General features: G+C 35.8%; 1 protein-coding gene and 1 long non-coding RNA gene across 4 annotated transcripts; one reads left to right on the plus strand and one right to left on the minus strand.

Moving 5' to 3' along the window:
• Window positions 1-13,795: 13,795 nt before the first annotated feature.
• Window positions 13,796-25,059, minus strand: LOC107877830. Of its 2 annotated transcripts, none has more exons than XM_016724586.2 (15): window positions 24,885-25,059; window positions 24,594-24,671; window positions 22,972-23,418; window positions 22,616-22,880; window positions 21,183-21,478; window positions 19,997-20,185; window positions 19,071-19,808; window positions 18,879-18,973; window positions 18,733-18,792; window positions 18,515-18,603; window positions 16,993-17,589; window positions 16,807-16,881; window positions 15,879-15,949; window positions 15,733-15,790; window positions 13,796-14,991 (listed from the first exon to the last, which is right to left on the minus strand). In XM_016724586.2, exons 3-15 carry the CDS (start codon window positions 23,385-23,387, stop codon window positions 14,107-14,109), a joined length of 3,834 nt encoding a protein of 1,277 aa, XP_016580072.2. In that variant the 5' UTR covers window positions 23,388-23,418; window positions 24,594-24,671; window positions 24,885-25,059; the 3' UTR covers window positions 13,796-14,106. The 2 variants fall into 2 exon arrangements, with proteins under 2 accessions (XP_016580072.2, XP_016580071.2); XM_016724585.2 differs by having other exon boundaries at window positions 22,972-23,504.
• Window positions 25,060-25,536: 477 nt separating this feature from the next.
• Window positions 25,537-32,298, plus strand: LOC107877829. 2 transcript variants are annotated; one of them, XR_001676544.2, is made up of 6 exons: window positions 25,537-25,642; window positions 26,509-26,631; window positions 27,440-27,534; window positions 28,098-29,347; window positions 29,422-29,523; window positions 30,366-32,298. It is a non-coding gene; the product is annotated as an uncharacterized LOC107877829 (long non-coding RNA). The 2 variants fall into 2 exon arrangements; XR_007042983.1 differs by having other exon boundaries at window positions 27,440-29,347.
• The last annotated feature ends 39,791 nt before the right edge of the window (window positions 32,299-72,089 follow it).

The raw sequence follows: 72,089 nt of genomic DNA on the forward strand, positions 1-72,089 counted from the left end.
ATTCTATCTCTTTTTATGAATACTCCATTAAAATGTGTTATGCATGTTGCATTATCTCTGTATAAACTTGTGGGTACATTATCATATTTCAAGCCATATTTTTCTCGAATGAGATGTATCATGAACCTCAACCATACACATTCTCGGCTAGCTTCATGAATAGCTATTATCTCATCATGGTTCAATGAAGTGGCTAGATAGACTACTTTGTATATCTCCAAGATATGACAGTATCCCCACATATGAACACATTGCTTGTTTGAGACCGACATTTATGCGGGTTAAGTAAATGCCCAACATTAGCATAATTAAAAAAATCGGGACTGCAATCTTTAAAATAAAATAAGCTCATGTCTTTTATCTCATTTCGATGTCTCCTAATAGGAGCAAAAATATAACTTGCTAGCAAATTGACTGAAAATGCTATATTATGCCTTGCAGTATTTGAAAGATGCATTAGTACATCAATTGTACTAAGATATGGTACTTCATAACCAATTCAATTCGATATATTTCTCATGTCAGCAAATAATCTATTGGTTTGAAAACTCTCCAAGAGTTCCAATGATTTTAAAGTTATAAACTTATGCAATATAAGGATTATAAATAAGTTTTCTAGAAACTTTTATATGCTTCAAACATTTTGAATCCTTACAAAGTTTCATATAAATTTTGTCAAGTTACAATATTCAGCATTTCACATGTGATATCGTCAAGTGTTTGGATTGAAAATCAAATAAGTTTTATGCTTATCAAGATGCATCCCTTCATGTCACTTGATAAATGTTTCTACGTCGGCATGTTTAAATAAACGTAGAATTCGAATCCTTGTAATCTTTTACAATATTGCGCCAATATTGCATCAAAGATATCATTGGTGATATATCATTTTGTATCGGTTCGCAGTATCACATAACATTTTGAGATCTCATCACTTTATTATTTTCAGGTGCCTAAACCTCTCATAAGGTTTCATGAAGTGTTATTCGTAGGCTCTTCAAAAGCACATTGCCATCTTATTATGATTATTTGCTCCTTATTTTTCAAGGATTATTTTATTTGGAATTGATTGGTTTACCACGCTTCACGCATGCATAGATTTTGGTTTTTAAGGACACAAAATAGGAGCACATGCAGCTTAAATATGAGATGCTTTCGGCATTTAACTTGAATTATCTTTTGATAAGAATCTGATGATAATTCCTAACATATTTCTTAGTTACTTATAATCTCCCCCTTATGTTAGAAAAACTAACATCCATCCTCCATCTTCTTTGAGGAATCCATCTTTGTGCATCATGGTATATTCATTAATCATATACCACACATCAAAACTATTAGATGCAATAGTTGGTTCTTGACCTTGAACCAATTGAGAGGGAAGAAATAATCATAATTTATTGGTCTAATGCATACAAGTACTATTGTATGCAACATATCATATTTCAAACTAACACATGAAGCTTTGTTCTCATTGGTAATGGTTTGGCTATTTATCGAAGACATTCAATGCCAAACCATAATCATCAAGATGAATTGTCTTTGATTAGACAATCTGAAAATTATGCTCTTAACTCAATTTTATTGAGCAAGCAACTTTATGAATATCAAACTGCAGGTTGACAATAAATGTACAATTTATCATCTTATATGGATGCATGTTAATAGATCATATGACAGGTGAACGGACTCATATTTACCTTTTATACTTTTCACATTTAAGGGATCCAATCCCAACATTAGTTGGTCCAACCAACTTATCATGAGAACAAGCGACACAAACAATTCTTAAAGAATCTTTTAGTTATTCAATACATGTCTAATATTCAATATGCACATCTTTGAGATATCACAATCATTCATATCAACTTATGAACTCATTCATAGTAGTAAACACAAGTTTACCATGACATGCATTTTTTTCTTTAGTAAATTTCAGATTTACTATTACATGAATAAATTTCAGATTCACTACTTTAGAAGTAGATTTCAAAATAAGTCTTATCAATTATTCTGCCTCTTTCGGGGGTGAGTTGCGATACCATCACAATCAAGTGCACGTTTGTATTAATAAGTTTCTTATTCCCCAGGAATATAATATAACCGTGCCCTAAGCCTATCAAATTCTGATAGCTTATAACTTCTTTCATGATATTGCTACTTCAGGAGCAAATCGAGACATACATATGATCTAGAGAATTTTTCTCTAACATATCGTATGATCATTGTGTCTCGAGCTAGGGGTCTATCGGAAATGACCTTTCTACTTCTTTAGAGGTGGAGGTATGGACTGCGTACATCTTACCCTTCTCAGACCTCACTATGTGGGAATACACTGGGTTTGTTGTTGTTTTTTATATCGTATGATCATAATATGCGTGTGAAAATATCATCACTTTTGATGATCATTATCATATTTTTCCTCCACGTGTATATTCGTGTATTCAATCACTTGTCTTCTTTCAGACATATTATGAACTGCTACCACATTCACTTCAGAGAATGGAGCATGTTCAATGAGACATATTTCATGAGTTTTCATTAAAAACACATTATTTTGCTTTAGCCATCATAATATCATCAATATCGTGCATTGAGATTTAAACTCAATGTCTTATCCATATAAAGGCGTCTTAGGCATAAATCGATGGGACTTAAACCCAATATCTTATCATCATGACGTACAAACTCAATGTCTTATTCATATTCATATGAAAGCGTCTTAGGCTACAAATCGAGAGGTTTGAACCCAACATCTTATTTTCATGATGTATGCATTCATATCGTGCTTTTAAGAGGATGGCCATCTTTAAGTGGTCAAATTTTTCTTTTAAGCTATTCCACAAAACAAGTGGATCCTTAGTAATAAGGTATTCAATTTTCATAATTTCATCAAGATGATGACGCAACAAAATCATACCCTTAGCATAATTTTAATTAGATATTGTATTTTCTTTTTTTATGGTGTCTCCAAGACCCATAGTATCTAAGTGAATTTCAGAATTCAATACCCATGAAAGGTAGTTCTTGCTCGAGGCAACGAACTCAGATTTTGTAAGATTATTAGCAATATGAAAAGAAAAAAAATAATATCTTAGCCTTCAAATTTGAGACGGCAGAGTCTCGTGCTGATAGCGTGTTATGAAATATAAAAGCAAGAACAAGAAAATACAAAGCAAGAACAAGAATAAATAGAGAGAGAAGAAAGAGTAATTCTTTATTTCTCTTTAGGATGAGATATCATCAGATTGAGGATACAATGAACAAAACCCCTCTATTTATAGGGGAAAATACTTCTAGTTTCTGACTAAAAGACAGATACTTCAAATCCTGATAGATATCAACTAGATCTTGATAGATCTTATTAGATCTTGATAAATTTTAATAGATCTTGATAGATCTTATCAATATTCTTGATAGATATTCACTATAATGTAAATACATTTATAACAAAACAAATCCTAATAGCTATCAACTAGATCTTGATAGATCTTATTAGATCTTGATAAATTTTAATAGATCTTAATAGATCTTATCAATATTCTTGATAGATATTCACTATAACGTAAATACATTTATAACAAAACCGAAAATATAGCATATATCAAGCACTGGCCCAATTATCTAGTAAAGGTACAAAGATGAAGGTATGAAAAATAAAAATATAAGTTACCTTCTCATCTGATGCAATTAACAAGGTCATCGGTTGTTGGACAAACAGTTTCAGTTCATGTTTCAAAAATCAATTCACAGTGATCATCTTGTAATTTAACCATAATTTTCTTTCTCACATTTTAATCACCTGAATCATGTCCTGACAATCGCATTTCTTGTAAACATCTTTATCAAGCATTGGTTCATGAACATCCCCAACCTTAGGTACAACACTTGCTTGTTGATGGTTTAGGTCAGCCCAAATCGATGTAGGACTAGAAACAAAAAAGACTGGGACTATGGACTCTAATCCACCTTTATTGCGTCTGAAGAATGATCGAGATCAATAAACGTTAAAGGGGACAATGATCCTACCAACGATTCTCTGCACGATGATCCATACCGATACCCCAACAAATCCCAGGAAAAACGGAGAGAAAAATACATGAAAAACAAAGGGTTGAACTTTGTAGAGAAAATTAAGTGTGGGGTGACAAATAAGTTTTAAAATTAAAATGGGTGACAACTTTGACCAACTCAAGTCAAATTCTTTTTAATTAGTGATTAAAGTAAATTGGGATATAAAATGTAATTTTTTAAACTCTTTAAACTTTTCAAAAGCCCTCCAACTCCAAATTTTAAATTTTAGAATTTCCCCCCCTTTTCTTATCTTTCTTCTTGTTTTTCTTTCTCTCCAAATTTCTTTCTTCCCATCTTCTTCTTCTTATTTTCTCTCTCTCTAGATTTTCCTCTTCTTCCATCTTCTTTTTTTTTTTCTCTCTTTTCATTTCATTCTTCTTCCCTTTTTAATCATCATGGACTATTTTTTTAAAAAAAGATTGAGAAGTTTGAAAAGAAATTTTTTGATTTCTTTTAAAAATGAATGAAGAAATAATTTAGCAAATTCCGCAACTATGAGAGTTGCTTCAGAAACTACCATAGTTGCTGAAACAGTTACGATAATTACTGCAGCAACTACTATTAGTTGTTGTGTTACAACAATTATCGAAGTTGCCGCAACAACTTCAACTGTTGTTGCAGCAACTTCGATACTTACTTCATTTCTGAAAAAAGATGCGGTTGGAGGAGGAGCCCACGAAAAAGTGATATTTATGGTAAAAAGGGAGGTGGCGGTGCTGATGGTGATGCCGAATGCGAAGATGACATTTGTTGCGGTGTTGATAGCGACAGTGGTGAAGGAGAAAGAAGAAAAATAGACGATAGTTATGTAGAGAGGAAATAATGGAGAATCTAGAAGAAGTGGCAATGGTAGTGATAGTGGATGAAAAGGAGGTGGCGGCAGCGGCAAAAAAGGTGCGGATGAGCGGTGGTGATGGTGTACGGATCTTTGTGTAAATAATAAAATTTGAGGGTTTTAAAATTAGTGTCATTAATACTAATTTTAAAATTGTCACCTCTTTTTTTTATTTTGAAACTTTTTTGTCACCCTTAATTAATTTGCCCAACTTTGTATAAGCCACAAGAAACTTCTATGCAACAAATTATTTTAAAATACAAAGATAATACAACAGCAACATAACCAGTAAAATCCCAAATTTGAGGTCTGAGGCGACTAAAGTGTACATAGACCTTACCACTAACTCGGGGAGGTAGAAAGTTGTTTCAAAAAAACTCAATGTAGCAAATCCAGATACAAAGAAGAGGAACACTAAATAAAAATGCAAAGATAGAGGAGAAAAATGCATATACCCGTTAATGGAGGTTGTCTAGTTGATGAAGTAGGAACTTCTGGGTTTTTTCAATTTGAAAACACAGTGAATCAAGGATGAGATTAAAGGGGAAAGGAATCGAGGCTATATAAACGGTGGGCCGACCAAAGCACAATTAGGCGAGGGACTTGGACAAAGACAGAGCACAAAGGTCGGCTAAGGGGAAGGGGGTTAGGAAAGTGGGTGCTTGGGTAATTAGTTTGGACCAAGTAACTAGCTTGCCTAGAGGGACTAATTTGCGTACTTTTCCCTTCAAAATATACAAATCATTGAACCTTCAAAAACTAAGCTTAAACATTTGAGTTAATTTAGGCTGAATTTCATTGATCGAATTGAGAGAGAGGTGTTTGTTTACACATCACCCAAAGGTGATCTTCCAGGTTTGCTTTTTGAGCTTGAAATGCAACAACTCTAGCTAGGGATGTGATAACATCTCCAAGTCCTTATCATTTTTTGAGATGTTCTCAGCGTTCAATTCCGGAACAAGTTATTCTTTAAACTTCTTCACAAGTCTACTCCAAAATTCTTCGTCAATGGTATTGTCTTAAATTGGACTTCTTTGTCTTCGATCTCCTTCGGCAACAGACCCCTCTTTCATCGGATGATCAACCTCCCCGGCTGTTATCACGATTTCCTTCTTGCAATGCTTCGACACCAAACTATGAAGTTACAAAAAAAAACACATAGCAAATAAAATCGAACTTGAGAAAATAGAAACGTACATTGAGGGAAAAAAAACAGAAACTTGTGTTTGAGAAGGAAAAAAAATAGAAACTTCTAAACACACACTATTACAAGTTACAACACAAGAATAGCACTACATAATGTACATATACTTTCCTTCTGATTCTAACCTTTGTTTCCTAATTAAGCATTTGTCATACAACATGATATCATTGTCAGTTAATGTTCCAAAGTGAAGTACAGGTACAAACAGTGTTCTGGGGAGCACGAAGTGAAAAAAAAAAAATACATTCATTGAAGTGAAGCTCAATTTTTTTAAAAAAAAAAAAGGACCAAAAAAATTAGAGACGATATATATAAGCAAAAGTTCATATTAAAAACTAAAAGAAGATTCCCATTAAGTTGTTTTGCCACAGAACAAGCATGCATACAATTGTGGTCCTATTGCTCTCACCAACTTTTTTTCACATATTTCCAGGTCGGATCAGCCATTTTGAGTTGCTATTAAGATTTAAGAAAAATAATCAGCATTATAGTTTTTCCCATATTCCCATGTCGGATCAGCCATTTTGAGTCGCTATTAAGATTTAAGAAAAATAATCAGCATTATAGTTTTATCATTACTAAAGATAAAAATTCAGCAACATTATAGTTACTGTTAAAAAACAAAAAAATTCAACATATATTTTAATTACTATTTTTTGATGAAGGGTATATTTTAATAATGTTAAGAAAAAACATATTCAGCAACATATAATTTAATCACAGTTGAGAAAAAAATTCAGCAACATATAATTGAAAAATCAAAGCAATAACAGAAGAAAACAGAGTAAAACAGAGAAGAAAAAAGAAAAACCCTAGGCTAGCTGTGTCACTATAATAGAAAGAAGAAAGAAAAGAGAAAAAAATACCAAGAGTATGTTGATGCCCTAGCTATTCTGGTTACTGGACCAGGTAAGTCGTGACTCGCAACCCCTTTTATCTAAAACCGATCACTTATTAATTAAAAAAGTTAGAAGCTCTCACTTTTCTCACTCCGCAGCTTCTGGTTGCATCGCGCTTCAAGCCCAGAAGCGGCTGCTTCTTTTCACATACCTCATTTCAGCCAGCTGAAGTGCTTAACCCTCGCTACGTCACTGCTTAACTTGCTTTCCCAAACAGTGGGTACGAAGTTCATTACCTTCTTAAACATCCCAGTTACATAGGAAAATCCAAATGCATAAATAAACTAGAACATGCATGCTATATTGATACACAACATAATTATCCATTTGTTCCCAAAACCCATATCCCTTCGAGTTTGGCACTTCAGCTAATGGCATGTCTTTGGATACCATTCCAAGTGGCGCGTTTCCTGTTTCTCCATGAATTCTCCTAGCTCCAACGTCAGCAAAGGTATCACAGAAACAATTTACAACAACAACAACAAACCCAGTGTATTCCCACCTAGTGGGGTCTGGGGGGTAAGATGTACGCAGTCCATACCTCTACCTCTGATGAAGTAGAAAGGCTGTTTCCGAAAGACCCCCGGCTCAAGGCACCTTTAATATATCCCCACGCTTTTTTAATAGAATGAATGGACTACCCACCTCACTAATTCCCTCTGGTCCATTTTCTAAAGAGACCACTTGATTTAAATTTGGCCTACTAACTTTGGCCCCACCCACTCCTTTAGTTACACATCAAAATACCTCATTATCAAAAGCTGTTTCTGCACCATGTGTCCCCTCATGTGTTTTCATTTTAACTTCAAATTTGTAGCTCCCCTTCCCCCATCAATTTCTAGACCAAGACTACGACCCCCGTAGATCCTTTCCTTACCCATTTGTCGTTGTTTCAAAAACCGCGAAAGAGATGCACTCACAATCGGGAAATAGCAAGAATAATCCTCCCAAGAATGTCAACGGCTCGAGGATCCATTCCATCGTCCCCTTCATTCCCATTCTAGCCCCACACATGTAATTTTTAGCACAACTTCATTTTCGATACATCCATCACATTTGTCGCCTATTGCCCTCATCGTTTCTTTTGTCCATAGATGTAAAGGCAAGCCCAACTCTGTAATCCATGTCCCGACAAACTGATGCTCTTCTGCAATGCACCGGTGACCACCAGGTTAAATTCAAAGTTCGTTTTTGCCATTTCCAATCTCCGATTAGAGTTGTTTTGCAATTTCCCTAGAAGGGTACTCAACAAGAATTGATGACGGTCATTCTTTCATTGCTGCTAGCTTGTGGTCCCTCGTCTCTTTGTTGCTAGATGATGTTGCATGCGCCAGAGCAGCTCAAAGAAAGAAGAATCTGGTCCGGTCTGAACTCAGGCACAGCAGCCCCAATGGTATTTCCCCAATCGCCATATACTCATGTCTGTAGCACAGGTATTTTGAGATCTCTACTCCGTCGAAGGGTCCCACCAAGCATCTGCCCAAAATTACTTTATCAACAATTTCCGACACTTCCGTAACGCTGATGCTACTACCTTCACTTGCTTTCCCTGTTTCCGTGTTGATTTTTCTAGCCCTAGCTGTCCATCTGCTTCTGTTGGTTACCTCAACAAAAGATGAAACCAGTTCTGGAGTTTGCACCCCTTCTATAATGTGAACCCTTCTATTAATACAACTTTTGATTGTGTTTGCTAGCTCGTCCATCCTGTATTGAATCCTATCTCAGGTAGTGGTATAATGATTGACCGTTTTCTCCCCTGGACTGCTACAATAGAAATGAATCTGCCATAGTCATTGAATCTCTTTGTGCAGAAATGGTGGTGGTCCCTGAGCTTCCACCTCTGAACTTCATCCCTTCTGCCTTCCGATGTGCTGGTTTTTTTAAAAGATGGGCAACAAAAGAGGGTTGAATATGTCTCTCAATAAATTTATTAAGCATTGGGCGTTTTAAATAGCCAAGCTTAACACAAAATTTGACTAATTTGAAATTCAGAAAACCTAAAATATCTCAATAACTAAACAAACTAATAGAAATTCAAAATTTAAATTCATCCTAACATTAGGAAACTTATTATACTAAAAATTACTGCAGTAACTAAAGTAAACTTCAACAAGATGCCAAGTGCAATAAATGACATTCCCAAGACACAACTTTCCAACTAATTGTCATTTTCCGCAGCGGATTCTCCCTTATTTCCACCCAGTCAAACCATGTTCCTAGATGCAGGTACATTCAGTGATATCATATGACTTGTCTCCAAATTAAATAGATATTATTGTCCATATATTTGACCAATCACTGATTGATTGAAGAAAAGCACAGTTGTCTAGCTCGTCGACAACTTGGAGTAAACACAAATCATTTGCAATCACAGCCCATATCCATATTTATTTGCATTCTACAAAAGCGTTCATTTTGCACCTTCTTAAGCCTAAGGAGAGAAGGTTAGAATTTTTTTTTTTAAATATATGCTCCCCAGTGCTCTATTTTGGAGAACCAGTTTGGATTTATGCCTGGCCGCTCGACGACGGAGGCAATTCACCTGGTACGGAGGCTGGTGGAATAGTATACGGAAAGGAAGAAGGACCTGCACATGGTGTTTATCGACTTGGAGAAGGCATACAACAAAGTCCCCAGGGAGGTGCTTTGGAGATGCTTGGAGGTGAGTGGAGTCCCGGTGGCATATATCAGAGCAATTAAGGACATGTATAATGGAGCTAAAACTCAGGTAAGGATGGCGGGAGGAGACTCAGAGCATTTCACTGTCTTGACAGGATTGCATCAGGGATATACTCTTAGTCCCTTTTTGTTTGCTTTGGTGATGGATATGTTGACGCGGTGTATTCAAGGAGAGGTGCCTTGGTGTATGCTTTTTGCAGATGATGTAGTTTTGATTGATGAGACGCGGGGGGTGTGAATGATAAATTAGAGGTATGGAGACAAATTCTTGAGTCTAAAGGGTTCAGGTTGAGTAGGAGCAAGACAGAGTATTTGGAATGCAAGTTTAATGACGTGAGACTGGAGAATGAGGTGGTAGTGAAGTTGGAATCACAGATGGTATGTAAGAGGGATAGTTTCAAGTATCTCGGGTCCGTGATTCAGGGTAACGGTGAGATTGACGAGGATGTCTCGCACCGTATTGGGGCGGGATGGATGAAGTGGAAGCTCTCTTCGAGGGTGTTGTGTGGTAAGAAGGTGCCGCCCAAGCTTAAAGGCAAATTCTAAAGGCAAATTCTACAGGATGGCAGTCCGTCCGGCCATGTTGTATGGAGCGGAGTGTTGGCCAGTTAAGAACTCACACATTCAAAAAATGAAGGTGACGGAAATGCGGATGTTGCGTTGGATGTGTGGGCTGACTAGGGGGGATAGAGTTTGGAATGAGACTATCAGGGAGAAGGTTGGTGTGACTCCAGTAGAGAATAAGATGCGGGAAGTCCGATTGAGATGGTTCAGACACGTGATGAGGAGAGGCATGGATGCCCCGGTTCGTAGGTGTGAGAGGCTAGCTTTGGATGATTTCAGGTGGGGTAGGGGTAGGCCGAAGAAGTACAGGGGAGAGGTGATTAGGCGGGACATGGAGCAGTTACAGCTCACTAAGGAAATGACCCTAAATAGAAAGATCTGGAGGACGCAAATTAGGACAGAAGGCTAGGGTCAGTTTGGGTCGCTAGTATAGGGAATTACTTGGTGGGGGTATTATTCTTGTTATGCCATCTTGTTCCATGCTTTACTATGAATTTGTTTAGTATTCCGTGTCTCGAGCCGGGGGTCTATCGGAAACAGCCTTTCTACTTCTTTAGAGGTAGAGGTATGGACTGCGTACATTTTACCCTCCCCAGACCTCACTATGTGGGAATACATTGGGTTTATTGTTGTTGTTGTATATGCTCCCCACTGCACTTGTATGTCTAAGCTGATATTCACTGTACTTTTTGTTAGAATATGAGTAGAAATAGTAGTATATAAAAATCTTACTGGGAAAAGGATTGTACTATAGTGTATATAAATAGGGTCTCAATGTAATTATGAAAACACACAATTCAATAATATTTTTTCTCTATTATTTCTCACATGGTACCAGAGAATTCGCGAGAAACTTCAGAAAAAAAAAAGTCACCGTGCGTCAATTTCCAATGACTGATTTGTGTCATCTGTTTTGTGAGTTGTGTGCAAAATACATCACCACCAAGAGGATCGGAAAGCTCAGGCGACAAAAACCCAACCAAAACCACTGGAAAGTCACCATCCATGCACCCCACGCGCCTGCTGGAATTCCGGCAATATCTGTCTGCACATGAGCTATTCTCCGGTCGACTTTTTCGGCTTTTTCTTTACTGTTGGGGTCGGCCAGATACTCTGACCTCCGACCAGCTTTTGTTTTTCAGTTTCAGCGAAATTTCACAGATTCCAATCGCCGGAACCCTAATTCCGGCGACTTTATATTTTTTTTTCCCGGTGAATTTCAACAATTTTCAGAACCCTAATTCTGTTTCTTGGTATTTTCGAGTCAAAATTTTCAAGATGTCTTTTGGGTATGATGTTTTTGGCCCCAAAACTACTAGAATCGAAAGTTCAAGTCCTATGATCACTTCCAAACCATTAATGGGAAGTTCTAATTATTTAGCCCGGACTTCCTCGGTTGAGTTGTGGTGCAAAGGTCAAGGTGTCCAAGATCACTTAAAGATGAAGGCTAGTGTGGTGGATGAAAAGGCACAATCTAGCGCAGAAGATGCGAAAGCCAAAGAACAATGGGAGAAAATTGACGCTCAATTATGTAGTCTCTTATGGCGATCTATTGATTCCAAGTTGATGCCCTTGTTTCGCCATTCCAGACATGTTATCTAGTTTGAGAAAAGAGTTGTGCTTTATACACTAATGACATATCTCACTTTTATGATGTGATATCTCGAATGACCAACTTGAAGAAATAGGAATCCGATATGTCTACTTACTTGGGACAAGTACAAGCAGTCATGGAAGAATTTGACACATTGATGCCCGACACTGCGGATTTGGAAAAACAACAAGAGCACAGACAGATGTTTTTAGCTCTTACACTTGCTGGACTTTCTACTGACCATGATTCAGTACGTGATCAGATTTTAGCTAGTCCCACGGTTCCTACAATTGATGAGTTGTTCTTTCGTCTGCTTCGTCTTGCTGCGCCTCCCAGTCACAAAGTAATTTCATCACCCACCGTTGACTCCTATATTCTTGCATCTCAAACCATAGAAAAACGAACATATCAACCTATAGAGAATCGGCGAGGAGTAGGTCGTTCTGGAAAATCTTGATCAAAGTGTAGTACACACTCGAGATATATGTCATATTTTGTATAGTCCATCACCCAGTTATGATCCTATTGCTGTAAAGAAATATAATGAGTTTCTTCGGAATCGAGCAAGTAAGCAGACATCTCCACAGCCTAATCAACCATCAAATACTGCTCAATTACCCATCCCTTTTCCGACGTGAGATACTTAACACTCCCCCGCACGCCCAGGCCTCGTTAACTAGAGCGCGGACAATAATATGGGGGCCCAACATCGGTGAACAAAGATTTGGGATGGGCCTGGCTCTGATACCACGTAAAGAATGGGTCTTGGGCCTAACTCAACCTCAAAAGCTAGCTCATGAGGGGAGGATTGCCCAAGTCCAAATAAGGAGACCAATTACCCATCCCTTTTCCGATGTGGGATACTTTTAACACTTTTTTTCTTTGGTATCACTTGACAGAAGGTGGAGAATGAACTAGACCCTTTTGAAATAGTTTCTCTTCTCAAATTGTTCATTAGCATGGAAATGTTTCAAGTGCGTTTACCTAATACAGGAAATATTTTACCTGATACATCAGAGGAGACTCCTAGCAATCTAGCAACTAGATTGCCAGCTGCAACTATTGCTCACACTTTTACCATCTGACCCCATCTTCACGCAGCGTCTGCAGTATTCTCTTTCTCCCCTGTGTCAATCTTTTCTGGTAATCCTCTGAAAGTATCACAAAAAGATTAAAAAATGTTTATGGCTATTTCGGATCAAGAAATATGGAAATATAAATCACTAATCACTAAAATAAAAAAGCACAAAAATACAACCAGTATGGTTGCAGTATGGATTAACCATGTTCCGATATCCAATTAAAAAATAACAGAAATGCAGAATCTCATAGGCATGCAGAACAGAATTCCAAAATAGAAGATTCCACATACAGCCAGACTTGACTGACAAGCAATAGACTAGAATGCTACCTCCACAGGATGGCTTACCCCAAATGCTCGTCGAGTTAAAAGACGATTTTCCATCACAGTTATCAAGTGAGCGAATCTGTCATCAAAATTCAAATCAGAGCTAATAAAAAACCAGTCAGTTTAAATAAAACGACTATAAGGTAATACCGCGAAGAACGCAATTTTTCATTTCCCATGATATAGTTCAGGTGCATTTTGCTGTGCTTTGATGTTAAAGATTCCTTGTGAATTGATATCCTACAGGCAGCAGAAGCACCTAACAGACAGCATGGAACTTGCAGGTTTTAGCAATACAGGTTAGTTCCTTACAGTAATAGATAACAATAAGAACCACCAATAGATCCTCCATAAGCTATGAGAGCTTATCCTCCAATCACAAACCATAAGACGTGCCATGTAAACGCCAAAAAGATGTGATCATAAAAGCAAATGCATAGTATGCTAGATAGTAAAAGAAATTCACCAAATAAGACAATCATGAACAATCAAACCTATATAACTAGGCAACGTGGAAACTGGTAACAGAAGGATGAGATGACTTAAATAAAATGGTTTTATTGAACACGTACAATTTATGTACAGAGGACATCATCTCTTTACCTGTATTGCTAAAATACAGTACTTATATGGTGCTATAACTACAACACTATCTTAAAAGTTGTACAAAAACTTTACAATCAAAGTAAGGTGAAAGGGACAAAACCTAAAAGAGTGGTAGAGTTCACTCAAAAATGAAGTCATGTACGAGTATCTGAAAGAATGTATAACCCTGATTATGGACTGACGGTCACAGAAACCCATTTCTCCAGAGATTGGCAATCAATAGGAATTATAGCAAAGGTGACTTCAAACCATCATATTTAATTCTGACAGATCATCCATTGGAATCTCAAGTCCCATAAAGTCGTGATCTTGTAATCCATCATCATCTATGTTCAGCCACGAACCTATGTCCTGTCCCTGACCGTCAAGGTCATCAGGGACACCTAAAACATCCATTTCAGGGAGTTGCAGACCAGATAAATCAATGGGATCCTCTAATTCATCCAAGTCATAATCATTATTACTCTTGCTAGTGCCACAGCCACTGATATCACTTGAATTCACTAGTGAAGACGCTGTTGCTTTAGGTTGCCCTGACATCTTGCCTAGAAGGCCATTGACAGAAGTGGATAATTGAGTAATTTTCAGCTTAGATTTTGTTTTAGGCTTTCTTTCTCCCTTAACATTGGAAGAGACAGGTTGGCCTATCTTTATTGATCCGCTACGAGATGACGCGTCTCTGCCATTTCCTTTTCCTTCTCGGTCCCTCTCACTTCTCTTCCCTTTCGCACTGCTTGAAAGTGAACTTCCAACACCTGACAAAGCACCAGAAGATGCAGCAAAGCTAGTACCAAGGACATCTTCCAACTCCCTCCGCTTGACTCTACTTGCTTCAGAATATAAATTGGCTTCATAAAGTATTTCCTGGTTTAGAGATGGGCTCCGTTGAGGGCTAAAATAAGATTTTGCAGCTTCACTGTCAGTATTGGAGTCTGTTTGTCCATCACTAAGGCGGGATATAGCAGAAAGGAATATATTTTTGTACAGCGGCTCTCTGAAGCAGCTTTTTCCTGTCTCCTCAAATTCTACGCATCGATCCAAAGTTCGCTGGACCAACGACAGGGCATCTTGCTTGGCCATTTTCCCACTAGCACTCTTTGCCCCATGCACATTTGGACCCCAACAACTCTGTCAAGGCAAGACAATGTCAATGATCATTTTACAATGATAATTTTACTAGTTTAACTACAACTTTACACTGCTAAAATACACACAATTTTGTTATCCACTACTATAGAGAGTATACAAGAGTAAACACAATTTTGTAACGCACTGCAATGAAAAGAAGATACTACAGACAGATGATACCATTAGCAACCAACATAACTCAATACTAACCTAAATGATAGCAGAACAAGAGAGAACTAAAGACGTACACAAACAGACAGATAGGAAAATATCGACTTGTGTAACATTTGTGTGCAACGAATTATATGTAGAACACTGCAGATCCTACATAAGTTATATATAAGAAACAAAGACAGCAGCATGACTTTTGTTTCCCGCTTTTTCCTTGGAGGCAGAAATTGAATGATATCAAGGCAGTTTGCTTTAGGCTATGAGAAATATGGAAAGCAAAACAGAGATTAACTCTGAGTGAAGGAAGCACTAAGCATAATTAAGGCACCTAAACCTACCATTAGATGCTCAGTTCAAGTTCTTTTAGAGGGGAGATAAACACTCACCCACAAAGATGAAAAAAGAAGCACAATTTCCAAGGCTATGTTAATTTAACAATCGGAGGATATGATAAACAGATATCTGAACTCTGATCCCCCATCCATCCATCAATATTTAAGTACAGTTATCCCATTAAATTTGGGAGGACAATCTAACAAGGAAAGGAAGTTGTTAAAATGTTCAACCTACCATATATTTCTTGTATGCCATTTCCACAAGTTTGTCGAGAGCGTGCTGTTCGAACTCCCTATAAAACAATTAAATGTTTTGAGTTATTATGTCAATGATGTATTAAGAAAGGATCAAGGCTATGCATCTGAAAAGAAGCATAATACTTTTCTTGAAACTTCTTCGTATCTGCTGCTGAATTCAACAGCTTATCCAGCATCTCTTTCTTCTTAGAAACCTATGCAACAAGCAATCACATGAGATAGGCTCCCAGCAGAGACAATCTAAACAGGTTGCACACTCCATAAAAGTGTAAGTAACTATATCATGAACTCGTGATACAGGAAAGGAGCAAAAACTCTTATTTCAAATGAGAACAAAAAGGAACCAATACAAAAATAGAAGACAGCAGGCTGATAGGCAAAGGCACTTTAGTGGTTCAAAGACCCCAACTGATAGGAACAACAGGGGAAGGAAACTAATTAAACTTCAGGCCTATATGACTCACGAGAGGAGAAAACAATAATCTCTAGAAAGGAAAAGCTCTAAAATCTGTAACTTCACTCCTCCTTCCGAGTGAGATGTTCATTTCCCTCTTCCGAAACACCTTTGCTCTTTTTCTTCATGCGCATTTGGCATGGTGCTAGAACCTTGTGCAAAGATGCTTTAGTTGAAGTGACCCATATTTGGGTACTCGAATCAAAATTTATAGCATTGAAGGAACTTCGCAAGCTCATTGAGGATGCTCATTCAAAGAGCATCTCAATTTTATTCCTTGAAGAGGTATCCAACCTCTCCAAATCAAAATTTATAGCAATAAAGGAGCTTCCCAAGCTCATTGAGGATGCTCATTCAAAGAGCATCTCAATTTTATTCCTGAAGAGGTATCCAACCTCCATGCTAAATATCCCGTTTTCAATAAGTGATGATAGAATGTGAATTAGAATTAGGTTTGAAAGCTGACCCACTTTTGGTTCAGCAGCAGTTGGCTTAACAAATCAAGATAAGCAAGAGGAACACTGAGCAAGACATAAGAAACCGAGGCAGACAGAAGAGATATTACTTAATAAAGTACAGATTCAGAATAAGACTTACCATTTGCTGGTGCTTTTCATCCAATCTACTCATGTCCATGCTGATTTCTCCATCCCCCGTATGTGCTAAATCAGACTGCATAGACCACCATACACAATTAGCATACCAACAACAGTAAAACGAAGAGAGAGAACACAAAATAAAGAACAATCACCATACAAAATGTTGAGGATACTTGAAACCTACCTCCGATTGTGGATATATTCCAATACAGTGAATCTCAAGAAGAAGTTTCTCATCAATAGACATCTCATTATACTGATACTCAGAGCAGACAAAGCCAGGCAAGGATAGCTGATGTGGAAGTGAACATCTTTGTGAATGGTCATAATTTGGAATATCCCCCATGTCTGAGGCAGAGGTAACATTATTATAGTCCATGACTCGCTCCGAATTATCAACGGGATGCCCACTGGCATTTATGATGTATCCATTAGAGGCGGGGTATTTGGAAGTTTCACTACCATATAATATTTGTGCACGAGAAGTAGCTGATTCTAAATTTATCTCCACTTCAAATCCAGATCGATAACTATCAGAAAGATCTTCATTCCCACTGCAATAAAGATCTTCAGGTATTAGAGCTGCCATCACTCTTTGGTACAAGGAAATATCCTTACATTTACTCTTTCCAGAGGCCATATGGTCCAGGGTACTTTCAAGACTATGTGTTTCATTTGTATCTCCCCCAAACGCATTCAACAAACCATTTGAGACTATATTGGAACCATCACCATCAAAAGGGTCAGACACTGGTCCTGCCAGGTTGGTCTCATGATTTACCTATTATAAGTAGAAGAATGAATATTAGTGCAACAGCAAGACCACATCCAGTGTAGTCCTCTAAAGTGGGATCTGGAGACGGTAGAGTGTAAGCAAACCTTACCACAACCTCAGAAGCAGCCTAGAGAAGAAGTAATGGAAGTGAAAGCCTAAGTTGCTCGAACTTAGGTGAGAGATACGGGTGTTGATCAAGAAGTCGGACCTTCATGATCTAAATTTTAAGATTCACGGGTACGGATACAGGTGCAGGGATTCGGCTAAAATAATTCAAATATCTAAAAATAGAGTTACATGCCTTAAAGTATGACACATTATGTTGAAAACTTACAAGGTTTTATGAGGAATATATTGATCAAGAGGAGAATTCCAGTAGGTGATACAAGGAAAAGGACTAACATAGAATACATATAGACAAGGTACTCCATTCTCGTCGATTTTCGCCTTAGCTTTTATTTTGATTACAGAAATCATTGTACCTATCACGAATCTCTATTGATTGTGGTCAAAGTACCCAAAATATGTTGATTATATCAAGTACGGATCCCACACCCATCTCATGTCAATACGAGTCCGGCATCGAAAGTGAAGAGTCTGAGCAACTTAGGTGAAAGCATAACAAAGCAAAATACTATGATAAATTACAAGAAACATCAGATAATAACATCAATCAAAGAAGAACAAGGAACTACAGGAGCAATACTAGAGTTTCCAATTCACATTCCTTCAGAAAATACAAGGCTAGTATCTGTCAGTTGAGCAGTTGACAACGGGAATCAATTTGTACTTACCGCCATAGCTAATTTTTTATTTTTTTTTTGATAACCAACATAGCTAGATGTTTTTGCAGAATGACAAGCAACTTCCACAAGTTAACCAAGTATTACAGGCAAATATTACAGAATCCACAAAACAAAACAGCTATCACCTGCTGTCTTAGAAAGGTTGTATCTATTTCTGATATAAATCGAAAAAATGGCTCCATCTGCTTCCAGAATGAGCTAGAGAGGGCTTGAGCTGCAATATATACAGGTTCATCAAAAGAACAAATTTTTCAAAGAAAACATATATTAAATATGTCAACTTATTGCTAAAAAGATGATTTTGTTAGCAGAAAACAAGAGCAGAAGGGGGTTGACAGTGTACCAGTGTTTGTAACAGCACCTGCAGCAGCCAGAGGCTCTTTGGGTCCATCATCTGAACCAACTACGAGAAATGAAAAGAAAAGTGAACAACCAAAGCGGAGAGTGACCCAACACCTATAGAACCAGCTATATTGCTTCTACAACTACCTAAGAAATCAGTATAGGCATTCGTTGTCGCTTGTTTCTGTCGTTTGTAAGCCTTACGATCAGCGAGCTTTCTGGTAGGAGGTCGGCCTGCTTTGCTGCATCAATAATCACGTAAATGACAAATAGTTATTTCATCCACATAAAGTATGACAGGAAAAGCCCAACCACAAAAATATGTGGATAAGGTTCAACCTTTCAGTCTTATCAAGACTCTGTCTAGAGCTTCTGAGTTGTTTTGCAGTCCCAACATTTCCAAGCTTCTCAACCATTAATGGCATTGGGGTCCTAGTAGCGGTAAACCCCCTCCCAGTCCTCCCTTGCCTACGAACACCATCTCCATGATCTTCCCCACTAGACCTCTTATTTTTCCTTGGTGGGAGCAGCAAAGACATCTTCTGAACATGGGGCCCAGATTTTTCATCCACCTCATCAGACCTGTTGCTCTTGTCCTTGGACTTGATTTCAGCAGCTCCTGACTCCTCACTTTCAGAAGCAGCTGAAGAGAAGTGATCGCTTTTTAATTTGACTTGTTGAGGGGAAGAACCACAAAGACGCCTTTCATTACTAAGAGCATCGCTTGTGCTATCAAGAGAAGGGATTTCATCATTATTGGGAACGATAGGAAGATTAGCCCTTCTTGCGGATCGAGAAATCTTCTGAGGCCTTTGGCTGGCCCACTGAGCAACAGGTGGTGATGACGACCTCATAAGAGAGGTGCGTTTACGATTACTTGCCCCGATAGCAGATGGAAATCTGCTTGTGCAGTAAGAGGTTTCCCAACCATCAGTAGAAGCTGCCTGTTGAACCATTGCAGACAATTTTGGTGCAACACCTGAAACAGATCGAGGAGCACGTGCAGCAGAATTCACTTTTGCACTTGATGCAGCAGTAGCAGATGTGAAATTTTCTCGACCAACTGCCTTGGTTTTACTGCAAAAATAGAATAAAATGAACATCTAAGGACGTTAAGAACATGAGGAAAATAAACCCTAAAGAAGGATGTCTCTCGTAACAAAGATTCAAAAGCATAAGAGCAAAGATGAAATTGCAAATGTTACATTGTACACATTCAACCAAAATGAACAAGAAAGTACTACAAAAAAGTTGTGTCCCCATACTTTTTGATGGCTCTGATCTTCACCCTTTCTTTCTCTGAACCAATAGGCTGCTGGTCTCTTCTATCAACGATGAGATGGAGACTGTTCTGTTGGTCAACCTTAGATATGGAAGAACGCATTCTTAAAGGCACTTGCTGTGATACACCATCAGGTTTTCCAGTTCCGGTACTTCCTGGAGCAGCTCCAGGTCTACTTGAAAATAATAAAAGTCAGTCCGGAGTAAAGAACAAGGCTAATACTTATCAGTTACACTAATAACAACAATGATCTTGAACAATCAAGGAAAGAAAGACTGCAAGCAGATACAATTGAGTATTGGTATTTGGTAATTTTTTCCACCACCGACATGGTTATAACTTTTATTCTGCTACACTTCCTATAAAGAACATGACCCTTTTGATCTCAACTACAATTCATTATTTCCCAAATAATCTACCTGTGAGATAGAGAAATCAAGTATCAAAATAAGTATTTTCTCTCGACTTTGGTTCTCAATACTTCATCAAGAAAGGACAAAGCTTATCCAATTTTTTAAAGCCTGTCCAAATTTCTTTTGACCGGTAAAGCTTGTCCAAATTTCCTTTGATTGGTAAAGCTTGCCCAAATTCAAATACACCCAATTGGTGTTTCCAGCACAATAGACACACTGAGCGGTAAAACTTACCACTCTATTCAACTGACATCAACTTTATCCGAGTAACAGATATAAGGGAACATGGGATACAAATCACGGGACAAACAAATTAAACAAACAAGAAACTGAGAGATCAATTTAACCCCCTTGTGTTGAAAGGACCATATTTTCTCTTATGGTCTGATTCAGTTCCTCTTTCTTCATATAACCCCACAAGCATGCTCTGCTGCAAATTCAAGGAGACATTCACCGAACATGCAATTAATTGTTTTCTCTGTCAACCAAATCCTTGGGGAGGTTAGGAAGCTTATTTTTTCTTCTACTTCTCTTTGGATCAGTGCTCCTAATAATTTATAGCAAGGTTTCTCAGATAAAAAGTGCTTCCAAAGTCCAAACAATACTTAACCACAGTAATGAAAGGTAATATACCAATAGAACACATCAATTCATATGCATCTATACATTCTCATAGCAAAGCGAAGATAACGACAAATCCAAATCTAAAAACACACATCGAGAGGTTAAATTTGACACTGATATTTGATACAACACCTGAAGCCATGAATATCACTAAGCCTCAAGCGGCCATCAGCTATAAGACGGGATGACAATCCTAGCTTTGGTTCCCTGTGGTCATCCAGAAGTTTTGATGTCGATAAGCTTCCAGTAGTATCTGCCTTTATTCCAGAACGTTTCTTTTTCATCTTAGACTTCTCCCAGCCCTCTACAGTAATGGATGATGTCCGCTCCTCTCCCTGAACTGTGCTACCATTTGGAAGTCTCAATATCTCCCTATCTCTATCCATAATCCCAGATGGCTTTGATGGAATGCTTGCTTGTACCTCCGGCTAATTCAACAAAACATATCCGTCAGTCTTGAGAATGTCAGAACTGATTCCATGCATGGTTGATGAATGAAAATGAATAAATTGATTTGAAGGAGCACGTTGTCTAGCCAAATATGGCATCAAGAACAAGGAAAGAAGCTCAAGGTCCAACCATTCATAACGAGAAAAACAAATATCCGAAAAGGAATCTACCTATAAAGTAAAATGAAGACACAAAAGGAATTTCATAATCAAAAAATTTTTTAATTTGTTTTTTATTATTTTTATAAGAAATACTCTCTCCATTCCTTTATAAGTACTCCTTTTGGGTTGTATCTGTGTTCCTAAATAAGTGTATGTTTAAGACTTCAAGAATACTTTGATAATAATCTTCTTAATATGCCTTTGAGTTTAAGTATAGTAATCAATGTCAACTTGGAAAGAGAAAATTTAATTAGGGGTAAGTTGGTAAAGTTACCTTTTATTTTCTAGGAGTAAGAAGTTTATTAAAGGGTGTGCGCAAGCCAAAAGGAACACTTATTTAGGAATGGAGGGAGTACAATTTTATTGATGTGGGAGAACTCCAAATACAAGAACTATACCAAATAGGGACGGTCTACACAAAACCATGATTCTCTACAAAAGACGCCTAGTCGTTTATACTAAGAGGACCTCATGTGTGCCACCAAAATGAAAAAAAAAAAGAAGAAGAGATAATTCGTCAAATGCACAAAGTCGTTATCTATCCCTTCGAAAGATTCTTACTTCTGTACTTCCTCAAATGTACGAAGTATTATAAGTATAGACCAGAAAAGTATCTGAAAAACACTTCACAACAAACTCAACATTACCCAACTACACAATCAAGTTAATAAGGTAGAGTCTTATCTTAACGCTCCACAACATCCAACTCCATTAGCTTTTTAGACAGCCTCAACCAGCCCTCAACAATGCAGTAATAGCAAGCAAATCAGGGAAGGATAGTGTCAGTCTCTAGGTTATTTATCAGTACAGATGCAGTAATTGGAGATGCATTAAGAAAGAGAATGTTAACTAGGAAGTACACATTTAAAGGAAAATTCCCAATTACAAAAAAATGAATAAAATTAAAAAACAAGGATGCAATAGATTATAGAACTGCAAATGAAAAATACAAACCTTCAGATCCACCATAGAAGTTCGGGTGCGCTTATTTGGAACAGCATTTTTGGTCCTTTTTTCAGACTTCTGTAGCTCAAACTCATAACCACTCTGGGTCCCTATTTTAGCATTGCTTGCCCCTGAAACTGACCGGTCACTTGGATTTAACATATTGGGTCGTTCATTTGATAAGAAGTCTGACCGAGGTCTCTTCTTAGATGGAATGCTTGGAAAGCATTTGTTGATCACAGATAAAGATTCAGTGAATATCTTTACACGTTCCCTGATATGTCATGGAAACAAATCAGTTCAAATCTTTATCCAAGTTGACCAGGTGAAAATAGAGCAACGGAGCTAAGTATCCTAATGACTACCTTGCTTTGGTGCAACTTTCCCGAAGACCAGCCTTCAGCCGTCTGGCTTCTTCTGGAAAGTGAGAAGAGGATGGTTTGCCTTTAGAAGACACCACAGGAGAATCCTCTACTGGCATGCCTAAAGCTAAACCAGTGAGTCGCTTGAAATCACTCTGCCTATTAAGTTTGTGCTCTGTCACCATTGCTTTTGGATCAAAACGTAAGCACTGAAAAAAGTTAGTGACGTCTGTTTGTGTAATTGTTGAAGTACTTCTTGTCGTGTTAGGAAGAGAAGATAAGACTGGATTCTCCATGTTCTCACGGAAACTAGCCGACTTATCCAATGAAGCAGATGCATATATCCCGCGCTGGCCGGACGCATACAATGGCCTTTCTGGGCTACTAGAAGATAGATCAAATCTGATAGATGCTGACATCGCATCAGCTTGAACACGCTCTTCTTGTTACCTGCCCAATTGACACAGAGGTGCATGTCAATACTCTAAGAATGCATGAAACCCACAGCTAACTCTCCCAATAGTGATAGTTACAACCTGCAAGGATACCATTATGGCTACATAAAAGGTGCTGCTCAGAAGAGTCCGCAGAGACCATAAATAAGACAAATAAGAAAGTAAATAACCTAATTACAGTCCAAAAGGGAACATGCAAGGAAGTAGAACAACAACAACAACAAACACAGTGTATTCCCACATAGTGGGGTCTGGGGAGGGTAAGATGTACGCAGTCCATACCACTACCTCCGGAGAAGTAGCAAGGCTGTTTCCGATAGACCCCCGGCTCAAGACAAGGAAGTAGAACAATTTTTTAAAATGGAGGAGTTTAATGCATATAAAGAAGTTTGAACGGGTATCTACGTCAAATTAGAAGTGGTCAAGAAGACAAAGAGATCAATGATACTGAAAAGTCATCCTAAATGCATAATGACCTTGTAAAGTGATATATTTAAGACATAGGGTGGCAAACTACACCAAACAGGTTCAACATGCGTAAACATGGAATTCCATATAGATACAAGCAAGAAGATAAACACTCATAAACATCGAGACCATCAATTATAAGCTTAATAAATAAAGGATTTGAAAGCATCTGTCATGATAAAAACTGGCATGCAATCCTGCAACTTCCGCGCATTTATCATACACTTATTTAAGTATCCAAGCCAACAAAGAGCTGCAACAGCCATTAATGGAGGAAAAGACACAGGGGGTTGACATCTAACTATTGAAATAGTAAGAAGGATGCTGCACATCTACACCGTTGAATAAACGAGCTAAATTAGTTTAATTAAACAATTACATCAATAAATGCTCTATTGCTAATTACGTTTTACCTTTTCTCTTGACTAGCACATATATCATGCAATAAACATTGAATTCAATCGTTTAGACAACTTACACAACCTTGTCATACTCGACCTCAACTCAAATTTCTACTTTGAATCATTCCACTGATTCAAGATCCACAGCTCTACTAATGATCAGAGCAAATCATCACAATTTTTAGTGATATACTTTTACTACTTAGTTTGAGCAGAAACATAGTAATCTCCAGCATCACAAACAAACTAATAATTTTGACAACTTTACCAAACAATCATTGGAAAAAATTAAATCCTTTACCTGGTAACTTATACTGTATAAATCCACTTTAAAAAGTACAAAAGACCATGTGATCTGACAATCTTCGGTACCAAAATTCTGAAATGAACAATAAAATACATCAGAAAGTATATTAGCTTGGGGTTCAATTGGGTTTTTGAAATTCTAGATTTCTAAGATGGTTACCCAAATAATTTATTTTCAAAAAGAAATCTGGTACGCAGTCAATAAAGAAAAAATATATATTTGCATAAATGCACGAAATGAAAATATTGGGAGAGAATACAAAGGAGAAAACGAATTTCTTTTTACATAGGAGGACGTCGTTGATCGGTGACAGGAGGTGGCCGTGGAGGGTCGGTCGAGAAATAACATGGATCATTGTCTTTTTTTCCTTCACCGGATTTGAAGACCCCTTTTGATTTGAGCCCGAAACAAATTATTGCTAAATTTGTAAAAATATGGCCTGCTAATATTTGCACTTTGTTTAAGAGAACTAGAGAAGTATGTTTATTTTAATTGTTTCTCTGATGATTTGATTTCATCATTTGTTAATTATGAAAATTCTCAATTTATGTAATTATGGATTTATAATTTTTTTATTTTTAAATTATATTCTTATTTTTCTATTAATTATTAATTATTATTAATTTTTTTAATATATAAGTAAACATTTGGTAGTACTACTAATTGGTTTTATTCTCTTTCTTTCATTTTTTTTTACTATTACTATTACTACAATTATTTCTATTTCTATTTCTATTCTATTCTATTTATTTATTATTATATTATTATTTTTTTACTACTATTACTTTACTTTACTACTATATAGAAGAGCCAACCAAGGGACGACCAAGGGTAAAATAGGAATTTCACACTAACAAAAATCACTCTTTCTCATATTCTAGAACCATCCGGTTCTTTCTTTAGCTAGCACCTCAACATACCCAGCACTACTCTCAAACGAAAACTCAAAAACTCTCTCTGTTTCTCCTGTTGCATCCCCTACCGTCCTCTTCAACTTCCTTCGCCGCAACCACCGCCGTCGTCATCCTCCAACAAAAACTCCGGTAAGTGGCGTAGCATTTTTAGTTTTCTTAACGGTAATGGTAATGGGAATAGACACAAACAACATTCTTCATCGGAGTTCCATTATGATCCGTTGTGTTATTCATTGAATTTTGAGAAAAATTAATTGTTTATACTCTTTATAAGTTTTTTAGATATTTATTTGTTTTTTCGAGTTCTTAAAAACGTAGTCGTCTCTGAATTTGATGTTTAGTCTAATTTCTAGCTTAGCTCAAAATGTTACACTCAACGGGCTTTGTTGGTTTTAGTATCAAGGAAATGTAATAGTGATAGTCAGTAATCTCAGAATTCACCTGTTTAATCCAATGTCAAAGTTTGTCTGCACATTTTCTCTGATTTATTCAGTAGAAAACTATCGCTAAAGAATCTAATTTTAGATGCTTATAAAGTTGTTGATTTTAAGAAAACTGAAGTTTATTCAGTACCATGATGCATTGTATGCGACCTTACCTTGCATTATACTAATTAAAAATCAAATACGTAGGAACAACATCATTGGAATGTGTCTTCTTATTTGCCTCGACCTGTAAGAATAAGACTTCTACATTATTGGCAATCCAAGCCAGAAAAATGCATTTATGGATTATTACTGTTCTCGAAATATTTACTTTGCTAACTTCCTTTTTTTTTTGCCAAGCAGCAATTAATGATTTAATTAAGTACCTTCTCTTTTTCATCTTATCTTAGAGGATCCTTGGGTTTATGTGAGGAAGCACTATAATTTCTTCCAGGCAAAATTGGTTCACAGCTACTGCTCCGTAGTCCTTTCCTTTGTTTGCTTATCAAGGATTTGAAATAAAAAATGTTCATACATATTTGTAACTTATCATATATCTTTCATGTGTAGGATCTTAATGATGTGCTAGCTGGTATAGATTATGTCATAGATATGGGACTTGCAGATCCATCTAAAATAAATATGTTTGGTGTTTCCCTTGGTGGATTCCTAACAACACACTTGATTGGCCAGGTCTGCTGTAGTTCTACAAATCTTTATAATTTCTATGTCGTATCCATTTAAATTTGTAAAACTTCTGGTCCTTGCTAGATTTGTTCTATACACATTTGTTGCATTATGTAGCGAAAGTGGATAAGTTTGTGTATCTGTAAGACTATACATTGACAGTTTACCGAAGCACCTTCATCTGAACACCTTGTTGTCTTTCACAGCAAATCACGTATATCACACATTTCCAAGGTCTGGTGTAGTCAGCAAAGTCTGAATTTCGGAAAAGCTTTCTATTTTAACCAATTGTATATCAAATCGTAAATAAAAGATGAAGTATTAAGTTTTTTCTAGATTTCAATGATCATTGGTAATAGTTGTACAATGGCAAAAGAGTAATTTAACACAGACTCTAAAAGCAACGACCAATCTTTCATCTGAACTTTCAGCTAATACAGTTATGATATATCACCATAGGAAGCTTTTGGCTCTTCATGAGGGGGATAAACCATGTAAGTTACTTTTTCGTTTGATCAATTAGACGAGAAACTTAAGCAATCTATCATCTAAATGCTTGGTGACCTGAATATGTTATCAAGATTCTTCGACATCTTGTAGTTAATTACTTCCTTCCATTTATTCTGTACGATTGTAACTTTCTAATTGCCAGATATGATCTTATATGCATTCATGCTGCCAAACAGTGATGTGACTGTTCTTTTAGTAAGATTGCTATTTGTTGAAGTTTGTGACTGTGCACCACCGAAGAACCCAATTATTGGTATACTGTGTTTTCCTTTTTATATGAACAAAATAAATATTTTGTTCACAGATGTAGTTAGCGTTCTGGAGAATGGAGATCTGGAAACGCTTGGCATGCTGGATTACGATAAAAGGTTGCAACATTCTTTCACTGCTCACCCGAAGGTTGACCTTGTAACTGTTAAGAGAATAGTCATCTGAATTTGCTACCAATTATGGAAATAAATATGACTGCTTAATTGGTTCCAGTCCTTTGTTCGTAAAGAATGTTACCTAAACTTTTAAAAAGGAACACCCATCAACTATGGATATCAGTTCATCACTTCCATGTATCCTTTCCTTTAGTTGCAAAATCCTCCAAGTTGTTCTCCAATGAACAAGGTTCTTCCTCTCATTTCGGACCCTGGCTTCCTGAATTCTATATAGGTCATTACTTGAATGGAGATATAAGAACCTTTAAAATATCCTGTTACTACCCATTACCATTTTATGAAAGTACACTTAACTACTTAGTAGTGGAGATCACTAGGATTTGGAATTGATGTTAACTTGATTCAAGTTATGTGGCCTTTATTTGAGAAAGAACTTAGGTGTCCAGGTGCCTTTTGTTCAGATGTACAATGAAATATGGATCTAAAATAAAGCTGGGGAGTAAAATATGTGATGATTTATTCAATTATATACTATTATGTAAATACAGAGTTTGACTTGAAAATATTTGCATGCAGAGGAAATGTTTACTTTTGGCTACTGACAGACACCACCTTACGCTACGTATCTGTTATGATGCACGACTTTGCTATTACTGAAAATTATGTAATTATGATAGATCTTCCATTGTACTTCAGACCAAAGGTATGCCATCTTCGCAATTTCTTTTTTCTATTGATCTATACTTGCAGAGTTTTGGGTTCGCTCTCCTGATGACAACGACAGAAATTATTCTGGTGAAGTAGCATCATTTTTGTTTATAAATTTGAGTTCTCAGAGATGGTGGTGTTGTCTTATAAACAAAGGGGTTAAGTAAAATAATGGCTAAAATGGAACTAAATGATTTTGAATTTCTAGTAAATGGAAAGTAAATTATGATATTCAACTCTTGTCTTCAAGTTCTTAATGAATAATCTATGGCTCTTTAAAGTCCAGTATTCATCAAATCAACTTTGAGATGTGCTATCCATATGTATACGGAAGTTAACTATATGTTATCTGCGAGTTTACACTTGATGCCTTTACTGATGAATGACAGTTCAATTGCTTGGTTCAGTTAACTGCTTAAAAGTTCCCTCATGCTTTTTCTTTTCCCGAATTTAATCACAAAAGTGAGATTAATAGGCTATGTATTTCTTTGGAAATGGTGAAAAACAAACAACTGGCATACAACTTTGACCCCACAAAGAAGGCTCGCTTTGGAGTTCTTCCACACTATGCAAAACATGAATCCCTAATCAAGTGGTTCGAGCTGCCTAACTATTTTATTTTCTACAATGGTATGAAATTTTAAAATTTAAAATTTGTTTTCATTTTTATATCTGATATGTGGAAGTTCATGCCCCTTGATTGGAAAATAGAATAAATTTCTAGCCACGAGATAGATATTAGTGTATAATTTTTCACTTTGAAGAGATGGATACACTTTAGGACCCAATGTAGATGGTTTGCACTTCTTAGATTGTCTTGTTAGACATAATGACTACCTGACTTTGAGCAACTTTTATTACAAACTGCAAAAATACAAAAATGTTTAGCCTCTTATTGGACACCACCCGACATAAACTTCAACGAATCACAAGATGTACATGTTTTAGTCTTACTAACTGATTCAAACTGAGTTTGGTTTCGTTGCTTGACCAGCCAATGCTTGGGATGAGGGAGATGATATGGTCTTGATCACTTACCGCCTGTAGAATCCAGATTTAGACGCGATTAATGGAACTGAAAAAGAACAACAGCGTGATGGTTTCACAAATGAGCCGTAGTAAAATTCTAACTTGATAATCTTATTTGACTTTCAGATCTTCCAATTATCTTGATTTTACTCGTAATTGTCAGGTATGCGATGAGGTTCAATATGAAGAATGGTCTAGCATCATAGAAGAAACTATCAGAGTCAGATGTTGATTTCCCACGGGTCAATGAGAACTACACTGGAAGGTTAGCTGTTACAAGATTTTTCATTTCAATTCTGAAATTTTTGCGCTACATGTATAAAATATCTAGGATATGGGATTAATGGATGTTGAAATGCAGCACTTTAGTATCTTAAGTGTTCTTAACCTCACTTATATTTAGAGTGTTTTAAGGGTTATCTCCGGCAGTGTGAATGGTCCAATCAAGAGTCCAGATAATACCATCTAGCATCAGTTTTCTTCTGATATACAGCAAAATAAATTTGGGTTACAGTAGTCATATCATTGTCATTGTTGAGTTTTGCACATCTAAATATTCGGTAGCATTCTGTTTTAGTTATAAGTTATTAGTATACTATAATGCTAAAGATAGTTACCATGTTTACCTAAATGTTTTACTCTTTGACTTTGGCATTTTATCATTCGCAGTGGGCGTTGACGTGCTTTTGCACTTCGACCGGGCTTGAGAGTAGTATGTTGCTAATATACTTCTTGAGTTTTATTTAAAATACTGAATAGAGTTTTGATGACTCTTTGAATACTAAATATTGATAATATTTATATCTAATAATTGGATAAAAAAAATAGTAACTATTCTGAGTTTTAGAACTTCTTATATATATGGATATTATTTATATTGAGTTTGAACCTTCCACCTATGATGAAATTTTAAATGTGTGAGGCCACTTAGATCGACATAATACATAAATTCGTCTATTAACTTGGACCTAGCTGGTATCTACGCCCTTCAACTTTTAATGTACAGAAGTAAACATATAAACTATCATTGAGTTGAACATTTATAAAAAGTTTGTACATTTTCGAACTGTTTGCCCATGCTAATATAGTTTCCTATTGAATATTCAGGTTTGGATGCATTAACTGCTTTCTTCAGTTCCTTCACATGTCAATTCTCAATAAATTATGTGGTGACTTTAGCTATTAAAGTAGCATTCTCATAAATTGCTACTCCATGGAGAATCAAAACATTTTTGTTGGCTAAGAGTTTCTTGATGTCAAGGCCTTCCGCAGTGCAATTAAAGAGGCTGCTATTGCACAACATTTTGAACTTCGCATAGTAAGAAGTGATCTGATTCGCTACATTGCTAAATATGACTCAGAAGGTTGTCCATGGCGTATTCATGCTATTAAGCCTCCCAATGTTCCTACCTTTACTATAAGAAGCCTTGAGGGAACACATACCTGCGGAAAAAATGCACAAAATGGGCATCATAAGGTTTCTGTTGATTGGATAGTGAACTTTATAAAGGAGAGTTTGCGTGATAACATAAATTACAAGCCAAAAGACATTTTCCATGATATATATAAGCAGTATGGCATAACTATACCATACAAGCAAGCTTGAAGGGCCAAGGAAAGAGGGCTTCAAGCTATATATGGATCTTTCGAAGAAGGGTATTGTCTATTACCTGCATATTATGAGCAAATCAAGAAGAAAAATCCCAGAAGTCATGCTGAGGTTTTTACAACTGGTTTAGATAGTCAGTTTTAGAGGTTCTTCATTTCCTTTTATGCTTCTCTTCATGGGTTCCTGAATGGTTGCTTGCTTGTTATTTGTCTTGGTGGTAAATACTTGGGTACTTTACTCTCAGCGACTTCTTTTGATGCTGACGGTGGAGTATTTCTGCTTGCTTTTGGTATTGTCGATGAAGAAAATGATGATAGTTGGATGTGGTTCTTGTTAGAATTGTGTAAAGCTCTAGACATAAGCACTGAGAAAATATCACCTCTTATATTTCTGTCTGATGGATAAAAGAGTATTGCAGATGCTGTGATAAAGAAATTTCCCTCTTCTTGTCATGCAATTTGTATGCAGTATCTGAGTGAAAACATCAGCAAAGAGTTCAATAATTCAAGGGTAGTTCAACTCCTGTGGAAAGCCGCATATTCTACGTCCATCATATGGTTTAAAGAGAAAATGGCAGAAATTGAGAAGGTTTCTTCAGATGCAGCAACGTGGCTTCAACAGTATCCTCCTTCACATTGGGCATTAATTCATTTTGACGAAACAAGATATGGTCATTTCTCTTCAAACATTAATGAGTTCAATAAATGAATTCTTGAAGCGCGTGAGCTTTCTATTATTCAGGTGATTAAACGGATTCACTGTAAGTTAACAGAAGAGTTTGAGCAGCAACGATCAAGTAGTAGCACATGGAGTTCTACCCTCGCTCCATCTACTGAGAAGCGCATTATGGACGGAAGATCTCATGCTTCCACATATCAAGTACTAATGCCAGATAAAGTTGAATTTGAAGTTATCTCAGTGGAGCGTTCGCACATCGTGAATACAGGTACACGATCCTGTTCTTGTCGCGATTGGCAGTTGTATAGGATACCATGTTCTCATGTTATTGCTCTCTCGAATCATGTGAAAAGGATGTTTACACCTTCACAAAGAAATATTTCACTACAGATAATTATCGTGAGAGTTATAGTAAAGAGGTACACCCCATCCCTGATAAACTCGAATGGTCAAGAACCCGAATAGTCCGACCACATAAGTGTCGTCGACCACCAGGATGACCTAAAAAGAAGCGGTTATGCATTGAAGATCTTAATCGCAAAACACATACTGTCCATTGTAGTAAGTGCAATCAAACAAGACATTACAAGACAACCCGCAAAGAGGTTGTTTAGAGTACACAACAGTTGTAGATGTGTAGCCAACCCACCCCAACATCCCTATTTTCTTTCGAGAACTAAAAAGTTCTCAATGGATGGTTCAAACCCAATGGATAATTGGCCTGTCCCTTTCCCTTCTCCATGAAAAGTGTAGCGCCGCTTATCGAAGTTTTCATTATTTTTAGGTTCTTTTCTTGGAGATAGAATTAGAAAATATTGTCGAAAGATGTGATTAGAGGTCTCAACTGGCTTTATATATATGTTGAAGCATTATATGCTGTTCAAATATTATAAAATAGGGTTGCTTATTATACCCAAAAACTGTTTCTCAATGACTTTGAGGAAGTGTGCTTTATAATTTATTTGGTTTCTGTTATCAAAAAGTTCAAAGATTTGGTTACTATATTCTTAATCATGTATTTAATTAATTAGAAGAGAAGAGGCATCAAGTATCCTCTAAAACTTTTTTTGAATTATCATTACGCACCTAAACTTTATGGGTAATTGTTTACCTTACTAATCCCGAGACAACGTGGACCCTGACTGTAAATATTTATGTTGATTTGAATGAATCATCCTATTTAACCTCCCTTTAGCCAACAAATACACCATCTAAACTCAACTTATTTTTATTTTGTTTCCATCACATATTCAGTACCTGCATTGGGACTTTGATTAATTCGAATACACTCCGCATATATGACTCACTTAAGGGGAGAAAGCTCCCTAGCAAAATTTCTTATATTTTTAGGGATCATACTCGGGATAGAGTTAAAAGGTGAAAGGTTCTTAGTCATCCCACGAGTCAGGTAAACTCATCACATATGCTAATGTTAATCAAATTAGGAAGAGCTAATAGGCAATTAATTTCTAACAGTTATATTAACTACAATCAATGAAATACCATAAATACAAGTTAATTCATTCACAATAAAACCAACAAATACGTATAGAAAAAATTCCTTCAAGTTATGTATATATATGTATTAACTATATGATTTTTTTTAAAAAAAATTCTATCGGTATAACTTAACTTGTTATAACAAAATGAAGTAACAGTGAGAGCATAGACCCACTATCTATTGTTGCTGACACAGGGGGAATGGTTGGACAAATAGGAATTTTTCTACTTTGGTGTCGACCTGTTTATAATTGTGTTCAAAGATTTATTGATTTTCTCAGGAATCCACGGCCTTTACCTCCTTAAGAAGAAATTGACGAAAATATTTGGAACGACTTGAAAGATCGATTTCATCTCTGAAACAATTCAAAGGCGTGAATTTAATCTTTCGATTTATCGTCAAAATTCAGCTTGTTAGTGAGTTTAGTTGTGTGTCTAATAAGAATATGTTTGAATTCTCGATTTTAAGGTTTTACAAATAACTTTAGTAATATTTTTTATAAGTATATAGTTACATATATGTATTAAAAAAATTATGAAATGATGTTGGATAACCTTTTTTTTAGAATGTCTTACAGGAGAACAAGAAAGTTGTAAGGTCGAATTCATTGACATTTAATATTCTATCAGATCATTTTAAAGATTATTATTACTCCTTAATAAGTGAAAATAGTATTGTTAAACGTAATGCAAGTACTTTATAACAATTTAAATTGCATTGATAGTGTAAATTGACAAATCCATAATGATATTATATAACAAGATGAATTAGAAAATTCACTTGTTTAGGAGGATAAATTACAAAAAATTTAAAAACGTAGTAGGATAGTAAATAGAATAATTGATTAACAATAGTAATATGTAACGTCCAATAATTTTATTGAAACATCAACATCACCAATAACAAATCTTACAAAGTAATTCATATCTATTTTGCTCGGATCCTTAAGAACTGTTATCGTATTTATATCGAATCATGTAAGATACATAATTTTTGAATAATACATGCTAATTTGTGGTTCAAATACAGCAACAACAGGCCCTATCCTTGCAGCAGAAGCAGCAACACATCGCGAACATACTGCATTTTCAAGATTTATAAAATTCCACCAAAAATAAAATTAAAACATACAAAAAATATAAATATAAATATAAATATACTTATCTATTAGTCAACTATACTTCTTATTTCGAATTATTTAAGAGAAAATTCAATATTTAAAAGATTCACCGCGGTTACATTGTACTTACTCTACCACGCTAGCTGTTAATCTACTGCAACCTTTCTCTTTTATCCGGTTTAATACCGGTTATGCAATAAGAATTTGGATATATACGTATTATTTGCAAATAATATTATGTTTTATAATTTCATCCATTATTTAAACTTCAACTTGCAAAAAAGAACTCGAAGTTGAAAAAATGGTTCAGAGACTATTTCAAGTAAAATAATTGACAGCTCTTAGCCTCTCACTCACAAAACATCAAATTTTTTTAAGAAAAAAGTAAAATTTAAGTCCAAATAATTATTTCGACTTCTAAATTTCAAATACTCCTATTCGACTTCAACTTTAACTTCAAATTCTATTTTCTGAAGAAAAAAAATTGGGATCTCAATTCTTATATAGCTCTAATATTCTTTTCCTAAGAAAGTAAATTGAAACATAACGTTAAAAAATTAAAAAGAAAATAATGAGAATTATTATTATAATACAAACCAAGCATAGAGGCATCTTTTTTCCTCATGACACAATATGGATATTGCTTTAAATATATTAGTATTCTTTGTAGCGCAGAAGTCGATTTATCTATGCACGTAGCATACAAGTGTGACTACCATTGCAACATCTGATTTCTTGTTTAGGTATAATTACTCTGCATACGCACAATCAAGTGGAAAGGTTAGATACCTGCTTCCTTGGTCATATGTACTTTACACCTTTTTGTTTTCCGTGTTCATAAACATTTATAAACAAAGAAGGAACAAAGAGAAAAAACTTACTGCCTTCACCTATTTCAGGTTGTTATATATTTAATAATAATATGATTAGTAGTAAGAAAGTTGACATCTGTTTTGAAAATGAACTTTTATCGACCTCCTTGCGAACTTGCAATTATACTTGTTAAATGATAGAACTTTAATTTTACCTTTTTGGAGTTCATTAAAATTTCTGATGATTAGAAGTAAAATACTGCTAAATATGGTAGAAGTCAACTGTCAACCTCATCCCTAAATTATAAAATTATTATATTAGTGTTGATTTATATGTAGACATATCGTATCTACTAAATTTTTCTGCAACTCTCGCGTGTATATTACTTAAAAGCAAAAGGTAACATTGAGCTACTGAAGGTTTGATGTGTCTCAAGGCAATTGAATAGTTGATTATAGTCTTAAAAAACCTTGGCTTGGATCTTGGTGTGAGAGGAATGTATTCTTACGAAAAATGTACACGGAAATAAAGTGATATCTTCATGTTGATTCATTTGTCTATAAGCTATTGCCTTTCTGTACTCACATTTTGAACTTCTTAAAATAATTTACTCATTAAATTCAATTTAATTGGTGTTTGATCGTGAATGCTCAAGAGGTTGATCACAACAACAAAAATGCATCTCCTATTATAAAATTTATAAATATTTTTGTATTTATGTAAATAGACAACAATCATTATCATATGTGAATGTGAGCATCCAGTAGTATGTTATTCCCATGATTGTATAATACATACATTTGGAATCATTTCCATCAACTGATCCAATCAAACGGGATAATATGTACCTATGTAAATAGACAACAGACACTATCATATGTGAATGTGAGCATCCAGTAGTATATTATTTCCATTATTGTATAAAGCATACATTTGGGATCATTTCCATCAACTAATACAACAAACGGGATAATCTCTTACTGTTACATCTTCATTTTATTCTACTATACGTTGAGCCTGTGCAATGCACGGGCATACCTATCTAGTATATATATACAAGTGAAGGTTGGGGTGACAACTAAGGGTATTTCGATAATTTTAGCCACCTCAACCTTCACTTATATATAGTAGTAAATAAAATAGTTACACATGCATATGGTTTTTTTCTTATATTTATTGGTTTTGTCCTCATTTTTATGGTGCAATAAAATGGTTATACATGTCCTCTTGCTTTTTTCTTATATTTATTAGTTTTGTCCTCATGTATTATTTTAATAATATTTTTATTTAGACCTTTTAATTGAATTATACATGGTAGTATTTTTTTTTATAAATATCTTTTTATTCCTTATTAAAAGACTACCAAGGATATTTCGGTAATTTACAAATAGTAGTAAATAAAATGGTTACACATGCATATGATTTTTTTCCTATATTTATTAGTTTTGTCCTCATTTTTATGGTGCAGTAAAATGGTTAGACATGCATATTATTTTTTCTTATTTTTATTAGTTTTGTACTCATATATTATTTTAATAATATTTTTATTTAGACCTTTGTGATTGAATTATACATGATAATATTTTTTATAAATAACTTTTTGTTCCTTATTAAATGACTATTAAGGGTATTTCGGTAATTTTATGGTGCAATAAGTGAAGGTTGGGCTGACTACCATTGGTATTTCAGTAATTTTAGTCACCCTAACCTTCACTTATATATAGTAGTAATATCTTTTTGTTCCATATTAAATGAATACCAAGGATATTTCGTTAATTTTATGGTGCAATAAGTGAAGGTTGGGGTGACTACCAAGGGTTAGTCACCCCAACCTTCACTTATATATAGTAGTAAATAAAATGGGTACACATGCAGATGGTTTTTTTCTTATATTAATTAGTTTTGTCCTCATTTTTACGGTGCAATAAAATGGTTACACATACATATTATTTTTTCTTATATTTATTAGTTTTTTTCTCATGTATTATTTTAATAATATTTTTAATTAGACCTTTGTAATTGAATTATACATGGTAGTATTTTTTTATAAATGCCTTTTTGTTCCTTATTAAATGACTACCAAGGGTATTTCGATAATTTTATGGCGCAATAAGTGAAGGTTGGGGTGACTACCAGGAGTATTTCGTTAATTTCAGTCACCCCAACATTCACTTATATATAGTAATAAATAAAATGGTTATACATGCATATGATTTTTTCCTTATATTTATTAGTTTTGTCCTCATTTTTATGGTGCAATAAAATTGTTACACATGCATATTGCTTTTTTCTTATATTTATTAGTTTTTTCCTCATGTATTATTTTAATAATGTTTTTATTTGGACCTTTATAATTGAATTATACATGGTAGCATTTTTTTTTATAAATATCTTTTTATTTCTTATTAAATTACTTGTTTTATATACCCCAAGGGTATTTTGGTAATTTTATGGTACAATAAAATGGTTATACATACATATTATTTTTTTCTTATATTTATTAGTTTTGTCCTCATGTATTATTTTTATAATATTTTTATTTAGACCTTTGTAATTGAATTATACATGATAGTAATTTTTTATAAATATCTTTTTGTTCCTTATTAAATGAATACCAAGGGTATTTCGATAATTTTATGGTGCAATAAATATTTTGAAATCGATGTATGTCTTCTCAACTTATATATTTGAAACTTCCAAATGAGACGTGCAATCATGTACTTTTTCAGGAATGTCCAAACGATAGACGTGTCGTGAACTGTAGTTGCAACAATCTAGCTAGATTTTATTTACTTATATAATCACTTTTGTATTGGTTGGACCAGTCTAGCAAACTCAATTTATTCCACACTGAATGTATATATTATGTTAACATCGGTTCTTTGTACTACCTTACTTTTCTTTTACTCCTATACTAAACAATTAAAACAAGTAGAAAATAATATTCCCAAAATTGAATTTCTTTTGCAGATTAGTGTTGCCAAAATGCTCATACCTTGTACGGGCAAGGGTATCTAGTAATATTATATATCATTGTTTTATCACATAGCCTACACCCTCACCACCCTTATCCTGACCTCGCCCCCTCCCCCTAACCAAAATTTTTTTTTTTTTCAAAAAATCTTTTAAAACATTCTTATCTCACCTCTATTTCGACCCCACACCCTACCAAAATCCCACCCTATAAAACTTTTATCTCTATTCTGACCCCACACCCTAAAAAAATCCCACCCTAAAAAAACTTTCTTTAATTTATTTTTTAAAGTTAAAAAGTCTGAGGCCAACTTTATTCAAAATAAAAAGGAGCCCAAATCGGTGGTCTAATCTAAAAACCCACTCCACATAACAAAGCAAAAACAAACCAATAACAAGAAAAGGAAAGTGAAAAAAAAGATATCCTAACAACGATAGTTCAATGCAACAACTCAGGCATCCAAAGAAGACTTTGGAAAACCACCGTGAAGTCAATGAGTTAAGCTGATTCAATCATGCTCCACTGTAAAATCTCTATAGATTTCATCCCTATAAGGTTCAATCTTGAATCTTCTTCACCACCTCATTGTAAGTTCCTCTTTTTTTGGATTTGAGTTAGCCTTCACCTTATCACCAACTTTTACATATATACTATTTTTTTATTTAAATGGTTCCATTTTGCAGCGTCAAACTCTCTCTAGGCGTTGTGGGATCAAAGTTATGAAAAGTTTTTGTAATGCCCTAGAAATACCCATAGACGTCACACGGTGCTCAAGACTCTGAATAGCCCTAAGCTAACCCATGATATCTATTCAGCTTGAAACTCACATGACAAGTAAGATAGCATGTTTAAAAAATGAAGATAAACCATTCAATATCTTAATATGAATCCCTAAATTCAGGAAACTTAAACAAACTTCTTGAACTTGGAATATAAAAAGTTTGACAAGCCTCTACTACTAACTGGAGAGCCACTGGGATAGGCCCTAGCTGACCCGAACTTAATAAAAAAACAAATACTAAAATACTTGCATCAATGAACAGAAGTCTAATAAGATGGGCCCTCGAACTATGAGGACTCACCAAAAACCAGGATGTAGATGATGATGTTCATAGTCAATTATGCTGCTGAGAATGAGCATCAGAACCTACATTATAAGATAATGTAGCACATAGATATATATGTGAGTTCGTACTTTTGGAATGTACTAAATATGTGGGGGTGAAATGCATATGTAAAATAAGAACTGATTATATATATGTGCACTTTCAAAGGATGCATGTTAAGTGTAAATGACTCATCTTGGGCTTGAGTATAAACAACAATTTCAAGATCATAAAACATGGATAATGAAACATAAAAGTAAACTTAGTGAGCCATAATACTTCATTTCTAAAATATTTACTTTTTAGTCTTTCTTATCGAAGATTCTTCTAACCAACATACACCATGTGAGCTACCATGGAGTCCAACGTCTTACCTACAGTGGATCAAGGCAGTAGATTGTAAATCCACTATGTGTGGGTTCAATCCCCGTCATTCGCCCATCAATAAATGTGGGGAGAGTTGTTCTACCGTTACCATCCGATTAGAACCTTAACTTAAATGATCACTATACTTCATCCATATTGAGAAAAAGCTTAACCTATGGTAGCTCGTAGTTTTTAGGAATTTAGGGTACGCTCATCGCATTCCCTTCTTGGTGCTAAATACTACTCCCAGAATACATATATGCTCACACTTAAGAAATCCACCTTAAAATAGTATAAGGGTTTATAGAATGAAAACCAATTATGCTTCTCTTTACCTTAAATCATAATCAAGATGAAAAATTGTGGATTTCATGTCTTATCTTTAGATCAAAACATTAAGCTTTTCTTTAAATCATATTATGGAACATATCAATGGAACTTAAGGGCATAAACTTCTTGTAAACTCAATACTTGTACTTAGGTCTTGGGATTCATGCTTTGTTTCATAGAAATTCATAGCAAAGCATTATGTTCAATAATCACCTTGAAATCTTTCAACATCCCAGTCAGAATAATGAATTTCAAATCACAATATAGATTTTACAAGTCAAAACATGAGTATATGTAGACCTTGATATACTTAAAACTTTCTATCATATAGTAATGCCATACTTCAAGAATATGGTTAGTTGGGTATGAACTCTAATTCAAAATAAGCAAATTCAATCTTAAAATTATGTTTTTTGGGCATAAGGATGAAAGAATAACCTTATTCATAAACCCCACATACCTGGAATTACTTGACTTTTGAAGAAGGCTTGGATTTTTGAGACTTGGAAGATGACTTGGTGAGAAAACCCTAATTTTGATGTTCTTAAAGATGGGCGGAGGAAAGTGTCATTAATTAATTGAAAATGGAGGAAAATAATGCTCCTTTCTAGGTTATAAATTGTGGATTGGGAGTTAATAGAGGGGAAAAGACCAAAAGGCCCTTTAACTGAACATTATAGAAATTGGCCATTAGTCTACACGAGTAAACCATACAACTCATATGACGAAGGTACGAGTTAGCCTCGTGAATCGTAAGCTTGGCAGGATCAAAGATGGTATTCACTAGTCAACATACGAGTCTAACCTTATGACTAGTAACATCACCATATGACTTGTAGTTCCCCAACCGTAACTTGGGCAAAAACTTAGAGAACCTAGGCTGCTAACCTTACGACTCATCTTTATACGACTTGTATAGTGATCGTACGACTCTAAGGGTTGAGTCATACCTAAAACAGAATGTCAACCACCTCATACTGTCTTGGATACGACAATAACATACTACTTATATGTTGTAGGTACGACTCAAAGAAATGAGTCGTCTAATGCACAAAGGCCTTCAGACATGGGATATTACAATATTTCCCTTTTGGAAACATTCTTTCTCGAATATGATTCATATGGGGTTGGAATTTGGAAAAGAAACCACACCTCTACACCAAACTTATAACCAAGCTTGTATCTATCACAAGGATTCAATCATTCACAACAAAAGATATGACTTAAGAATACTTAAACACCCTTAAAGAGGAAGAATTTCGGCTGAAAATAACTCTTTACCTTTGGAAGGAATTGAGTTGGAAGAGAAGAGATGAGGGTACTTGGTCATCATGTCTGCTTCAGCTTTCCAAGTGGGCCCTTCGACCAATTGGTTTCTCCAAAGATCCTTTACTAATGTTACTTTCTTATTCCTTAGTCTTCGTACCTGCCTATCAAGTATATCCACATAAATCTCCTTATACGTCAAGTTACCTTGACCCTAATACTCTTTGGGGGAACTACTAAGGACGGGTCTCCAACGCACTTCTTGAGCATGGAAATATGGAAAATTGGTTGAATTGCAGCTAACCCCGATGAAAGGTTCAATTCATAAGACACCTCTCTTATATGATTCACTATATCATATGGACCAATAAATCGCGGACTCAACTTACCTTTCTTCCCAAATCTCATTATTCCTTTCATAAGCGACACTTTTAAGAATGCCCAATTGCCTACTTCAAACTTGAGCTTTTCCTTATTACACCAACATACGCTTTCTGATGGCCCCGAGAAGTTTTTAATCTCTCACGAATCAACTGAAGTTTTTCCATAACTTCAAAAAAAGAGTTCAACCCAATCAAAGCAGCTTCACCAATCTCAAACCATCCTATTGGTAATCTGACCTATGCCCATATAACACTTCAAATGAAGCCATCTGAATGCTAGTATGATAACTATTGTTATAAGCGAACCTAATCAAAGGTAGGGGGTCATCCCAACTTTCTTTAAAGTCTAAAACACAAGACCTCAGCATGTATTCTAATATCTGAATTATACGTTCAGCCTGACCATTGATCCATGTATTGAAGGTAGTACTGAGCTTAACCTTTGTGCTAAGGCCCTTCTAAAAAAACTGTCAAAACTGTGAAGTGAACTACGTACCTCTATCTGAAATGATGAATAAGGGTATTCATGAAGTTTTACTAACTCACTGATATATATTCTGGCATAATCTTTCGTTGTATCTGAAGTCTTGGTAGGTAGGAAATGGGTCGATTTAGACTTTCAATCTACTATTACCTAAATTGAATCATACTGACGTCTTATATGAGGCAACCTTGTGATGAAATCTGTATTCATAATTTCCCACTTCCAAGTTGGGATACTAATCTCTTGCAACGTACCTCTCAACCTCTGTTGTTCAACTTTAACTTACTGGCAGTTGGAACACTTGGCCGAAAACTCTGCTATGTCCTTCTTAATACTATTCCACCAATAAATTTCTCGTAAGTCTTGGTATATCTAAGTAGCACCCGGATGAATGGAATACCTCAAACCATGAGCCTCGGCTAGTATCCTTTCCCTCAACTCGTATACAATTGGAACACAAAGCCTACATAAATAGCGAAGTACACCATTTCGTTGTTTTCCTTCACTTCTACTACCAAAGATGATTCCGAACCATTCTAAACTACTACTTCTCTATCATTAGTGTCGAGCAAACGTACTACCAAATGGGCTAATATATGCACCTCTTTAGACAATTCCCATTCTTCCTATTTCACATGTGACATGGATAACCTACTCAGTGCGTCCGCCACCACGTTGGCCTTACCCGGATAATAGAGCACACTCATGTCATAATCTTTCAATAACTCTAACCACCTTCTCTGATGAAGATTTAGCTCGGGATGAGAAAATACACAGTGAAGGCTCTTATGATCCGTGAAAACATCAATTGCACACTATAGAGGTAATGTCTCCAAATTTACAAGGAAAACACTACGACAACTAACTTCAAGTCACGAGTTGGGTAATTCTTTTCGTGATCCTTAAGTTGCCTGGAGGCATAGGCTATCACTCTCCCATTATACATCAACACACAACCTAACCCAACTCTAGAAGAATCACAATACACCACAAATCCATCTAACCCCTCCGGTAAAGCTCACATTGGAGCCGAAGTCAATCTATCCTTCATCTCTTGGAAACTCTTCTCACAGTTATCAAACCATATAAACTTTACTTTCTTTTGGGTCATCTTAGTCCATGATGCATCTATAGAGGAGAATCCCTTAACAAATTTTCCATAATACCTGGGGAAACCCAAAAAACTTTTGATATCAGATGGAGTGATGGGTTTAGTGACATAACCCACCTGGGGGCCTTGCCGTAATGGCCATCCCAAGTTTGTTCGGGACCGAAGACCATCCCGTTACCCAACCCAACCTATAGCCGCCTGTACTGAGTTGGATGAATTTCAAGAATATAACAAGATAGTGTAATACCTCACATGAAGACTCTAGGATAGGATCACAATCTTGATCGACCAAATCGAGTCCAACAACACAACACCAACTGCCCAACCATACCAAAACATACCAAAGGCTGTAGCCAAACAAATTGCATAACATAATATAGTTAATCTCATAAAAATATGATGGAACAGTGAGAAATTATGTCCAATGATGTCAGCCCACCAGCTTATTCCAATGCCAAGGTCAATATCAATACCGATCTCGTCCATTCCAACCCATAGCAGTACCACAAAACCTTTAACCAAAAGAGTAAAAAAATCCAGTTAGGACATGCCCCCAACCATGCCCAAAACCAATATCCAAAATAATATTAAAGTGTCTGGAAATGTCCATAACATGAAATGGAGACTTTCGAAAGGATGGAACCTCACCACTTCAGTCAAATGTTGATTCCCGAGTCAACCGCTATGTAGTAAGAGTAAAACGGTCGGTTCCTATATAGCTTGGGTATACAACCCCCAGTAAACGGGTTAGTGGGTGAACACTAGCATGATCTCAGGATAAAGATAAAATAATGCCATTTATAAAACCAAGTAAAACCATCCATATACGCACAACCATAAATATATATATATATATATATATATATATATATATATATATATATATATAACCATATTGGGAAAGGGGACCAGGTTTAGCATGTATTTAAAACCTTTTCCTGGGTTGTGTAGCTTTTTCGTCCTAAACCGCCCACTGGTTAAATGGGTTCTACTCCCCCTGTTGAAATAGCTACAGTGCGTGCAGCCGTAGGCACCATAATACAAAAATTTTGCTAGATTCGGCCACAAGTTGTCAAGCATTGGAGTTAACTATGATGAGCTATACACCTTATTGAACTGAATTGCACAAGGAAATCCAGAATGGCATGGTGATTCTAGGAGTTTCACAAAGAAGGTTTCAGGTTTGTTGGAGGTGGACCAATACACCGCTTTATCAGCTCAGGTTGCGGCATTACAAAATATAATAAACACTCAGTTTAGTAGACTGAAATTGAGAGATCAATAGCCTACCGCAACAGTCAATACAGTTCGACAAACTAGTGGTTGGTGTGAGGTCTGCAGAAATAGTAGCCATTCAACGGCCATGTGTGCTTCAAATCCAAAATCAGTAATGTATATAGGCAATGCTCAAAGGACAAATTATGGTAATGCCTACAATATAAAATGACAGACTCAGCCATGGAACACACAACACCAAATTCAACAACCACAGGCTTCACCAAATCAGTCAACTAGCAATATAGAAGAGATGATGAAACAAATATTAGCTGGTCAAGCACAAATGGCTGCGGATATGAAAAATCAACAGGTAGAATTAACAAATCAGAAAGCAATTAGAGAAGAATTTTCTTGTGTTTTAAATCTACGAGGCATGATCTGAAAGATGAACAAAAAGGGATTAGAGAAGATTCCAGGACTGAGACTCCAAGTTTGAAAATTGAATACCAAGAAAGTGAAACATTCCTAAATTCCTTGTAGCCTCTCCCTAATGAGTATGGTTTGCTACATACCCCTAAAAGAGACTCTACTCGACACGGCTTTATGAACTCCCAATTGACCATGAACCTAGACTCTGATACCAACTTGACACGACCCGCCTGCGGGCTTTGTCATAATGGGCATCCCAAGTCCGTTCGGGATCGGAGACCACTCCCGTTACCTAACCCAATCTCCAGCCGCCAACCCTGAGTTGGCTGATTTTTAAGCATATAATAAAGTGTAACAACTCACATGAAGACTCTGGGATAGGATCATAATTGTGACGAACCCAATCGAGTCCAACCATACCACACCAATCTCCCAACCATACCAAACCACACCAAAGGCCACAAACTAGGCCATAACCAAATAAATTCCATAACATAATATAATTAATCCCAAAATAAAATATGATAGAGCAGTGCAAAATTATGTCCAATGATGTCAGCCCACCAGCTTATTCTAATGCCAAGTCTGACACCAATACCGATTCCATCCATTCCAACCCATAATCATACCACAAAACCTCTAACCAAAAGAGTAATAAAATTCGATTGGGACATGCCCCCAACCATGTCTAAAACCAATATCCAAACTAAAATCAAAGTAGCTAAAAATATCCATAACCTGAAATGGAACCTTCTGGGAGGATAAAAGCTCACCACTTCAGTCCAAATAATGATCCCCGAGTCAATCGCTATGTAGCAGGAGTAGAATAGCCGGTTCTTGCATAGCATGGGTATACAACAGCCAGTAGACGGGTTATGGGTGAACGCTAGCATGATCTCAAGATAACGATAAAATAATACCATTTATAAGACCAAGTAAAACCATCCATAAGCATATAACCATATGTATATATAAATAACTATACTGGGAAAGGGGACTGATTTTAGCATGCATTTAAAACCTTTACTTGGGATGTATAGCTTTGCCATCCTAAACCACCCACGAGCTATATAGATTCAGCTTTCCCTGTTGAAAGGGCCTAGTGCATGTAGCCGCACGACCAAGGAAGTAAACCTGGGATGAATAGTACATCCCCCAAAATCTAGTGTGATATCATGCACATAGTCTCCAAGACCAAACTCACATCAGCAAATATGAGTTTCTAGTTTTGGTCCCCCCATATCTCCACCTTCCATGGCTTTGCTACACATCCCACTATTATTACCTAATTAAAATCATTACCAAGAAACCAACCAATCCATTTACCTTTTATTAACCAAGGCCATTTAGTGGTGGTATCATCATACCGATCATACTTTCAAGTACTATCCATAGGCAACCATATATAGGTTTAAGGGGATATCTAAGTACCCTTCCATTTACCATATTAAACCACTTGGGGGATTCCATGTACCCCACAAGCATAACTATTTAACCATTTTCCTTTCAAAGCCATTTAAACCATTTATAATTCGTTTACCAAGTTTTAAAACAAGCAAGAGTTCCATTAAAAGTACTCAATGCAATGAAAACATTGCTATAGGCATTTTGTCAAACACATTGGGGGCATAATATAACCAAATCCAATTCCAATTATGATTAAACCATTCCCATACAATCCAATTATCCAAAACCACCATTAATGCACATAAATCATAATTAAAACCATGGAAAACCATAACTAACCATTTAATATCAAAACCCCCAAATTATATTTGAATACTAAAATCATACAACCAATGAAATCATGAAAACATTCATAAAAACCATGCTTTTAGATATAATTAACAATGAGGGAAGAGAACATTCCTTAAACTAAGATGATGATGAAAAGAGATCACCAAGACAAGCCCCAAAATAATTCTCTAGTTGAAACCCTGGCTTTCCTTGCCCAAAAGCTTTTGAAAGAATTATAGAGTGTTTTAGAAGAGTTTCTAAGTGTTAATGAATGGAATAATAGGGTAAATAACCTCCCAAGTAGGTTAGAAGTCATGGGACCTTATTAGGACAAGTGGGAAAATGTCCAGAATACCCCACTTAAGTTACACAAAATCCCATCTAAGAGGTACGACTGACCTTCATGAGTCGTACCCTCCAATACGATTGGTATCGTCCACTTGTATCCTAGCCTCAACCTTTGAATCCCACACTGTCCAGCATACGACTCATCCAACCAAGCCGTATTTGAAACATATGATCCGTACCCACCACTACAACTCGTACCCCTATATCGTATCCATTATAGTATCCAAAATCCATCCACCAACCAACACTGGTTATTGTATGACTAGACTATACCATCCGTACCCCCTCATACGGCTCGTACCCACGAGTCGTATTAGGTCCAGAGACCAAAGCTTCAGAAAATTTTCTAAAGGTCAAAACTAGGGTGTTATATCTGGGCCAGTGCTTCACTGCATTAATTTTTTGAGGATTTATATAAATATCGGCCCCTGAAATAACATGCCCCAAGAAGGTAACAAATTCTAACAAAAAATCACATTTTTTTAACTTTGCATATAATTAAAGGTCCTTGAGGCTTTGCAGTACTATTGTCAAATGGTCTGTATGTTTCTCCCCACTCTTGGAATATACCATTATGTCATCTATAAAGACAATGAAAAACATATCCAAATACTGCTTGAAGACCATGTTCATCAAATCCATAAAGGCTGAAGGAGCATTTGTTAGTCTAAATGACATAACCACAAACTCAAAATGACCGTACCTTGTTTGGAAAACTATTTTCAAAATGTATTGCTCCCTAAATTTCAATTGATGGTATCCTGACCTATGGTTAATCTTGGAAAACCATCGGGCACCCTGAAGTTGATCAAACAATTCATCGATTCTAGGAATGAGATACTTGTTCTTGATGGTAACCTTGTTTAATTATCTATAATCTATACACATTCTAAGAGTGCCATCTTTCTTGCACACGAAAAGAACTGGATCACCCTACAAAAAAATACAAGGTATGATGAAACCTTTATCTAAGAGGTCCTTAAGCTGCTCTTTCAACTCTTTATGTTTGGCCGAAGCCATATGATATGGAGGGATGGAGATAGGCTGAGTATCGGGAAGAAGATCGATACCAAATTTATTTCTCTATCTGGAGGTACCCTTGGCAGATCTTCGAGGAATACCTCAGGAAACTCATTGACTACACGGACTGATTAAATTGTTGGGGCTTTAGACTAGTGTCTTTGACTCAAACTAAATGGTAGATACACCCTTTTGATATTATTTTTCTGGCCTTAAGATAAGATATGAAATGACCTTTAGGAGACATAGAACTACCCCCCACTAAAAACTGTCTCACTAGGAAATTGAAACTTTACCACACGGGTGCAATAATCTATTCATGCATAGCATGAATGAAGCCAATCCATGCCCAAAATAACATCAAAATATACCATCTCTAATTCTATTAGGTCCATTAGTGTGATCTTATGAAGGATGGTAATAGGATAATCCCTATAGACTTGCCTAGCAACAGTTGACTCACCCACTGAGGTACAAAACTAAAAAGGGCTTAGGGAGATTTTCAGAACCTACCCCAAAATTTACAACAACTAATGAGGGTTATATAAAAGAGATTTGATCCTGAGTCTAACAACACATTTACATCAAAGTGCTAGGCACGAAGTATGCTAGTGAAAACATCCAATAAATTCTCATGCTCCTGATGGGATAGTGAAGCATAAAATCGATTCTAGCACTGATCATTGTGGATATTGGACGACGCGCCCTGTGGAGGAATTGGACAGCCTGGTTGATCTGTTGGACTAGTAGCCTGAGTCTAAGAATGAGCATCTCTACTTCCTTGCATAGAATATGGGCACTCATTAATCTTGTGGCCCAACCTTCCACAACTATAGTAACTTTTTTACCTATTAAACACTCACCAGGATGGGTTCTGCCACAATTTGCACATGTTAGGTAACTGGGCCTCCCGACTACACTATTCTGAGACCTGGAATTTGAAAGTCCTACCCCACTAATCCTGCTTAGTCCAAGGTGCAGGGGCATTAGCTGAAGATGGAGCAGGCATAGATGAATGACCCAGAAACTATGAATGGTTTCCCCCTTTAGACCTTAACTGACTATACTCAAACTGTCCAATCCTAGCCCTCTTATTTCTCTTCTCACTTTTCCTTAAATTTTATGCCTCAATCTGTTGAGCATGAGTCATCAATCGAGCAATATCCATGTCTCCAATCAGCATAGCAGTCCTATACTTCTTGACCACCAAATCAGACACCTTAGTAACTAGGGGTGTGCATCAGTCGATTCGGTTCGATTTTATATGTTATTGGTTTGGTTTATTGGTTTTTAAATATGTAAAACCAATAACCAACCAATAAGATATTTTCTTATCGGTTTTGGTTTATGGTTTTTGTTCCTTAATGATTTGTTTTTTGGTTTACCAATAAGAAAATATTGATAAAATAGAAATAGTAACAACTAAAATAATAAAATAAAATCTTAGTTACCGCCAAAATCCTACGCAATACATTTTAGTTTAAAAGAATCTTCAAACTTGAACTAAATGTTATTCAGAAAAAAACTGAATCCTAATTGTTGGAAACTATTAAATGCTTCAAGCTTTCCAATACGATAATACCCGAGCTTTATATTGTGCCTTTGTTGACTTGAATAGGTTAATACTTTGTGAATCACTGAATTGTGAATAAGTAGTGCATATAATATATATATATATATATATACATACATACATATATATATATATTATAACATAAATAAGGATAAAACAATAACTTAATGTATCCTTATTGGTTTATCGATTTAACCGATAACCCAATAAGCTAAAATCAAAACCGAACCGTTTACCCAATAAATTTTTTTATAAAACCAATAAAAAATCATTAACCCAATAACCCAATACCAATAACCCAATAGCATTTTTATCGGTTTGGTTTATCGGTCGGTTCGGTTTTTACACACCCCTACTTGTAACAAACTTACTCATACGAGCTTTAGAGTCAGTTCACAACTCAGGAGCATACTTAGACAACTAAGTAAACTTAAGGCAATACTCCTTCATTGTCATAGAGCCCCGCCTCAGGTTCATGAACTCCTTCACCTTAGCCTCCCTCATCTCACATGAAAAGAACCTGTCTAGGAAAGCACTCTAAAATACCTACTAACTCATAGGAGCTACATTTTTGCAGCTACCATCTTTCCATATAGTGATCCAATCATAAGCAACATCCTTCATCCTATAGTATGTCGGCTCGATACTCTCCTCTTCAATAATATGCATAATCTGAGTAATTTTTCTTACCTCATCAATAAAGAGTTGAGGATCTTCATCTACCTTTAACTCGTGGAACTCAGGTGGATTCATCCTCATAAAGTCTCGAATTGGGTTGCTGCTAGGTTATTATTTTACTAAAGTGAGATTACTGCATGTTGGTTTCCCTGAACATTAGTATTCGCAGCTAGGGCCAACGCTTGAAAAAAAGCCTGAAATTCAGCATGAGATATATTTTCATTCAGAGTGTCAGCATGTAGGGGTTGTTGATCACCGTTTCTGCGTGCATCAAATCAGCGAGGAGGAATATTCTTTCATGTAAAAGCATGAGTTAACACAGATAGAAACAACCGTAAATACAATATATCATAAAGAAAATAATGATTCCTAACTCATTTCGTAGCCTCCTGCTCATAAATATGATGCACTTTATATTTATGATCAAGACTCTACGTAACGCAGCTTGTTCGACTCCCTAAGACTCTTTAAATCTTAAGATCCTATACCAAGTTTGTAACACCGTGGAAGTTCCCCTGAACATCATACGGTGCTCAAGACTACAAATAGCCCTAAGCTAACCTATGATATCTACTCAGCTTAAAACTCACATGACAAGCATGTATAAAAAATGAAGATAAACCATTTCGTCTCTTAATATGAATCCCTAAATTCGGGAACCTTAAACAAACTTTCTGAACTTTGAACTTAAACAGATAGACAAACCTCTACTGCTAACTAGAGAGCCACTGGGATAAGCTTTAGCTGACTTGAACTTAATCAAAAATCAAATACTAAAATACTTGCATTAATAAATAAAAGTCTGATAAAATGGGCCCTCAGACTATGAGGACTCACCAAAAGTCAGGATATAGGTGATGATGCTCGTAGCCAATCGTACCACTGGAAATGAGCACCAGAACCTACATTATAAGACAATGTAGCATATAGATATATATGTGGTCTAGTACTTCTGGAATGTACTGAGTATGTGGGGTGAATATGTATGTAAAGCAAGAACTGAATATATATATATGTGCACTTTCAAAAGATGCATGCTAAGTCTAAATGACTCACCTTGGGCTTGAGTATAAATAACAATTTCAAGATCATAAAACATGGATAATGAAACATAAGAATAAACTTAGTGATCCATAACGCTTCATTTATAAAATATTTAATTTTAGTCTTTCTTATGGGAGATTCTTCTAACCAACATAAACCATGTGAGCTACCATGGAGTCCAATGTTCTACCATTACCATCAAATTTAGAACCTTAACTTAAATAATTACTACATTAATATTAGGAAAAAGCTTAACCTATGGTTGCTCGTAGTTTTCAAGAATTTAGGATACGCTCATCCACATTTCCTTCTCGGTGCTAAATACTACTCCCAGAATATATATATGCTTATACTTAAGAAATTTACCTTAAAATAGCATAAAGATTTATAGAATGAAAACCAGTTATGCTTCTCTTTACTTTCAATCATAATCAAGATGAACAATTATGGATTTCATGTCTTATCTTTAGATCAAAAGATTAAGCTTTCCTTTAAATCATATTATGGAATATATCAATGGAAGTTAAGGGCATAAACTTCTTGTAAACTCAGTACTTGTAACTAGGTCTTGGAATTCATGCTTTGTTTCATAGAAATTCATAGCAAAACATTATGTTTAATAATTACCTTAAAATATTTCTACAACATCCTAGTCAGAATAATGAATTTCAAATCATAATATAGATTTTACAAGTCAAAACATGAATATATATAGATCTTGATATACTTAAAGCTTTCTATCACATAGTAATGTCATACTTCAAGAATATGGTTATTTGGGTATGAACCCTAATTCAAAACAAGTAAATTCAATCTTAAAATCATGCTTTTTGGGTACAAGGACGAAAGAATAACCTTGTTCATTAACCCCAAATACCTGGAATTGCTTCACTTTTAAAAAATGCTTGAATTTCTTAGTCTTGAAAGATGGCTTAATGAGAAAACCCTAATCTTGATGTTCTTGAAGATGGGAGGAGAAAAGTTTTGTTAATTGATTGAAAGTGGAGGAAAATAACGCTCCTTTTTAGCTTATAAGTCGTGGGTTGGGAGTTAATAGAGGGGAAAAAACCAAAAGGCCCTTTAATTGAATATTACAGAAATTCGTCGTTAGTCTACACGAGTCAACCATATGACTCGTATAGCGAAGGTAGGAGTTATCCTAGTGAATCATAATCTTGGCAGGATCAAAGATGGTATTCACTAGTCAATATACGAGTCTAAACTTAAGACTAGTAATATCACCATATGACTTGTACTCCCCCACTCGTAACATGGATAAAAACTTAGAGAACTTAGGCTACTGACTTTACGACTCATTTAGTGATGTTATGATTCTAAGGGTTGAGTTGTACCTTAATTAGAATGTCAACCACTTCACACTGTTTTGGATACGATGTCGTATATTGTAGGTACGACTCAAGGAAATGAGTCGTATGATGCATAGAGGCCTTCAAACACGGGGTATTATAATTTTCCATCAATGGTTTTTAGGATCTTACAAGGTTGATTTTCAGGGTTGTCCTAAATCTCTTATCTACAAAAATGGAACTAAATAGTCTTTATCATCTACATCTTCATGGTAAAAATTTCACAGGTTGAATTTGAAATAAAATTAATACTACTGTGTAAATTCTTCGTATGTCGATGTATTTGACAATGAACTGATTTTTGGATTGCTTGACCTTGTACAACTTTTGTTCTTTATTTATAGACTGTCAAATGAGTGACAATAGTGAAAATATCTTAACAAGTGATTAGTCTAATTCTTGAGCAGTGTTCATGTTGACCTTAGGTTAGGTAAAATTAACTTGTCTGCATTGATTATCCTCTTTGCTTCTACTGGTAATTCTTGAAAATTATTACAAGTAATTGTACTTGTAAAATCTAAAGTATAGTTAGTGAAAAAAATGAGCCAGTTGGTTTCCCTCTTTGGTTATGTGATGAATATAACAATTTCCTCTTTTTCTCCAATATTTGATCTTATCCACTTTCATAATTATACCCTAAGGAACCTTCCATTCACTCTCCAACACTTTCTTCATCAATAGGTAATCGGTCTCAATTTGTATTGGTTAAAGGTCATTACACACATAATATTGTATCCCTTGTAGAATAACTTTGGACTCCATATCACACTTGTAGTAGTAGGATTATCTACGCTCCAGCATATAGTAAATTTCCATTATCCCTCACAACAAAAGTCATAAAGCTATTTCTTGGGTTGCCTCTTGAGGCACAATCTGTATTACACTTGAACCACCCTTCTCTAGCAATTTTTGTTTAATAATAGTGCATGACACAGCTGATCTATATTTATCAAAAAAATTAATCAAAACTGGCTACGCTAGAGGAATATTATTCAGCCATGGGTATCTTCTTCTGATAACCAAATGTATGTTTAGGCTAATTCAAAAATTACCTTATGCCTTGTCATTTATTTCCCATAAGCTATAGAGTTTCTCCACTTCTAAACTTGCCATAGTATGATTGCAAGGGCTACCTGGAAGATTAGTTTTAGTTTAGACACACAATATTGAACTCACCACTTAGAAACTGTAAGATTAGCTTGAACAAATGACCCTTGAATGTCTGCTATATTAACAAAGTGATTCCAGATCCCTTTAACAAAATTGCACATGACAAAGAGATGAGTAATGGTGTCCTATTGTAGGTGCCTACAATATCTACATCTTGAGACCATATTTATACCACACCTAGGCACCACCTTATCCACTGGAATTTTAAGTTTCTAGACCCTCTAAAAGAAAAAGGAAATCTTTAAAGGAAGACCCTTTATCCAATTTTTTGTAATTCTAACATCCTTCTGATCTTTGTGTCTCAGCAAATCCCATGCACTCTGAATAGTAAACCTACCACTGCTATTATTCATCCACCAAAGCCTGTCCCATAGGTCTGTTTTCACAGAAATCTTGATCTCTAAGGTAACATGCTTAATTATTTCTTGAGGCAAATATTGTTGCAACTTGGCCGCATTCCATTGCCACCTTCCATGAAAGTTTTAATCTCATTATTTCCTTCATTAATAACAAAATCAGATGGCACCATATAAGTAAGAGGTCCAAACCTTGTGCAATTGTCAAACCATATATTAGATCACTTATTCCTCAATTTCCACCAAATGTCTTGTTCTATTTAATCTCTTACCTCAAACGTCATTTTCCTTATCTGAAAACCTTATTTCCATTGAAAAACTACAGTGATTTGATTTTTGCGGCATCTGCTCTACATAAAAATGGTCCAGAGTGATCTTTCGGTCCTAAACACTCACCATAAATTTGCAAAAAATGCCTTTGATACATTAAAGAGAAATCTAAATCCAAATCCACCTTCATTTTTAGGAAGACATAGGTCTTTCCACTTTACTTGATGCCTTCTCTACCCGTTGTCCTTATTATTTCAAAAGAATATTGCAAAAAAATCATTGAGTTTTCTGCATTATGAGCTTTGTTGGAACAAGAGTAGAAAGTAAATATACAGGAATACTTTGAAGCATATTTGATATAAGAACTTTACCACTATGTGACAGAAACTCTCCCCTCTAATTTTGAGGGGTTTTCTTCACTTTTCTGATTAGATCATACAATATACCTTTTTCTTCCTTGAGTGAAATATAGGGAAGCCAAGTTATTTGAAAGAGAATGCTTTTCTCTCAAAATTTGTTATTTGTTCAACCTCTTGGACAATAGCCTGAGTTGTCACTAAACATGTATAAACATCCCTTATCCTTATTAATCACCTAGCAAAAATATTATGTCTTATTCATTGAGCACCCCCCAAATCATTTTCTATGATTTTCTATTAGTAGATGCAAAAATGATGGCGTTATCTACATATTCTAAATACTTGATGTTTGCACTCTATTTAGGCATCCCATAGCTAATGTACCTCCAATTGTCAAAGAGACTATTAAGAGATCTAGATAGTGTCTCAGCAATAAGAATGAAAAGGGTAGGAGATAACTCCCCCAGTGGAGTGAGAAACCATAAGATTGGCCTTTTATTAGTACATAATACCAATTATTAGCAATAAGTCTCCAGATTAGGTCCAGGAAAACTTCAGAAAACCTATTCTTCTTAACACCTTAGTTAAATATAGCTAAGATACTCTGTCATATGCCTTGTCCATGTCTAACTTTATCACTACATTTGTTGGTTTCCCCTTTTTCCTGACGTCCATAATAATTTCTTGGGTCAGCAACACATTCTCAATAATACATTTCCCTTTACAAAACCAAATTGGTTTGAAGAAATCAGGGAAAGAAAAAGACAATCAATTCTTCTTTGCACCACCTTTGAGACAACTTTATTAATGAAGTTGCCTAAGTTAATTGGCATGAGGTCAACAAAACTTTGAATTACAGATTTCTTTGGGATTAATACTTGATTACGTGTCTAAAAGACTTAGATAGTGTGTCACTATCAAAATAAGCCTTTATAACCCTAAATACATCCTTCGTCACAACCCCAACACATTTGGTAGAATTTACCATTGAGTCCATAAAGAACCAACACTACTACCCTTCATAGAGAAAACTGTTGCTCTAACTTTCTTCATGGTTGGAGATGTGCATAACTAAGAATTACCTTCTCGAGAAACTGTCTTTGGAATTTTACTCAAGAGATCAAAATTGCTACCTTCTTCCTCCTAAGTAAATTGTGTTGTGTAAACCTTGATGGCCTCTTTTGCAATTTGTTTAATTTCTTCCAACCAATCCTCATTAGAGCTCTGAATTCTATTAATTTGTATCCTCCTTCTCCTCCCATTGACCAGATGGTGAAAATATAAAGTATGCCTATCTCCCCCAACTTGCCATGTAATTCTAGCTTTCTAATTCTAGAATTCTTCTTCAAAGTATAGGTACTTTTCAATTCTACCTAAGCAAACCGTAACACTATCGTATCATTAGGTGTAGGATATTTTTTAAATAATTTCTCCTTGGCCCTTACAACTTCTTATCTAATAATCAATTGCTTGAAAATGTTCCCAAATGTATCTCTACTCCATTTAATCAAAGCTTTCTTTATGTTTTGACTTTCTATTTAAACATTATAAAATGGTGACCAATGCAATCAGCTTCCCAATATTGTTCAATAGTCTTTAAGAAATCTTCATGCTTAGTCAAAAAATTAAGGAATTTGAAAGGCTTTTTGATATTCTAAAATTTGTTTTTCATTATTAGAAACAAAGGTGCAAGAACTGAGCCTGTTCTTGCCAAATGTTCCACTTCAATATGCTCAAAACAGCTATTCATCTTTTGATTTGCTATAATTTTTCTAATTTCTCAAAAAATACATTCTACTCCACATCTACCATTCGACTAGGTAAAAGAGCTTCCTTTAAAATTCACCTCCAGTAATCTTGATGAGTTGATACAGAATGCAAAGTCTTTAACCTGTTGAGGTGAAATCAACAGACCACTAATCTTTTCCTCATCATGTAGCATCAGATTAAAATCACCTTTTACTAACTAAGGCATAGTAATGCTTTTAGCTAGTTGATAAATATTATTCCATAGAGGTAGCCTCTCCGATTCAGTACACTTGGCATAAACAATGGTTGCAATTATCTGCATATTATATGACATTAACTCTATCTTTATTATTAGTTGCTGTTCTGTGTTCAACAGTACTTCCAACTCAATATCATTCTTTATAAATAGCGAAATCTTTCTATTACAATTTGTTTCAACATAGTTCATCCCTAAACTCCTTTTATACTATGAGTACTTCCAGCCTTTTGGAATGGTTCCAATAAGGCTATAAGTAAAACTAATGGTGTTTATGTAACATTTGTAACCTGTGAAGGCTTTTTAAGTCCCGAATGATCTAAATCTTCAGTTAATTAACATTATTTGGTATTAGATTGTTTGATTGCTCTTTTTGGAACCACTTTAGTTGGTTTTGTATTCTTTTGCCCTTTCCAACTTCTTTTTGTCTTTTGAATACTTCGTGGAGAGATATCACCTTGTCTTGCCACCTGTTGGAGATTTTGATCCATATTTTCCCCATAATCAATCTCCTTGGGTACTACATCCTTCTAACCCCGCAGCTTTATCTCTTTCCAAGTAATATTATGTCAAGCAATGTTATGGAGTGTTGTTATTATAGTTTATTCATGTAAAATAGTCAAGGACTTAGTTGCATCAATACTGCATCCCTCCAGAGCCGCTGTAACCTTCACATTAATGCAAACTCCTGCCTGCCCTCCTTTTGTGATTGCTTAAACCCTCTAATAGTGTCATGTGCATCACTGTTGTCCTTTTGCCTTTTGCCTTTTGGCCACCCTATCTTAATTGGATTCTTCACTTGAGTTAACCATAACCACATTGCTCTTTATTTGTACCGCATCAACTTGTCTGTCACAACCTAATTTCTCAGGTCATAATGATGCCTACCATAACCCACTAGTAGGCAAGCCAACCCGTAGTCCGGAACGAAGAGTAACAAACTACTCAACATTATAAGGAAAATGATGTAGATTGAATGACATACAGATTAATACATAATAGAATCCCAAAACCTGCTGGTATCTGTACAAGGGCTTCTAACATCATAAGAGTACAAAAGTGAAACAACAACAAAACTACACTGATACAACTTATCTCTAAACACAATGTAGAGATTAGTCTAATACAAAAAAGACAGATAAGTAATACTCTAAACGTCAGGAGATCACTTTAAACCTCTGAACTCTGGTTACTCGCACACATCAGCGGTGATAACCTGTACTATGATCTGCAGGCTGTAGAAGTGTAGTATGAGTACCAAGCGAATAATACTCAGTAGGCAACTGCTAACTGAGCTCAAAGATATAGAAGATATATACAACATATAAATAGAATGGAAACTACACCCAAGACCCCATAGCTTAAATAACAAGTCAATGAGAATTATAAGGGACAACTATCCTGTTCAAGTCTAGCTGCACTCAATATACGTCAATACTATACTGTATATCCCAGGACAATATATGAATGAAAAGAAAAATAAAGATATATAACAATATACAAGGTCAAGAAACAAATATACAATATGAACAAACGAAGAAATGGATATACAGTAGTGCCATAGCTTCATATAGCTAGATGTATATACACATATATATACATACATACTAATATGAGATCATCTCAAAGAGTAATCTAGATCATCATATCCTCATTCTAAGACCTCATCATGATACTATCCGGATTTAATACTATCATACTCTAGATTGCTAATCCAAATGGCTAGTACAATATAATAGTGCATAACAATGCAATCATAAGATAAAAGAGGATGAAAACATACCTTAAATATCCATACCAAATTAACATCTAATCTTTTATAAGCTAGCCATAATAATGATCATAACAATGATAATAACAATATCAATAACAACGCGAATAACCGGCTGATCCGAACAACCATATACCTGACCGAGCCTATGCGTACCCCCACCACCCCAGACTCGAAAGGTTTAATCAACATACAACAACACAAGACATATTATTTAACCATGTTTATACAATCATCCCATACTAGCAGATAGACATAGGTACAAACTGGTGATAGGCGATGCACATGCAGGAATGAATGCAAGATAAACAATTAGAATCACAACTCACCATAACTATCATCATCACAACCATTATCATCGTAACCAACCTTCGGCCTTGCTGGGTATCAATATATAATCACCATATCCTTTGGTTTCGTGGGGTATCAATATATCATCACAGTATGCTTCGGCCGTGCCAGGTATTAATATATCTGCAAAGTATCCTTCGGCATTGCCGGGTATCAATATATCATCACAGTAGCATCAAAGACTAACATATACTAATATACTCATGAATATAATCATATTACCACAAAGCATCTATCTAGACAATACTTCCCAACTACTCGTCATTAGCCGACTTGTGCTATTTATAATGAAACCACTAGTTCGCTAGTCATCAGATGACCTCCAGTTATTTATGTAAATATTATCCTTATTCAAGGGATAGCAACTAATCATTATTTATTAGATAGCCGACATCTAAACATCTAGCCAAGGTTCATCACTAGACCATAATCGCCATTTATCCATTATTCCATATTATCAACTAATAATCATATAACCGTTAACCTTTATTAGACAACACACAACCACTTATCATCTAACCATCTTTTATTAACTGACATCATTCATTAACTAACCATCGTTAACTAACTGATCCTTATTTAACTATTCACTAATCAATCATTTAGCAACTATTCATCATTATTAACTAGCTACCTCTTATTACCAACCTCACTGATTATCTAGCCTCTTTAATATACGACTCCTTATTTAACAACTAATCGATATTATAAACTTAGGAATCACTACCACTAATCTTCTCCTATGCTAAACCCGACATCATCATTAGCCACATATCAACCATATCAACTACCATATTTTAACTAAGCAAGATATCCTAACTAATACATTTGGTTCCTACCCACTAAGTGCTATAGTGTCCAAATAGACAACTAAATACCATATAGATTAACCTAAATTAAGCAGAATAATCATAAGATCATATTTAATCTAGAATCACATAAGTTACCAATACAATAATCATAAATGTACCAAATCTATGTATGCCATCACCAGTATTCAATCAATAAAGTCGTAAGCAACATACTACATCTTCTTTCATCCTATACTAGAGGGATGTGTATATATACACATGTATATGAATCCATAAACTGTAATCATAATCTTTACAATGATAAACACTTTTTGAATTTCCAATCATTATCATAGCATGGCCTTTAGACCAATAATATATCCGGAATAATAACAATATCATAATCACAGCCCTAGGCCCATATACGTATCTAAAACTCATATCAATAATCATATTTATAAGCTGTAGCATATCTCTAGTTATCTCACATATAGAAGGCATCTCATATATAGGAGGCATAATATCAATAAGCACGTAATCATCTCTCACATAAGATATCTCATATCAATAGGTCACACATCATAATTATGAGGAATATTACCTCTAGGGCAATTGTCATATCTAAGAGGAATATCATCTCTATAGGACCAACGATCATAATAAAAAATGAGATTGCATCTCTATAGGCACAACAATCACATCTAAGAGGAAATAACATCTCTATAAGCCAATATCATATCTAAGAGAAAATAGCATCTCTATAGGTCAAACATCAAGTCTAGGAGGAAGTAGCATCTCTATAGGCCAAACGTCAAGTATAAGAGAAAGTAGCATCTCTAAAGGCCACATAACGTATCTAAAGGGAATATCATTTCTAAAGGCCCAATATCACTTAGATAAGGAGTATTATAGCCATAGCTCAAACCTAAGATCTGGGGAACATCAATACAAGCTACCAAGTCATGAAATAACCTTATTCTAAGGTTTATTAGCCCCATCTATGTCTAACATCCGCAACTAAGCCCACAAGACTAACTCAGGTCTTTGCCATAGTGCACCGAACGATCCCACTTCAAAACCTCAATTTCCATAATTAGGCACACCATGCCAAAAACTAGCCTAAGGTATCTAGTTCAACTTCTAGATTTCAAGTAAGCCACATTTAAGCTTAAGATAGGAGCTTCACTAGAAATAAGTCTACTTAAGTCTACTCTACCTAAGATACGGTTTAAAGACTACCACACTAGTCCAAAAAGGTTAAATCCACAATATACGCTTTTAAATTCTAAAACCACAACCCAAACATAGCATTACATCATAACCATGCTACAAATAATCTAAACTAGAGAGTGAAGGCGCTAGGATTCAAAAGGGTATGAACATATTTTCTTACGAGTCCAAAACCCTCATCTAATCCCCAAAGCATCAACAATTAAGGCTAAGTTACTCTATGCATAATCAAGCCTAGCATCCAAATTCACACGCAATACATATCACTTGTCAATCTATGAAGAGGACTATACAAAGGCCTACTTCAAAGCCGAACCGCAAAATATCACATCATGCACCATATGCTCATTTTCACTTCACAATACCCAAAATGCTATCACTATAAAAAAACCATAACCTACTCATCAATACGAGTCTAACAATACCTATATTGCACTATTGTGCTTCGGGTCCAAAAAGGACACCAAAACCCCAAGTGGGTCCCACATATGGAAAATGATTTTGGAGACTAACCCACTCTTCAAAAACCATTAGGGAATTATATCCCTCAATAAATTGGTGAAAATAAACCATATTTAAGGTTAAAATTAAGCCTTAAGCCATTAGGGGTTTTGGGTCAAATAATCACAAATTCAACACAATAAATGAAGGATTAATACCTTAGATTAAATGTTAATCACAATTACGCAAGTAATCCAAGATACCAATCAACTAGAATAACTCCCTCTAAGGCCTACACTCTCTATTAGGGTATTGGTACTCAAGACAATGGATCAAATGGCCAATTCTCGCCTAAAATGGCTATTTAAAGGACCCTTCCCAGGCCAGGAAGGGCGATCGCAAATATGTGTGTGCCATAATTACGGCCATTGCAATCGCACCCTCATTCTCGCGATAACAGTATCTGACTACACTTAACGACAATAGATACTTAGAATTTTATTCCAAGTTTCAGCCAATGCCTCAGGATGTATCCATAATCCAATTTTTGCAAATGAGATATGTAACTGATAACGCTCAATTTAAACGTTAATTTAAGTGCAAGACGATTGCCATTAATATATTTACACAACTTTGTAGTTGGGGTCGAATCCACGAGGAACAATGTGAGTGGCGATCAAATTAATTCAAAATAATAGAGACAAGTTAAATTCAAACAAATGGTACAAAAAGATAAAATGAGGGATAGGTTCCTACACTAATGTTTCTTTTTGGGTTTTTCTAGTATAAATTTGGGGCTATGAATAATTAGAGTTTTAACAATTATGCACGGGTCTCACGATTATGTATTGCAAAGGGAGTGACATGTGGGAGTTAGTAATCAACATCAATTTAGTAAATCAAATATGGGTTAGCTTGATTATAGATTTTGATGCTAGTCTTTCGACAGAACACCAAACTTTCACCCATTGATCCTTTCGAATACCAAATAGATGTGTTCAATAATTGGTAACCACAACCTTAATCTAGGCATCCCTTTTTCTAGGATGATGCCCATGGCATAGTTAAGCTCACATTCACCCTTATGTATAAGATAGTGAAAATTTAGCAAACTACACACATAATTTTCTATCATTGCTTTGATCTCCACATCCCTCTTTCAAGGATGATATGGATTCTTATACTTTACCCAAAGCCTTTATGTCAAAGATGGCTTTGAACTTTCTAGAGTTTAGAGCTTTTACTCATCAAACCCATATGGGTATTTGGGGCTTTCACCCATCAAATCCCAACTAAAATAACATAGAAATGATACAACCCATAAACATGAAATACCAAGTAGATGCTAATAATAGCAATCCACACATACTTAAACTCCTATTCACACATAACTCCAAGAGGGAGATTTAGCTACACATAAGATAAATAAGCATAGATATACCAATGATCTCCATTGAAATGAATTGTTGAAGAATTAAGCGAATGTTACTTCAAACTTAGCTCTCCCACAATATCAACAATGGAAGTGAGAAAATCTTCCACTTAGAAAGTCTCTAATGTATTCTTCACCCTAAATTTATACAATATTTTCTTCTCCAAAAATGGAGGCTATGAAGTCTAAAGCTAAACCTAAGAAAAATGGGGAAGATGAAATTTTTTCCAATGCTAGGGTTTGAGTCTTTTTGTCAAATTAGGATCAGCACTTGCAATTACAGTTTTACCCTTAGGCTGAATACTTTCGCTTAGCCACGATCGCGCAAGTCTTGCTACGACTGCGGCTATGAGATCGCAGTTTACCTCCACAACCACGATCAATTGACCACCTTTGATTGTCATGACTATGGTACCTGAGGCTCTTCTATTCTAGGTTTTTAACTACACTTACTTGCTCTCTTTTTGATTATTTTGAGCTTCAATCTAGATCTTCCTTCCCTTCAACTCTATGTTTTCAAGAAGTGAATATTAGTGCATTTAATCACAAGTATGTCTCATTTATTCATCCAAAATAAGGTAATGCGTATGAATGTTGAGTGTGAATGAGTGGTAATATAACCACTCATCAATACCCCCAACTTAAAGCATTTTCTTGTCCTTAAGAAACACTACCTCTTATCATGAGACACCATTATTTGTGCCTAAAATTTATGTCCCAAGGGAGTAATGCCTTGAAATTTGATCCTAAGATGTCACACAGTGCTCAAGACTACAAGTAGCCTTAAGCTAACCATATCTGCATACTACTGAGCCTGAATCTTATAATAATGAAAATATAGACATAAATGTCATGCTAGAATGTGAAAACTGTATGTAATATATGAGAATAATCTGAACATAACATTTGAAACATCAAAACTGAATAATCTGCATCAAACTCTGGGACAAACCCCAGCTAAATCAAACTGTCTAAAAGAATATGCTAAATCTGATAAATTGATAAACTACAAAATCTGAATGAATAAGTCCCCAAACTATGAGGACTCACCAACTGTCGGATGTAGATGGAGATGCTCGAACTACTCACGCTGATGACACTAAGCACCTAAACCTACATTATGAGACAATGTAACACATAGACGCATATGTGGATCAGTACTTTGAGGATGTACTGAGTATATGGGGGTGATATGCATAATAAAACATCATCTCATAATCATCATTTATAAAACCATGCATGCTAAATGTAAATGACTCATATAAGCTGGAATATCTGAAATACTGAGATGTGTGGCAATAAGAATCAAAACATACTTTATAAATCTTGTGAGCCATAACATTTAGTTCTAAAGCTGTACTAAACTATTTATTTAAATCATACTGTCCAAGTGTAAAAGAGCTCACTCTAAATTTGAAATTTGAAAGCTAAAATCTGAAGCTATTATCGTTCTGAGAAGCATCTTTTGAATAAAACTGTGAGCCTTTACACTTAGTTTTCTAAAAGCATTTCTTTTCTTCTATTACTTTGATTAGCAGGGTTTGAAACATATATTTTTCATCTGTAGGAGGTTCTCTTAACCAACACAAACCATGTGAGCTAACATGGAGTCCAACGTCTCATCCTCCTAAGAAAGAAATCTCACGTTGGGGAGAGGTGTCAAACTCTTTCCAGGGAGAATAACCTAAGCTAAGTGATCACATCTATATCTATCATCCACATAGAAGTGGGAACAATCTAATAATCTGTACCTATGTTGGCTATATATTTATGTGGAAGTAGGATGTGCTAAACCTACACTTCCCGCTCGGTGCTAAATACTACTCCCTTTTTATTTGCTACGCTCATTTTGTTGGAAATCCACTTTAAAACTAGCATAAGGATTTATCGAAAACCAATTATGTATTTAACCTGATAAAATCTGTAATAATATGAAAAGTGGATTCCCAAAACAAATCTGAGGGTCAAAAGATCAAAACTTTATTGCAAATCTGATATAATCAGCTCATAAGGTGCTTAAAGCATCATTTTTCTCAAAATCTCAACATATAAACTTAGGGCTTAAAACCCATGTATCAAACTCATCTCAAATATCATAATAATTATGCTTGATAATGAAAACAATGACAATTCATCTCAAAATCTGGAAATTACTACAACAAGCATGAAAATAAACATATAATTCAACCTATAATTCACTTGAAATCTCATGATCTTGTAAATGGCAACATTGGGTATGAACCCTAATTTCAATTTAATGAAAAATCATATAAAATCAAATAACATCGTAATTTAAAATAAGTTTTCAACATAAGGATGAAAGAATTATCCTTGTTCAAACCCCATATACCTTAATTTGATGATCTAGATGCTATAACTTAAATCTTGGATCTCTATTGATGTTTTGGAGATAACTTCTTAGAGTTCTTGAATTGGGAATTCTCAATCTTGAATTTCCTTGGAAAATTAATGGAGGAATTTGGGTTTCTTGGAGAAGGAGCTTTTGATTTCTAGGTTTTTGTTTTCGAAAAGAATGGTGAACAAAGAGCATAAAGTGCTTGAAATATGATTAATCTATTATTTTTGAACGGATTACGAGTTGGGGATTTACCAAAATACCCTCTTTAAACTTTTATACGAAACTAAAAAACACACATTTTCCCAATCTGGATGGCCACCACAAAGTGCCACTATCGTGGTGGCTCACTAAAAATTGATGAATGGAAACTGGGCAGACTCCTTGATGAGGAGACATCGCGGTGCCCCTTTGAAATGCCATTTTGTCATGTGGCGCGACGCGTCATTATCGTGCTGGACCTATGGAAAATGACAAACGAGAAATTGACGCTCTCCGCGATGCGCCAATATCGTGGAGGGCCACTGGAATGGGACAATTGGGAATTTACACTGATCCACGACGCGCTAAGGGTCTAAACGACGGTGTTTTGCGACAGGAACTTAAAATAGCCATAACTTCTTACTTGGTTATCAAATTTTGGCAAATCTTATATCGCTGGAAAGCTAATTCAATTTCCTACACAATGGAAAGTCCAAATTTAAGGAATTCCACACCAAATAAATAGTATATGTTTTGGAAGCTATCCATTAACACTCTAGGGATGAATTTAAGTTAGGAAAAATTGCGAGGTATTACAAAAGGCCATAATGACTTCAACTTTAGTCACAATCACAAGTAGCTCATTGTACATATGCTAGGCTAATTTTACTACACCCCTTATTATAAAATGCAATACTCAAGAAAGCATAAGACTTTAAAGAGAAACTAAGCAACAACAACTAATACTCTAGAGGTGGCTCCCTTTTACCACAATTAAGCTATGCTCCCTTTGCCTCATTGCTCGGGAGGTGACAAAAATCACCCACCTCAGCTTATTCGCATGCCATCCTTACAAGAAAGAGAATTTCCACACCCAAACTACCCACTATGTAATAAGAAATTTTAAGTGTGCAAACTCTGCATCAAGTGCCATACCATAGGCTTTCCCCTATTTTGAGTCGCCTCTATAAAGAAAGTAAATGGTTGGAGATGTCAACAACTTTCTAAGCTTGTAACGTAGTTTTGGGTTAGGGTTGGATACCATTTAGGAACAACATGGCTACACCCCTCCTTGAACATCTACATCACCCTTTACTATTCTTCCTTTTTTGACTAAGGGCCACTCTTCCTTGTTTTCTTTCTTTTCTTATACCTACAATTCGCTTTCTTTGTTCACCACTTTTCTTTTATTTCATTTTCTTTGCAAATTATGTGCAATTCATTCCTTTGTTGGATCCTTTTTTTTTTTCTAAATATTTGTTTTCAACTCTTAGGCACATTGAGCATTTTACTAATACTTCGTGGATCCAAACTTTCTTCCATCACTTTCACCACCCCAACTTAGGCTTTAAGCCTCAAGTTGCATTTTCAAGTTCAAGGAGGGTACGATTCAAAAGAGGGATAAAAAATGGAACACGACTTGTAATTAGTTTGCCAACGAAAGGTCCAAAGGCTCAAAATAGGTAACTAGTGATTTTAATTATGCATGGGTAGGTTTTTAGGCTAGAGTTGGTTCCAACATCACAAAGGTGGCCTAAGATCATTTCTCCAACCAAATACAATCAACATTAGCTTTAAAAGACTAACGGGGTAAGTTCCAGATGACACAAGTGTACAAGAGATGAATACAATATCTCACCACATATGGCCTGCAAAATTTGCCAAGGGGGCTCAAATATCCCTCCCGCTAGAGACATAAGTGGAGTATTTATCATTATTTACAAGACAATAACTTATGGAGCCACAAAAAGAGAAAAAGATTTGTTACAAATTTACTCACATCCATGCCCTCGATTTTTGAAAAATTTTGGATAGAGGAGGGTGTTTGTTTTGCAATAGAACTATGCACAATTTGATAAACTACGGCTATAACAAAAGCCTTAATCTCACATCTTGGCTCAAAATGGGCTAACTATCCATATGACTACTCAGACTTCGCTAATGGTGTGCAAAGTGACTCCACTTAACAAAATATAATGCCACAGGTACTCAGACTTTCCTTGCATTATTGACACTTAATGCTACGGGTACTCAGAATTCCCCTGGATCTATGCCTCAGACCCAAACATAACGCTTTACCCTTAAGAATGTCGTCACTCAATCCATCATAGGACAAAGCTAGTCATGCATCAACAAGATCAAAATAAAATGAAATTACAAGAACACTAAAAATAAAAGAAAAACATGATAATCCATAAAATATGGGCACCATCAGAGTGCCTCAATGATGTAACATCCCCAAAATAAAATAAAAACAATATTCAAAATGTCAACCAAAAATAATCATCAAAGTAAATATCCGGGGACACCCCCAACTATAAGTGCAATCAAGCGAAAGTAAAAGGGTCTCCCTGAATAGTCGTTCTCTCTTATTGACTATGTATCCTCACCACCATCCTCAATATTTGACCACTCAGCAGGTGCCTCATCATCACTTTCAATCCTGGAAGAAGGGAGTTTGGCATTAGGCATTAGGGTCCTCCACAGGCCCTTAACCTCTTTCCATATTTTGTTGAAGAATTTATCTCTTTTTTTGTTTCTCTTTAACATCTTCTCATGTGACGCCTTGAGGTCCTTGTGAGATGCAACCAAGGTTGAATAAGCTCTCTCTAGGTTGTCTACTGTAGAACCCTGTGTCTCTTGTTCCTTCTTGTCTTTCTCATAATTTGAAATGGACACAAATGAATGATGCCTAGTGGATGGCTCCTCCGGTCCTTGAGGCAAACCAGCTAATAGCTCTCTGATGGCCCTGACATCAACACCCAAATCATCCAGTGGCCCCATGGTGGATTGCCTACAAGATTTAGGCTCCTTAGCTATTGGCTTGTTTGAGTCAACTTATTATTTCTTATTGTGCCGAGGTACACCTTCGCCTTTTATTTTGAGTGGAGCGATATAGGGACTTGGTTTGACCCAGGTATCTATAGAATACTCTTTTACTCCTGCTTTTCTACACAGTTCAGTAATAAGAGAAGGGAAGGGAAGAAGGGCACCACCCTGAATCTTGTATTGCCTCCATATTCAAGTACAATTTGGTCCATATTTAGATCAATGCCAGTCATTAGGTAGGCTACCATGCAAGCTCACAACTCAGTGACAGATGTTGCTGCAGATAATATGCAACCAAATTTTTGCCTCCGCTGAGTATTTATGCGTGAAGATCCCTCTTTTGGTAGCAGCCCAGGAAACCATTCTGTTTGGGCAAAGAATGTTGGCCATCGAGGTTCCTGGCTCGTGCCCTTTTGCTTTGAAGTCTGCCATGTCAGTATCTTTTAGTACATGCACTTCATTAATGTGTTGCACTCCAAAAGGCACATCTCTTCCCTAGATCTTTATCACTGGGTTTGCACGAGAGATAGAGCTCAAATTTACGTAAAACTCTCACACCCATTGTTTGTTTGCCTTTCAAGGATCTGGGACAAAGCATATCCACCTGAAATTAGCAAGCATATCAAAAAAATCCTTGATACTGATCTGGGACCCCTTTGATAAACACACCTCTCTCAAATAATAATTTGGCTCCCAGGATGTCATTGTCGTACTGTCTTTGGCATTCAGGGGCCATAAATCGGATGTGGTCGTAATCTCCCATTATAAAGCTTAGAACCTATAATCAATGTCAACTCAGGATAATATCAGTATTATCATGCAAAAATATGCTAGGACAAACGTATAAGTTCCTGAGGCAGTGTTATAGAAAGATTCAGGGGAAGCTAAGGGTTGACAAAAATTTTGATGTCTGCTAGAACCAGCCCTAAGGTATGGAAATCGTGGGGCTTTAACCGCGATTGCAGTGTTGTAACTGAAGTCATCGGGATCGTGATTGCGGTACCTAAGATGGAGTTGACAGTTTCTGTACATTACTTTGAAATGTAATATTAACCCCAATACCTTATTTTGACTAGGCATAATAGCAATATAAATGGATAATTTCAAGCCTAGAGTGTGTGATCACAGCCCGTACTTAAAGAAATTAAACATTGATTTCATAGGGGTTTTTTAATCGCACACATAGTGTACACTTCTGTTTAAGCGGTTCAAGGTTTAATTTGGGTACTCAAGACTTCCCCAATAGTGTGTACGCTAACTACAATAGCTAACAACATCACAATGACATCTAAGCATGGATTTTGTAACACAGACATTATTTTAGGCCCTTCTTACATAGTATGAGTTCAAAGAATGCAATTATGTTAAAATCATAGGAGTTGAGACAACTTACTAAGTTAGATGATGCTATTGGAATGAAATGACACTTGGATATACAATGCAATGCTAAAAATTGGAGAGGATTTTAAGAGAAATTGAGAAAGGGACGTGGGAAAAACAGGTATTTGAATGGTTATTTTAACTGATTTGACCGCGATTGCGGTCCTAGTTATGCGGTCACGGTCATGCAGCCTCCGTAATCACAACAGAATGGACCGCAGTCATGGTAATTAAGACCAAACAACTGGTTTCCTACAATTCTTATTCAGTTCAAATATCCAATTTCACACGTTTCCTTCTTAACTTCGATCAAAATGCCTAGTAGCATTATATTTTAGGGATCATGCATGTATAAAAATAAATGCCAAAAATCTATTCTGTTATGCATAAATAAAAGGATATGTGCCACTTTTTGTGGCGTGATGGGTTGCCTCCCATCGAGTGCTTAGTTTAACATCGTAGCGCAATGCCTCCACTCCTTCTTTTTATATTTCCCCTTAGAAAATTTGAATCTCCATCCTAGCTTTCATTTGATATGCAGCGAGCGACAGAGGGACAAAAAATTCAAATTTTCCAAGATGAAACTTGGAAAATATGAGGGAATGGAGAGCAAGCCTCGATCTCGCCATTTTGAAGACTTGAACCTTTTACCCAACTTCACATCTATCTTTCAGATTAGCTTCGTGGGTAAATTCTTCATATATAGGCCATTCCTTGTACATTGGAAATTGATTTCCTTGGCCATTAATGGATGGGGTTCCATGTGCTCCTTTGGAATAGCAAATTTCATAATATAAGAGTCGAACTATGCCTCCCGACAATCCTCCATTTATTCAAAGGGATGGATCCACATCACATCCCCTAAGCACAATGTTGAAAAGTGATTAGAATGAGGTTCAACCCCTAATTTCAAGTTAGCCTCCTCTAAAGCATATTCACCCATAAATGAGCTAGAGCCATCAGAAGAGGTTTTCTTTGATTCTTCTCTTGACTCTAAGCTCATATCTTTTATTTTGGCTTCTTCTTTCTCATATGAGTTGGATTGTTGGGAAGCCGCCGAGGATTCTTTGCTACCAAGCTCATCATCATATCTTGATTTCTCTTTTTGACATACTTCCTCTTGGGTAATGGGCATGGTAATGATAGTTTCAATCTTTTCTTTTTCACCCATTACCTCCTTCTTGACACTTGTCCATTCTTGATGGATGTGTTCTAGGCCCTCCCCCGTTGCTTCTAACAGATCCAAAATGGCTTGTAACCTTGGGTCACAACTGTTAGACTCATTATATTGCTCTTCCTTCTTCTCTTCATAATTCCTATCAATCTCATAAGAAGAACTAGCAACTCAGTTAGTATATTGGGGGGAGGGGGCACATGGACGATCACTCCAATGTCCATCTCGACCACTACATAAAGAGCACCTATACTTCCTATAGGATCAAGATGGTGAATCCATCTCTCTCCAAGGATCATAGTCGCAATCTCTCATAAAGTGTGGTACATCGGAATATGGGCATGAATTGTCAAGATAGGACTTCCAACTACCAACATCATATTTGTCGGAAGATTCCATAGAGAAAATAAAATAAATAAAAAGCTACCCATAAAAGAAAATCACAAATAAATATATACAATCTTGAATTCAAGCAAGCAACCTAAAATTTCAAACTAGCTTAATACGCCAAATTATTCCCCGGCAATGACGCTATTCTTGATAACGCTTAACTTACACGTCAATTTAAGTGCAAGGCGGTCGTCGTAAATATATTTGCCCAACTTTGGAGTCGGGGTTGAATCCGCGAGGAACATGTGAGTGGCAATAAAATTAATTCAAAATAATAGAGACAAGTTTAATTCAAACAAATGGTACAAAAATATAAAATGAGGGATCGATTCCTACACTAATGTTTCTTTTTGTTTTTTTCTAGTATAAATTCGAGGCTATGAATAATTAAAGTTTTAATAATTATGCATGGGTCTCGGGATTATGTATTATTAAGGGAGTGACATGTAGGAGTTAGCAATCAACATCACTTTAGTAAATCAAATATGGGTAGGCTTGGTTATAGATTTTGATGCAAGTTTTTTGACAAAACACCAAACTTTCACCCATTGATCCTTTCGAATACCTAATAGGTGTGTTAAAAAACTGGTAACCACAACCTTAATCTAGGCATCCCTATTTCTAGGATGATGCCAATAGGATAGTCAATCTCACATTCACCCTTATGCCTAAGATAGTGAAAATTTAGCAAACTGCACACACAATTGTCTATCATTGCTTTGATATCCACATCCCTCTTTCGAGGATGATATGGATTCCTATGACCCAAAAACCTTCTTTCAAAGATGGCTTTGAACTTTTTAGAGCTTGGAGCTTTCACTCATCAAACCCATGTGGGTATTTGGGGTTTTTACCCATCAAATCCCAACTAAAATAGCATAGCAATGATAAAATTGTAACACCCCAAAATATCATCCCGAGACGCCACACGGTGCCCAAATCTACACGTAGCCTCAAGTTAACCCTTTAAGCCAAAACACTACCTTTGGGTTCCAACACAACAACATACGCGCTACGCTAAGGATATGTATATAAATACATATCATATCACATCGCACATGGAATGAAATATCGTTAGACTGTACATATATGGAATGTTTATACACAAACCAGCCCAACAATACACTAGTCTGACATAGCCTCTACACAGCAAAATCAATGAGCCATTAG

The sequence above is a fragment of the Capsicum annuum genome, chromosome 7 (genome assembly GCF_002878395.1).
Source record: "Capsicum annuum cultivar UCD-10X-F1 chromosome 7, UCD10Xv1.1, whole genome shotgun sequence".
In the NCBI taxonomy this organism is placed as follows: domain Eukaryota; kingdom Viridiplantae; phylum Streptophyta; class Magnoliopsida; order Solanales; family Solanaceae; genus Capsicum; species Capsicum annuum.

Excerpts from the sequence above, each read along its gene's own strand:
- LOC107877830 (XM_016724586.2), bottom strand. The coding sequence starts at position 23,387 with ATGTCAGCATCTATCAGATTTGATCTATCTTCTAGTAGCCCAGAAAGG. Across the intron at positions 20,186-21,182 it reads AGTGATATTCATGGCTTCAG|ACCTGGAGCTGCTCCAGGAA; the intron begins GTGTTGTATCAA and ends ATTTTCAAGTAG. Across the intron at positions 19,809-19,996 it reads AAGATCAGAGCCATCAAAAA|TAAAACCAAGGCAGTTGGTC; the intron begins GTATGGGGACAC and ends CTATTTTTGCAG.